Genomic DNA, 72,089 nt, shown 5'->3' on the forward strand with positions numbered 1-72,089 from the left:
AGGATAGGTCATTAATATCAGATCGACACCCAGCTGTACGGGGAGACAGCGCGCGCAATGTGCACGTGCCGTCTCCCTTCTCTCTTCCTGCCTGCTGCTGCTGTCCCATAGACATACAGCAGCGAGCAGGAAGGCAGACGGTACGTGCACACTGCGCGCACTGGCTCCCCGTACAGCTGATCGATGGGTCTGTCCCCCGCCGATCTGATATTGATGACCTATCCTGAGGATAGGTCATCAATAATAAAAAGCCCAGAGAACCCCTTTAACAATGGCTGCAGTGTTTTTACAAAACTAAAGGTGGATTTAGGGTCCATTCACACGTCCACAAAATAGGTCCGCATCCGTTCTGCAATTTTGCGAAACAGGTGCAGACCCATTCATTTTCAATGCGGATCCACACTTCCACATCCGTGCTTCCGTTTCCACCAAATAGAACATGTCCTATTCTTCTCCACAATTGCGGACAAGATTAGGGTCCAATCACACGTCCGTAAAAAAATTAAACATCCGCAAAAAAATTAAACATGTCCTATTCTTGTCCGCAATTGCAGACAAGATTAGGGTCCATTCACACATCCGTAAGGCCTCTTTCACACTATCGTATGGCTATTTCAGTGTTTTGCGGTCCGTTTTTCACGGATCTGTTGTTCCGTTTTTTGTTTCCGTTGTGTTTCCGTTTCCGTTCCGTTTTTTCCGTTCCGTTTTTCCGTATGGCATATACAGTATACAGTAATTACATAGAAGAAATTGGGCTGGGCATAACATTTTCAATAGATGGTTCTGCAAAAATGGAACGGATACGGAAGACATACGGATGCATTTCCATATGTGTTTCCGTTTTTTTTTGCGGAACCATTAAAATGAATGGTTCCGTATATGGACCGTATACAGAACACAAAGACACAGCCCGCAAAACGGAAAAAAAAAACCTGTAGTGTGAAAGAAGCCTTAGTGTTTTGCGATCCGCAAAACACGGACATCGGCAATGTGCATTCCGCAATTGGCACTATAATAGAAAATGCCTAATCTTGTCAGCGATTGCGGGCAAGAATAGGACATGTTCTATTTTTTTGTGGAAACTGAAGACCCTTAGGCATTTTCTATTATAGTGCCGGAGATCTGCGCTCCGCAAATTGCGGAATGCACATTGCCAGTGTCCGTGTTTTGCGGATCTGCAAAACACTTACGGAAGTGTGAATGGACCCTAACACTGCACAATATTACAGCTGACTGTCAGCAAGGAAGCGTTCTCCTTCCGGACAGTCGGCTTCTCGCTTAGTGAAGGAGACTGTGCACAGGAGGAGCCGAGCGGACTGATGTATAGTTTTGTGGGAAAAGATTCAGTAAAGGCCTCATGCACACGACCGTGACGTTTTTGCGGTCTGCAAACCGCGGATCCGCAAAAAACTGAAGGCGCCCGTGTTGCCTTCCGCAATTTGCGGAACGGGTGCCGGCAATATAAATGCCTATTCTTGCCGGCAAAAAGCCACGGATGCGGACAGCACACGGAGCACTGTCCGCATCTTTTGCGGCTCCATTGAAATGAAAAGGTCCGCATCCGAGCCGCAAAAACTGCGGCTCGGATGCGGACCCAAACAACGGCCGTGTGCATGAGGCCAAAACCTGTAATTTAGACATTTATATCTCTGCTTTCTCCACCTCCTGTGAACAGCTATCGGTACAGGAGGGAGGGGCTATCAGTGACTGACAGCACTTTTCTTTTCCAGCACTGAGTTCCGTCCTTGGGGCTCAATACTGGAAAAGAACTGATCAGGCATATCCCCATGCATTCTGAATGGAGAGTAATCCGTTCAGGATGCATCAGGATGTCTTCAGTTCAGTCGCTGGGCGGCGTTTTGGATGCAGGAAATACCGCAGCATGCTACGGTTTTATCTCCGTCCAAAATTCTGGATCAGTTGCCAGATCCGGCATTAATTTACATTGAAATGTATTAGTGCCGGATCCGGGCATTAAAAATACTGCAATGCCGGATCCGTCCTTCCGGTCTGCGCATGCGTAGACCGGTAAAAATGTGAAAAAGATAGAACCGGATCCGTTTGTCCGTATGACAAACGGAGAGACGGATCCGTTCTTGCAATGCATTTGTTAGACGGATCCGCATCCGGATCTGTCTACAAATGCTGTCCGTTTGCATGCAGATTGCCGGATCCGTCAGGCATTTCTGACGACGGAACTGCTTGCCGGATCACTCTGCCGCAAGTGTGAAAGTAGCCTAAAGGCTCATGCACACAAACTAATTTTCTTTCCGTGTCAGTTCCATTTTTTTGCAGAGCATATGCGGAACCATGGGTCCACAAAAAAATATAACGGAAACAACTCTGTGCGCATGGCCGTTCCGCAAATAAGATAGAAAGTGTCCTATTATTGTCTGTTTTGCGGACATGGATAGGGATTGTTACATTGGATCCACCCAAAAAAAGTATGCAGTATGGATGTCAGGCCTCCTGCACACGAACGTGCGCGCCCCGTGGTCGTGCTGCGGCCCACAAATGAGGGCTGCAATGCACGAGCACAGTCCGTCGGGCAGCCGCAGTGGATCTCAGACCCATTCACTTTAATGGGTCCACGATCCGGCCGTTCCGCAAAAAGATAGGACATGTTCTATCTTTTTGCAGAACGGAAGTACGGGACGAAACCCCACGGAAGCACTCCGTAGTGCTTCCATAGGGTTCCGTTCCGTGCTTCCGTTCCGCATCTCCGGATTTGCGAACCCATTGAAGTGAATGGGTCCGCATCCGTGATGCGGAATGCCCATGGAACGGCACCAGTGTATTGCGGATCCGCAAATGTTCTTTATTTTTGCGCAGCGGACATACGGAAATAGAATGAACACTGAGTAATTTCTGTTTTTTTTTTTACGGACCCATTGAAATGAATGGTTATGCATACGGTCCACAAAAAAAACGCAAGGGACATGGGAAGAAAATACGTTTCTGTGCATGAGCCCTAAGGGACGACAGCTGCCTTCTCAAACAGCTGATCGGCGGGTGTCCTGGGTGTCGGACCCCCGCCGATCAGATGCTGATGATCTATCCAGAGGATAGATCATCAGTTTAAAAGAACTGCAGAACCCCTTTAAGTTATCCTACCACTGGGACCCCCACAAATCACAAGAACGGGGGCCCCGAACTCAGCTATCTCCGTAACTCCTATAGAAATGAATGGGACAACCGACCTGCTGCTCTGTTCATTTCAGGGGGCTGAAGGGGGTACGGGGCCCCTGTTCTGGGGTCCCAGCGGTAGAATAACTTAATGTAAGGCCTCATGCCCACGGCCGTTGTTTTGGTCCGCATCCGAGCCGCAGTTTTGGCGGCTTGGATGCGGACCCATTCACTTCAGTGGGGGCCGCTAAAGATGCGGACAGCACTCCGTGTACTGTCCTCATCCGTTGCTCCGCAAAAAAAATATAACCTGTCCTATTCTTGTCCATTTTGTGGACAAGAATTGGCAGTTATATCAATGGCTGTCGGTGCCGTCCCGCAAATTGCAGAACGCACACGGATGCCATCCGTGTTTTGCGGATCCAGAATTTGCGGACTGCAAAACACACAGCGGTCGTGTGCATGAGGCCTAACCGGAATACCCCTTTAATAAATTCACCCTGTGTGTGAATCCATGAATTGAAGAAGTCGTCAAGGAATTTCCTTCACATAAGGCCTCATGCACACGACCGTTTTTTCGGGTCCGCCTCCGAGCCGCAGTTTTTGCGGCTCGGGTGCGGACCCATTCATTTCAATCGGGCCGCAAAAGATGCGGACAGCACTCCTTGTGATGTCCGCATCCGTTGCACTGTTCCGTGCCTCTGCAAAAAAAATATAGCATGTCCTATTCTTGTCCGTTTTGCGGACAAGAATAGGCATGTCTACAATGGGCCGTCCGTTCCGTTCCGCAAATTGCGGAAGGAACACGGGCGGCTTCCGTTTTTTGCAGATCCGCGGTTTGCGGACCGCAAAAAACGGCACGGTCGTGTGCATGTAGCCTAACCCAAACTACGGTAAAATACCTGAAGACTGTTCTACTGGTTTGGTGGGTCTTCGGGGTCTGACGCCCTTAGGGCTTATGCACACAAATCTTTTGTATCCGTTTAGTTTTTTTGCGGTCCGCAAAAAAACATAAGTTACTCTATGTCTGTTCCGCAGAAATATAGAACATGTCCTATTATAGTCCGCATCAGACAAGGATAGGACTGTTCTTTTAGGCTTCATGCACACAACCGTTTTTTTTGCGGTCCGCAAAAACAGGTTCCGTAGTTCCGTGATCCGTTTTTTCTTCAGTGGGTCTTCCTTGATTTTTGGAGGATCCACGGACATGAAGGAAAAAGTCGTTTTGGTGTCCGCCTGGCCGTGCGGAGCCAAACGGATCCGTCCTGACTTACCATGCAAGTCAATGGGGACGGATCCGTCGTTGACACAATATGGTGCAATTGCAAACGGATCCGTCCCCATTGACTTTCAATGTAAAGTCAGGGTATATTTTAACTTGAAGCATCCCCATCACCATGGGAACGCCTCTATGTTAGAATATACCATCGGGTTTGAGTTAGATCGTGATAACTCAGATCCGACAGTATATTCTAACACAGAGATGCGGCACCTGAGGGGTTAATTGTACGGATCACAGCCTCCTGTAAGAGATCGGGTGCTGCCAGGCAGCAGGGGGCAGTCATGTGAAAACTTAGATCTGAAAAAGCTTTTATGCAGACGGATCTTCGGAGCCGTCTGTATGAAAGTAGCCTACGGACACGGATGACAATCTTGTGTGCATCTGTGTTTTTTCACGGACCCATTGACTTGAATGGGTCCGTGAACCGTTGTCCGTCCATAAAATAGGACAGGTCCTATTTTTTTGACAGACAGGAAACACGGATCACGGACGCGGATGAACAACGGTGCATTTTCCGAGTTTTCAACTGACCTATTGAAAGTCAATGGGTCCGCAGAAAATCACGGAAAACGGAATGGACACGGATGCACACAACAGTCGTGTGCATGAGGCCTAAAGGGCCAGCTGTTCCGTTACGCAAAATACAGAATGCACACGGACGACATCCGAATTTTTTGAGGATCGCAAAATACATACGGTCGTGTGCATATGCTCTGCTAAATACCTGGAAAACCCAAGGGACCAATAGCAGCAGCACACACTGCAGTACTCAGCACTGCCGCCAGAGGGCGCCACTAAAACACGTTTAGCACCAGCTTATGCTGATCCTGATCTAAAGGGGTCAAAAGAGAACTGACAGAAACGAAGCCATGTTTGCTATTGGGTAAAAACCGTCCGACAATTCACTACTCTTTACAGCAGATTGGTCTGCATGACAATCTCCCTGTACACGGACCAACTTCTCTACAGACCAATCACAAGGCGGCAATAAGTCACATGACACGGAGAGGAAAGGGCGGGCAGGAGAAGGTCATCTGGTCCGGCGGGCGGGTAGTGACGTCGGCTGGCCACGCCCCCTGTTGTCGTCCATTCATTCGGCGCGTGTGAACCGGGAAAAAGATGGTGGAAAAGGAGGAGGCGGTGATCAGTGAGGAGGAGGCCGCGCAGTATGACCGGCAGATCCGCCTCTGGGGGCTGGAGGCTCAGAGGAGGTGATTGTGATAGTGGAATCATGGATGTGTGGTGCAATGCATGGTGTGCTGCCCTGAGGTGCGGTGCATGGTGTGCTGCCCTGAGGTGCGGTGCATGGTGTGCTGCCCTGAGGTGCGGTGCATGGTGTGCTGCCCAGAGGTGCGGTGCATGGTGTGCTGCCCAGAGGTGCGGTGCATGGTGTGCTGCCCAGAGGTGCTGTGCATGGTGTGCTGCCCAGAGGTGCAGTGCATGGTGTGCTGCCCAGAGGTGCAGTGCATGGTGTGCTGCCCTGAGGTGCGGTATAGTGCCTGGTGTGCTGCCCTGAGGTGCGGTATAGTGCATGGTGTGCTGCCCTGAGGTGCGGTATAGTGCATGGTGTGCTGCCCTGAGGTGCGGTATAGTGCATGGTGTGCTGCCCTGAGGTGCGGTATAGTGCATGGTGTGCTGCCCTGAGGTGCGGTATAGTGCATGGTGTGCTGCCCTGAGGTGCGGTATAGTGCATGGTGTGCTGCCCTGAGGTGCGGTATAGTGCATGGTGTGCTGCCCTGAGGTGCGGTATAGTGCATGGTGTGCTGCCCTGAGGTGCGGTATAGTGCATGGTGTGCTGCCCTGAGGTGCGGTGCATGGTGTGCTGCCCTGAGGTGCGGTGCATGGTGTGCTGCCCTGAGGTGCGGTGCATGGTGTGCTGCCCAGAGGTGCGGTATAGTGCATGGTGTGCTGCCCAGAGGTGCAGTGCATGGTGTGCTGTCCTGAGGTGCGGTATAGTGCCTGGTGTGCTGTCCTGAGGTGCGGTATAGTGCCTGGTGTGCTGCCCTGAGGTGCGGTATAGTGCATGGTGTGCTGCCCTGAGGTGCGGTATAGTGCATGGTGTGCTGCCCTGAGGTGCGGTATAGTGCATGGTGTGCTGCCCTGAGGTGCGGTATAGTGCATGGTGTGCTGCCCTGAGGTGCGGTATAGTGCATGGTGTGCTGCCCTGAGGTGCGGTATAGTGCATGGTGTGCTGCCCTGAGGTGCGGTATAGTGCATGGTGTGCTGCCCTGAGGTGCACAGCATTGCCAGCCACATCTTTACAAGAATGGGCGTCCACTGGTCCCTGTTAAATGGAGCGGTGGTCAAGTACGTGCGCTGTCATTCCATTCAGACTCTATGGGACTGCTGAAGATAGCACCGCGCTATAAACGGCAGTCCCATTGACTCTCAGTGGAGCTGCAGCGCTTGTGCGCGACCACTGCTCCATTCAGACAGGAGCCTTGTGATCAGTGGAGGTCAGACCTCCCCCATCAGCCGTTCTTGACATACACTGTGGATAGGGGACACCTTGTCTTTCTGCTGGAATACCCAAATCGATGGCCGCACTGCTACACCGCGATTGTGCAGTGAGTGCCATGACCAAGATCGCCGTGTAGCCCCAGCCTTCAATGGTGTCTGGATAGCACATGGGGATGACCACGTCTATGGTCAAGAGGCCAGGGGGAATTTATCATAGACCGCCGTTTTATGACGCGGCGCACCCGCCGGCAGTCCATGCGCCTAGTAGGAAATCTGCCATTGATTTGTCAGTTTTTTTTCACCAGAAAACTGATGTAAAAGAAGATAAATTCTCCAGGCCCTGACAGGGGGTCATCTGAAGTCGGAGCCCTGGTTGAGACCCCCTAGTAAATGTTCACTTCAGGTGACCACACAGGACCTCTATTCTCTTGTGGAGACCTCCTTGGTGGGCCTTATTACTTATACCACCGTACTTGGACTCACTGTAGGAACCGTGGCTGCCAGCTTGGGATTGTGCAGAAAAGTACATTTTTTATTTTATTTATTTTTTATTATATTTAAAGGGGTTCTGTGAGCCGGGGACCCCCTGTAAAGAGGACCTTTCACTACAATAAAAAATCTAAACTAAGTATACAGACATGTAGAGCGGCGCCCAGGGATCTCCCTGCACTTACTATTATCCCTGGGCGCCGCTCCGGTATCTTCATATGTTCGGCTCAACTGGGTGGAGCCTGCCGGCGTCTCCTTCTCCCAGGCTGTAGTGCTGGCCAATCGCAGCGCTCAGCTCATAGCCTGAGCGCTGCGATTGGACAGCGCTACAGCCTGGGAGAAGGAGACGCCGGCAGGCTCCACCCAGTTGAGCCGAACATATGAAGATACCGGAGCCTATACCGGGAGAACGGAGCGGTGCCCAGGGATAATAGTAGGTGCAGGGAGATCCCTGGGCGCCGCTCTCCATGTCTGTATGCTTAGTTTAGATTTTTTATTGTAGTGAAAGGTCCTCTTTAAGCCTAATTTCACACATCAGTGAGTTTGAACCAAAACTAGGGCCTCTTACACACTTCCACTTCCCTGTGCGAGTGCAAAACGTTTTAATGCGTTTTGCACGCGGGTGAGAAAATTTGGCATGTTTGGTACCCAGACCCGAGCCCAGACTTCTTCACAGAAGTTCAGGTTTGGGATCAGTGTTGTGTAAATGTTATTTTCCCTTATAACATAGTTATAAGGGAAAATAATAGCTTTCTTAATACAGAATGCAAAGTAAATTAGGGATGGAGGGGTTAAAAAACAAAAATTAAAAAATAAACTCCCCTCATCCACTTGTTCTCGCAGCCCGGCTTGTCTTCTTTCTTCTTTAAGGACCTTTGGTGATGTCACTGCGCTCATCACATGGTCCATCACCATGGTGATGGATCATGTGATGAGCACAGTGACATCACCAAAGGTCCTTTTCTTCCAGGTCCTCAAAAAAGAAGACAGAAGAGATGCCGGCTGCGCGAACAAGTGGATGAGGTGAGTTTAATGTTTTCTTTTTAACCCCTCCAGCGCTATTGTACTAGGCATTCTGTATTCAGAATGCTATACGTTTCCCTTATAACCATGTTATAAGGGAAAATAATAATGATCGGGTCCCCATCCCGATCGTCTCCTAGCAACCGTGCGTGAAAATCGCACCGCATCCACACTTGCTTTCACGCAGCCCCATTCACTTCTATGGGGCCTGCATTGCGAGAAAACGCACAATATAGAGCATGCTGCGATTTTCATGCAACGTACAAGTGATGCGTGAAAATCACCCCTAATGTGCACAGCCCCATAGAAATGAATGGGTCCGGATTCAGTGCAGGTGCAATACGTTCACCTCACACATTGCACCCGCGCGGAAATCTCGCCTGTGTGAAAGGGGCCTAAAAGAATGACCATATGATGGCGAGATCTGCTCCTGTTCTGTGTTTTTGACCTGCAACTGGTTTTGACTCAATCGCTGATCAAACACTGAATGTGTGAAATAGGGCTGAAACGATTACTCGATTGAATCGAGTAATTCAACACAAAAAAAAATTCTCAATGCTAATTTTTTGCATCGAGGATTCGTTTGTGTCATGTGACCTCGGAGCGGGAGTGAATCGCTTTCTATTACTTAACGCTCCGTGGTCACCTGCCGGCCCGTACCGCGCTGCACTGGATTCTGACACATCATCAGGTCATAGTACACATAAGCACGCAATATGACCCGACGCTGTGTGATCTCGGGATCCAGTGCAGCGCGCAGAGTAGAAGAGGACCGGCGCCCCTACAGGAAAGGTAAGTATTTTACTTCACTGGCGCTGGGGACATGGTACTGAAGGGGGACAGCTGGCAATGGAGGGGCAGATGGGAGTGGGGGACATGGAGGGGCTGATCTGGTGGCAGTGGGGGACATGGAGGGGCTGATCTGGTGGCAGTGGGCGACATGGAGGCGCTGATCTGGTGGCAGTGGGGGACATGGAGGGGCTGATCTGGTGGCAGTGGGGGACATGGAGGGGCTGATCTGGTGGCAGTGGGGGACATGGAGGGGCTGATCTGGTGGCAGTGGGGGACATGGAGGGGCTGATCTGGTGGCAGTGGGGGACATGGAGGGGCTGATCTGGTGGCAGTGGGGGACATGGAGGGGCTGATCTGGTGGCAGTGGGGGACATGGAGGGGCTGATCTGGTGGCAGTGGGGGACATGGAGGGGCTGATCTGGTGGCATGGAGGGGCTGATCTGGTGGCAGTGGGGGACATGGAGGGGCTGATCTGGTGGCAGTGGGGGACATGGAGGGGCTGATCTGGTGGCAGTGGGGGACATGGAGGGGCTGATCTGGTGGCAGTGGGGGACATGGAGGGGCTGATCTGGTGGCAGTGGGGGACATGGAGGGGCTGATCTGGTGGCAGTGGGGGACATGGAGGGGCTGATCTGGTGGCAGTGGGGGACATGGAGGGGCTGATCTGGTGGCAGTGGGGGACGAAGGGTGTTCAGGGCTGATGGCAGGGGTTCTGGTGAGTTTTTATAAAGGAAAACGGTCTATTAATTCCTTTTATTTATTGGATTACTCGATTAATCGTCAAATAATCGATAGAACACTAGATAGAAATAATCGTTTACTGCAGCCCTAGTGTGAAAGCAGCTCTTAATATTGGCAGGCAGGGATTTAATTAAAAAATAAAAAATACTTTGGCTGTCGCCAGTGCTCCGTTGCCTGCACTTGTCACCATTGAGACCAGTGATTGGCTGGCAGTGGTGACGCCTCCTCCGGTCCAGCAGGGATTATAGCCAGAGGAGAAAAGAGCTGCACAGTGGACCGGAGTGCCGATGATGGGTGAGACATTTCTGACACTGCATCTCAAGCCTATTCGCTTGCTTCTTGGAAAGGAGACCGCTGTTTTTATTTTTACACTAATCTCAGAGCCCCCCTTTAGTGTGGTAGAGGGCAAATTGTATGGTTGGGGCTCTAGATAAATGAGAAAATCCACCGAGAATCAGATGCTTCTTGATTCCCTCAATGCTGGATTAAAGGAATTTTCTTGTACGTGAAGCCATAGTCTGGATTTAGGCAGGCAAAGACTTGCTGTCCTGTAAGAGTGGTATCCGTAGTCGTAGTCAGGCTAAACCTTCGTGTCTTCTCCTCTGCAGGCTCAGAACATCTAAGGTCCTCCTGGTGGGGCTGCGGGGACTGGGCGCTGAAGTGGCCAAGAATCTCATCCTGGCAGGAGTGAAGGGACTGACCATGATGGATCATCAGGAGGTGGGAGAAGAAGCCTACAGTTATGAGATGTGATTTATTACAAAATGAGCCTATGCTTAACCCATTCTCTTGTAAGTGTGGGGGGGGGGTCACATTTCAGGAGGCTCTACTTGTATTTTCAAGGAAGCCCTGATGAGCACTGTGGCCTCCTTGCAGCTCACCATGCACAGCGCCGTCCAATGGATAGTGGCCGTGATTGGTATTGCAGCTCAACCCCATTCACTTGAATGGGACTCTGCTGTGCCCAGGCCACGTAACCAATGAATGTGACATCACCGGCCTAGTAAGAGGCCGCGACACTCATGGACCTCTGTGGCATGCAGCTGATCGGTGGAGCTGTTGGGAGTCGGACCCCGGCCAATCTCATATTGATGGTCTATCCTAAGAATAGGCCATCAATATGAAAATCCCAGAAAACCACTTTAAATAGATTTTTTTCACCTGTATGGCTTTTTTTTAACTGTAACTCTGCTTGCTGTCAGTGAATTTCTGCTGAACCCAGTGATCTCCTGATTTTGCTGGTGGCTGCACGTCTGGAAGTGATGTATTACATGGCAACCAGTGAAATGTATGGACAGCCGCGTAGAATACATACCACAGACCTACGCCTGTCGCCCAGTTAAGCCAGTACTCTCTGCTCTGCACTGATGAGGGGCAATCGCCCCAATCTCAGCTGCCTGCAGATCAGATGCTGGCTTAAAGGGGTTATCCAACCCCCAGAATGCACGGGCCCCTCATCTAGAGCATACTTACCTGCTCCCTGGCACCCTCGTCCCTACCGATCCCTGCATGGCCACCGCTGCACCTTCCCGTCGAACAGATCAAAACATCCGATGATGGCGGGAGCAGCCAATAGCAGGCCACGATGGTGATCACCCTTCCTAGTGTCACCTGCGATGCCAGGGTGGCTGGTTACCGTCGCCGCCTGCTATTGGCTGCTCCCACGTTGCCGGATGTTTTGATCAGAGCAACGGGCAGATGCATCGGCGTCCATGCAGGGATCCAGAGAGATGTGGGTTCCGGGGAGCAAGTAAGTATGCTCTAGAGAAGGGGCCCGGGCATTCTGGGGGTGCATATCCTCTTTCTAGAATTCCATAGGGGCCTTGCCTGGCCTATAAGACTTTTCACGCTGTTTGCATGCTCTCCATAAGAAGAAATAGTATTCCCCTGAAATGTAACGCACACAGAAACATCAGTGGTGAACAATCCTGACCAATCCTGACCAATCCCGTTATATAGCTGACGACTGCTCAGGAGGATTACCCGGCCTTATCATTGGCTGCATTGTCCTGTCTCCACTTCTGGGCATAGTGTGTTCTTGAAATCTGCCACAAGGGGGCCCTCTTAGCTTCCAGTTCTAGTATAAGACAATCAGCTGCTGCCCAAAATATTACATTATTGCATAATCAGCATTTCCCTAATATCTGGTAATTAATGGAACCCCTCCCAACAGCAGCTCCAAAAATAGGGCAGGAGAGGAAACGTCAAATTCCCTGTGGCTTCCTGCGCTTTTAGGATTTCGTAGAATGCATCCCATAGGCAAAAATTCCCCCCGCTCTTTTTTTTTTTTTTTTTTTGTAGCTAGAAACATATTTTTGAAGTTATTTCTTCATATACTATATATAACCTCGACAATCACCTGATGCATTGAAAAATGGCGTCCATGCTGCTAGCGCTTCCTCTATAGAAATTAGGTTAGGGTTAACCCTAATAGGCAGATGGAACAAACTTTTATTGGATTGGGGAGGGGGTGTGAGATCATCTTTAAAAGTGAAAAAAGTTATTTCTCCATTTTTTTTTTTTTTTTTTTTTTTTTTTAAATTTCTCCTTAAAGAGGACCTTTCATGTTTTTGTTTATTCTAGATAAATACAGTGCCTTTACTTGCGGGGTACCCCCCTGCTGATGCTGCCACCCTGCCTTTTTAAAACGGTAGTTTTCCCACTAAGTATGTTAATACTGAGCATCGGTACAGAGAGGAAGAGACCCCAGGGTTTCTCAATGGGTGTCTCCTTCTCCCAGACGCCAGGGTTTCTCACTGCAGAGAGCGTCACAGCCAAGGAGAAGGAGACACCCATTGAGAAACCCTGGGGTCTCCTCCTCCCTGTACCGATGCTCAGTATTAACATACTTAGTCGGAAAACTACAGCGGGGCATAGGAGCGATATTTTGAAAAAAAAAAAAACTGTTAGGGTGGCAGCATCTGCAGGGGGGGGGGGGGGTCCTCTTTAAGGTCCCACATTGCCTGAGGAAAATGAACTTTTACTGCCCTATAGACTTTCATTACTTTATTGTACTTTTACTATACAATTCTTACAGTAGGAACTATTGGGGTCATTTATCAAGCTGGTGTAAAGTAGAACTGGTTTAGTTGCCCATAGCAACCAATCAGATTCCACCTTTGATTTTCCAAAGTGGAAAAGTTTGCTATGGTGTGCTATGGGCAACTAAGCTAGTTCTACTTTACGCCAGTTTGATAAATGACCCCCATATATCCCTACCAGTGGCAGCCCTGGAGCTTCTGGCTGCCATAGATGCCCCTGTCATTCTAGGGTGGGGTGCCCCAATAGGGTGACAAAGGAAGCCTTCCTATTGACCATAGCATATTCTCGCCGATCTTTGTGGTTGTAACGGGATGTAGGTTGTCCATGACAGCCGATAACCACAAGTTGTTATTTTAGGTATGTGAGGAGGACTCCCGCGCTCAGTTCCTGATCCCAACTGGATCTCTTGGTTGCAACAGAGCAGAAGCCTCCCTGGTGCGGGCGCAGAATCTCAATCCGATGGTAGAGGTGACAGTGAATAAAGACAACATTGAGGAGAAAGAGGAAGACTTCTTTAAGGATTTTGATGCAGTGAGTATCATCGTCTACTCTAACCCACTAAAATCCGTATTCTGGGCAGTTACTAAAATCATCCACCAGTGTGCTGTTTAACCACCTCCGGACCGCCTAACGCAGATGTGCGGTCCGGAGGTGGCGGCCCTGCGCAGAGTCATGCATATATGCGTCATCTCGCGAGGGCCGGGATTTCCTGTGAACGCGCGCACAGGAACGGAAGGTAAGCAAGTGGATCTCCAGCCTGCCAGCGGCGATCGCTCGCTGGCAGGCTGGAGATCCGAATTTTTTAACCCCTAACAGGTATATTAGACGCTGTTTTCATAACAGCGTCTAATATACCTCCTACCTGGTCCTCTGGTGGTCCCTTTTGTTAGGATCGACCACCAGAGGCCTCAGGTAGGTCAGTACAGTCGCACCAAACACTACACTACACACCCCCCCCCCCCCCCCGGTGTCACTTATTAACCCCTTATAAACCCCTGATCACCCCATATAAACTCCCTGATCACCCCCCTGTCATTGATCACCGCCCTGTCATTGATCACCCCCCCTGTCAGGCTCCGTTCAGACGTCCGTATGATTTTTACGGATCCACGGATACATGGATCGGATCCGCAAAACGCATACGGACGTCTAAATGGAGCCTTACAGGGGGGTGATCAATGACAGGCGGGTGATCACCCATATACACTCCCTGATCACCCCCCTGTCATTGATCACCCCCCTGTAAGGCTCCATTCAGACGTCCACATGTGTTTTGTGGATCCGATCCATGTATCCATGGATCCGTAAAAATCATGCGGATGTCTGAATGGAGCCTTACAGGGGGGGTGATCAGTGACAGGGGGGTGATCACCCCCTGTCATTGATAACCCCCCTGTAAGGCTCCATTCAGACGTCCGCATGTGTTTTGCGGATCCGATCCATGGATCCGTAAAAATCATACGGACGTCTGAATGGAGCCTTACCAGGGGGGTGATCAATGACGGGGGGGTGATCAGGGAGTCTATATGGGTGATCACCCCCCCCCCCCTGGTAAGGCTCCATTCAGACATTTTTTTTGGCACAAGTTAGCGAAAATTTTTTGTTTGTTTTTTCTTACAAAGTCTCATATTCTACCAACTTGTGTCAAAAAATAAAATCTCCCATGAACTCACCAAACCCCTCACAGAATCCAAATGCGTAAACATTTTTAGACATTTATATTCCAGACTTCTTCTCACGCTTTAGGGCCCCTAAAAAGCCAGGGCAGTATAAATACCCCACATGTGACCCCATTTCGGAAAGAAGACACCCCGAGGTATTCCGTGAGGGGCATATTGAGTCCATGAAAGATTGAAATGTTTGTCCTAAGTTAGCGGAAAGTGAGACTTTGTGAGAAAAAAACAAAAAAAATCAATTTCCGCTAACTTATGCAAAAAATAAAAAATTTCTAGGAACTCTCCATGCCCCTCATTGAATACCTTGGGGTGTCTTCTTTCCAAAGTGGGGTCACATGTGGGGTATTTATACTGCCCTGGCTTTTTAGGGGCCCGAAAGTGTGAGAAGAAGTCTGGGATCCAAATGTCTAAAAATGCCCTCCTAAAAGGAATTTGGGCCCCTTTGCGCATCTAGGCTGCAAAAAAGTGTCACACATCTGGTATCGCCGTACTCAGGAGAAGTTGGGCAATGTGTTTTGGGGTGTCATTTTACATATACCCATGCTGGATGAGAAAAATATCTTGGTCAAATGCCAACTTTGTATAAAAAAATAGGAAAGTTGTCTTTTGCCAAGATATTTCTCTCACCCAGCATGGTTATATGTAAAATGGCACCCCAAAACACATTCCCCAACTTTTTTTTGCAGCCAAGGTGGGCAAAGGGGCACATATTCCAAAGTGCACCTTTCGGATTTCACAGGCCATTTTTTACAGATTTTGATTGCAAGGTACTTCTCGCACATTTGGGCCCCTAAATTGCCAGGGCAGTATAACTACGCCACAAGTGACCCCATTTTGGAAATAAGACACCCCAAGGTATTCCGTGAGGGGCATGGCGAGTTCCTAGAATGTTTTATTTTTTGTCGCAAGTTAGTGGAATATGAGACTTTGTAAGAAAAAAATAAAAATAAAAAATCATCATCATTTTCCGCTAACTTGTGACAAAAAATAAAATGTTCTATGAACTCACTATGCCCATCAGCGAATACCTTAGGGTGTCTACTTTCCGAAATGGGGTCATTTGTGGGGTGTTTGTACTGTCTGGGCATTGTAGAACCTCAGGAAACATGACAGGTGCTCAGAAAGTCAGAGCTGCTTCAAAAAGCGGAAATTCACATTTTTGTACCATAGTTTGTAAACGCTATAACTTTTACCCAAACCATTTTTTTTTGCCCAACCATTTTTTTTTGCCCAAACATTTTTTTTTTATCAGACATGTAGAACTATAAATTTAGCGAAAAATTTATATATGGATGTCGTTTTTTTGCAAAATTTTACAGCTGAAAGTGAAAAATTTCATTTTTTTGCAAAAAAATCGTTACATTTCGATTAATAACAAAAAAAGTAAAAATGTCAGCAGCAATAAAATACCACCAAATGAAAGCTCCATTAGTGAGAAGAAAAGGAGGTAAAATTCATTTGGGTGGTAAGTTGCATGACCGAGCGATAAACGGTGAAAGGAGTGTAGTGCCGAAGTGTAAAAAGTGCTCTGGTCATGAAGGGGGTTTCAGCTAGCGGGGTTGAAGTGGTTAAAGGGGTTGCCTGCTTTGGTCAGTCCATTTTTGTTACATGAGCATCCTGATGTTAACTTGATCACTTGATTATGGAAGTTCCCTTAATGAACTGTAATCTGCATTGAGAACCGCAAGTGTCTGATGCCACTGCAATGGGAAAGAAAGTAAATTTGCATATTGTAATCCTATTGTTGGGTCCTCTGGAGCTGGCATTAGCACTATGCAGAACTCCAGCGGTGGGGAAACTATGACTTCCAGTATGCACACTTGCTTGGCTGTTCTTGGAACTCATAGAAGTGAATGAAGCATGCTGAGCGTTGTAGTTGCACCACAGCTGGAGGGCCGTAGGTTGCTGATCCCTGCTCTAGATGAGGAGCGGGTTTCTTTAGCAGCTTTTGACTCCAGTGAAATGGCTTCTGCACTTTGTTTAAACTGATGATCTATCCTCTGGATAGATCATCAGCATTTGATCGGCGAGGGTACGACACCCGGGACCCTCGCCGATCAGCTGTTTGAGAAGGAAGCGGCGCTCCAGCAGCGCTGCAGCCTTCTCTCTGTTTACCGCTGGACCAGTGACGTAACGACTAGTATCACTGGCCTGGCGCAGCTAAGCTCCGTTCCCTTGAATGGAGCTTACCCCCGCCCAGGCCAGTTGATACAAGTCGTGACGTCACTGACCTGCAGTAAACAGTGAGAAGGCCGCGGCATTGCTGGAGCGCCGCTTCCTTCTCAAACAGCTGATTGGCGGGGGGTCCATCAGTTTAAACAAAGTGCAGAGCCCCTTTTAATGTTGTAGGTTCATGAACGGTCCTTACTGGGGCTGTCTCATGATCCCTATGCCCAATTGTGCCTCAGCTTACATCTGGTTAATTCCACACTTGACAGGTGTGCACCTGGAAAGCTCCCAGCGTGCATGCAAACCGTGTCTATAGTTCCCATACCCCCATAATACACCAAAAGAGTACCCCTCATCAGCATTATATAGAAAGTCCTAATCTACTATGCTTTCCTACGATGAGGGGCACAGTAAATTAAATCTATAATTTTTTTTATATAGTTGGAGTCAATGACTTGTCTATGGAAGACATGGCATCGATGTAGCCAAAAAAATGTGAAGAGAGGTGTACGGACACGGGGGCAGGGTCCTGACAATATCTAGGCAGTCTTCTGGCCGCAGTGACCACTCGGCTCTTGGGAGTTATATAGTTTATTATATTAGGGCACTGCTGTGAATGTGATTTCCTAAAATCTAGATGTAAGGGTCACACATGTTTATCCCTTAATAGAGGCAATGAAAAGCTCAGTTTGCGAGAGGAGGCACATAATACTTGGGTGCACGTGCGGTCTCTGTGTGCGGGGAGAACAATGGTAGCCGCTCATTGTTATGAGAGGAAGCACCATTTTCCGAGTCCACGCCGTCCGAGTGTTGACAGGGACGCCTGTCTTGATAATAAACGCTCCCGCTCCCTTTTTCAGCCCTGTGCCAGATTTTTGTGTCTGGGAGGAAGTAGAGCGTAACAACAGGAAGCTGCCGGGGGGGGGGGTTATATTTTTTGTATGTGCCCATCTTGATTGTGTCCAGGAGCTCATTGCAGACAGCTTTATATGTATACCTCACTTAGATTGCGTTACTTATCTTCCAGTATTAGGCCTCATGCACACGAGCGTATTTTCATTCCGTGTCCGTTCCGTGTTTTTATTTATTTTTTATTTTTTGTGGACCGTATACAGAACCATTAATTTCAATGGGTCCGCAAAAAAAAACAACGGGAGAAACTGCGTGTGCATTCCATTTCCGTTCCGCAAAAAAATAGAAAATGTCTTATTATTGTCCGCATTACGGACAAGGATAGGACTGTTCTATCCCGGGCCAGCTGTTCAAAATACGGAATGCAGACTGATGTCATCCGTATTTTTGGTGAATCTATTTTTTGCGGACCGCAAAATACATACGGTCGTGTGCATCAGGCCTTAGGGTAGGCCTTCAGTCCTGGGGAAATAACCTTTTCAAAGGGTTTTCTGGTTACTTTCCTATTGATGGTCTCTCCTCAGGATAAGTCATCGATATCAGATCGGTGCGGGTCTGACACCGGCACACACACACCAATCGGCTGTTCACCGAAGGAGTCGGAAAACATACAGTGGACGGAGCTGGAAGCAGACGGCTCTGTTCACTGTGTAGTGGCCGTGCAGGGGTACTGCAGCTTGGCTCCCATTCTAGTGAACAAGAGCTGAGCTTCAATAGGCTAGAGCAGGGGTCGGCAACCTTCAGCACTCCAGCTGTTGTGAAACTACAATTCCCAGCATGCTCCGTTCATTTCTATGAAAGTTCTGATGAAAAATAGAGGAACTATGCTTTTTGGGAGTTGTAGTTTTAGAACAGGTGGAGGTTGCCTACCCCTGGGCTGGAGCCAGAAACAAACCAGTGGACAAGAGCCTTCCACCCACTGTATAGTTTTTGGCACCAGTGTCTGGCCCCCCATCAATGTGATATTGATGACCTATCTTGAGTATCTAAGTATTGGAAAATCCTTTTAACGGGGTATTCCCTTCTTGTAAAGTGGTGGCATATCATAGGGACCCCCTCGGATCCTGAGATTGAAGGATCTGCAGCACTGATTCATCTTTGCAGCCACAACCATGCTCCAGGATACCCCACTGTGCAGGGAACTGCAGCCGGCGCCATTCACGTGAATAGAGCTGTGCTGTGGTTCCCTGCATAGCGGGTGACTGGACGCCACTGTGCAGCAAAGTGTTCTTAAATACGGCTTATCCTATCAATATGTCATGACTTGGAGGTGAGGAAGTTATGGTCACGCCGAGTCCACAGTGGTTTTGCATTGCAGTTTCCAGTAGGCCAGGACTAGAAGTGGAAAACTTCCAAGTAGTTTATAAAGTCTGGTCTCCATCCACTTCTATGGGGGTGATGGAAATGGCAGAGCCAAGTGCTTGGTTATTTTCGTCTGTCCCAGAGAAATGAATGCAGGGCGGCCAAGCATGCACAGCTGTTCTCCTTTTCGGGCTCTGTTCTCCAGAGGTGGGACCTGCACCTATCAGACATGGGTGGCATATCCTAGTGCTGGGCCAACCCCTTTGAGTAGAGTGTGGAAGGGTAAAGGGGTGATTCCCCTCTGTGGGTCTCCTTCCTACCCCACCAGCCTCTGTCTGCGAGTCTGTCTATTAGACCGTTTATTACAGATCTCAGCCCTCTCATTGTCTCTTCTGTCTTTCCAGGTATGTCTGACCTGCTGTTCCCGGGACCTTCTAGTGAAGGTGAACCAGATCTGCCACAAAAGGGGCATCAAGTTTTTCATGGGGGATGTTTTTGGCTATCACGGATACATGTTCGCTGACCTTGGAGAGCATGAGTTTGTTGAGTAAGTTAAAGGGACCCTCCGGGCCCCCTGTTCTACGTCTTATTTGCCTGCTTCCCCTGGTGGTTTAGACATCAGTGTATTATAGTCATTTTCTCCATGCTCTGGTGAGCTGGGGGGGGGGGCTTGTGTTTATACACAGCAGCAGCCAATCAGAGCTGGAGAGGGCAGCAACCAGAACCAATCATGAGACAAGGAGGTGTGTCTTAGACTGCCTCAGACTCCCTATGGGCACTGGAGCTAACCTGTAGTCACGGATCACAGCGTGAGCATAGCGAAGCGAAAAAGTAGCCAAACATCCAAATCTGAGGGGGAAAAAATCAGCAAGTAATCAATACTTCTAGGTACAGACTTGCCCTTCATTTTTCAATGACTCGACAGTCATTTTAAGCAGACTCATTGGGGCTCACCTCTGGGTAATAGAAACCTTCATAGTTTACTGTCGGGGGATACTGTTCATTACCTTTACAATATAAGGCATCCATTAACATTTAGTGACAGCAAGCGGAGATCTTGAAATAAAAATTGGAGGTATATTGAAAAATTATACCTTTTCATGATTAATTAAAAAGTTATTCCTGAAACCAGAATTTCCCTTTGTAAATATTCTCGCGTTTATACTGTACAGGGTAGAGCTGGCTTCACACGCAGTATTTTTAACATTTTTTGCTACTTTAAAGGGAACCTGTCACCTGGATTTTGGGTATAGAGCTGAGGACATGGGCTGCTAGATGGCCACTAGCACATCCCCAATACCCAGTCCCTATAGCTCTGTGTGCTTTTATTGTGTAAAAAAAACAATTTGATACATATGCAAATTAACATAAGAGTCATATCTTACTTGTGTGACCAGAGAAGAGTCATATTTTCAAGCTCTGACTCATCTCAGGGTAATTTGCATATGTATCAAATCGTTTTTTTTCCCCCACAATAAAAGCACACAGAGCTATGGGGACTGGGTATTGCGGAAGTGCTAGTGGCCATCTAGCAGCCCATGTCCTCAGCTCTATACCCAAAATCCCGGTGACAGGTTCCCTTTAAAGTGTAGAGTAAATTACTGAAAAGTTGTATGCTTTTTTTTTTTTTGTGTATTTTTGAGGTTTGTCACATTTAAAAAAAAAAAACGCAGTGTGGGTAAATACGGCATTTTTATTTCCAGTGAGCTTCTGTCTAGGACCTGGAAAACACCATAATATTATGTGCGTTACAAATGTAATAGAAAAATACTGCAGAAAATCAGTAAAAATGTGTGAAATCCATGGCGGAAAAATCTGTGTGGAGGAGGCCGAACACTGACCTTTTCTTGCACTGAATCTCTGGGTATAATCGGGGTCTCTCTAAACAGATGGGCCGCCTGCAATGAGATTTCCTCTAGGGAATTAGATTGGAAGCGGAAGATTAACATTCCCTGGAATAACGCCAGCGCCATGTCAGAACATACATGGCCGAGGCTCTGGTGTGGGGTAGTGTCATTAGCACATATTAGTAACACTCCTGATCTGCCAGGGGTTATCCCATGACTAGTATAAAACTGAAAATCAGACATCATATAATACATGACAATCTCTAGAACCAGCCCTGTACCTCACATGGATCCAGAGCTAGAACCAGCCCTGTACCTCACCCTCACATGGATCCAGAGCTAGAACCAGCCCTGTACCTCACCCTCACATGGATCCAGAGCTAGAACCAGCCCTGTACCTCACCCTCACATGGATCCAGAGCTAGAACCAGCCCTGTACCTCACCCTCACATCCAGAGCTAGAACCAGCCCTGTACCTCACCCTCGCATGGATCCAGAGCTAGAACCAGCCCTGTACCTCGCATGGATCCAGAGCTAGAACCAGCCCTGTACCTCGCATGGATCCAGAGCTAGAACCAGCCCTGTACCTCGCATGGATCCAGAGCTAGAACCAGCCCTGTACCTCGCATGGATCCAGAGCTAGAACCAGCCCTGTACCTCGCATGGATCCAGAGCTAGAACCAGCCCTGTACCTCGCATGGATCCAGAGCTAGAACCAGCCCTGTACCTCGCATGGATCCAGAGCTAGAACCAGCCCTGTACCTCGCATGGATCCAGAGCTAGAACCAGCCCTGTACCTCGCATGGATCCAGAGCTAGAACCAGCCCTGTACCTCGCATGGATCCAGAGCTAGAACCAGCCCTGTACCTCGCATGGATCCAGAGCTAGAACCAGCCCTGTACCTCGCATGGATCCAGAGCTAGAACCAGCCCTGTACCTCGCATGGATCCAGAGCTAGAACCAGCCCTGTACCTCGCATGGATCCAGAGCTAGAACCAGCCCTGTACCTCGCATGGATCCAGAGCTAGAACCAGCCCTGTACCTCGCATGGATCCAGAGCTAGAACCAGCCCTGTACCTTCGCATGGATCCAGAGCTAGAACCAGCCCTGTACCTCGCATGGATCCAGAGCTAGAACCAGCCCTGTACCTCGCATGGATCCAGAGTTCTCCCCATTCATTGTCCCAAGTGCTTTGCTAGATTCTGTTCAGGGTGGTTTTTCAGGGGCATGTCCAAAAGAACAAACAGCAGGTGGTGCTATACAGATACATCTTATTTAACAACTCAATGGCTATGCTGAATTTACAATTACATGGAATTACAAAAGTATTCAGACCCAGGTACTAGTTTGGAAAATGTACTTTAAGGAAAATTCTCATCAAATGGATAAAGACAGAGCAGTTCTTTGACAGATTCAATGTGAAGTAGAGAATGCACTAAAACTAAAAGCTGTAGAAGGAAAACTGTTGAATTTTTTAAAATAAAGACCAAATTAAAAAAATATTTTTTAGCCCCAATAAACTACGCCGTTGAAGGATGCAACAGAGCATGTGCGGCCACCTCAGTAGATGGTCGTGCACATTACTGTACAGAATGAACAGCAGGGGGCGCCATTATAATGTAAGAAAGTAAATATCTCACAGCTAAAGCATTCTTTGAACATGGAGGTTGGCTCATTATAGAGTAAATAGAAGATGTGTGTCCTGGACTAGTAGAGGAAGAGTGACCGAATATCTCGAATGTAGTGGGAAAGGGAACAGATTTTGGGTTAACTGTAGAGCAAAGAAAATGGATCAGTCGATGACCTTCATAATGCTCAGCGGGAGGAAGGTGGTTGTTTTTCAGTAAACTGCAGGATGAGGATGTAGGCTCAGGGGAAAGGATAAATTAGGGAGAATGCTCCATAAGAGGTGAGGGAGCGCTAATCAACCCAAACTGCACTCACAGCCTCCTCCACAAGGAGGGAAAAGATGGTATATTTTCCTTTTTAAGGTCTAAATTTGTGACCTTCTATAGGGGAATAATCTCCTCCAACCCCTTAAAGGGCATCTGTCAGCAGGTTTGTACCTATGACGCTGGCTGACCTGTTACACGTGCGCTTGGCAGCTGAAGGCATCTGTGTTGGTCCCATGTTCATATGTGCCCGCATCGCTGAGACAATTTTTTTTTATTTTTAATATATGCAAATGAGCCTCTAGGAGCAACGGGGGCTTTGCTATTACACCTAGAGGCTCTTTTCCCTGGCTGTCCCTCAAAGTGCAGAGAGAGCTGAGCCTCTAGGTGTAATGGCAACGCCCCCATTGCTTCTAGAGGCTCATTTGCATTTATTAAAACATTGTTTTTCTCAGCAATGTGGGCACATATGAACATGGGACCGACACAGATGTCTTCAGCTGCCAAACGCACATGTAACAGGTCTGCCAGTGTCATAGGGACAAATCTGCTGACAGATGCCCTATTTCCATTCATGAAGCGGCTGGTATCTGTGCCAGCCGGGTCCCGTGCTGAGCTAGGTGTTCTGTTATCAGCCAGTTTCACCTTCCCCTGTGATTACTGACACCTTCAAAACAAATAAGATGCTGCTAATTTATTCCCAACTGATTAGGAAACGTTGTGCGAACCAGGATCTTATTGCTCACAGAGGAGACGGGTTCCTGATTTAAAATGGGCCAAAAAAAAGTAGTTTTTGTACAGATTACAAAAGGAATACAAGAGGGGCCTGGATGTATTTCTGGAGCGTAATAATATTACAGGCTATAGCTACTAGAGAGGGGTCGTTGATCCAGGGAGTTATTCTGATTGGAGTCGGGAAGGATTTTTTTTATTCCCCTAAAGTGAGGAAAATTGGCTTCTACCTCCAGTTTTTTTTTTTTTTTTTGCCTTCCTCTGGATCTACTTGCAGGATGACAGGCCGAACTGGATGGACAGATGTCTTTTTTCGGCTTTGTTACTATTATGGACAATTTGTATTGGACATTATCCCTTTAGACTAGGCATGCTCAACCTGTGGCCCTTCAGCTGTTGTAAAACTACAACTCCCCGTCATGCCCTGCTGTAGGATGTCCAGGCCTGCTGGGAGTTGTAGTTTTGCAACAGCTGGAGGGCCACAGGTTGGGCATCTCTGCTTTAGACTGATCCCTGAAACTTTATACTCACTCTGTGTATGGGGGCAGGGGATTGTCAGGAAGGGGGGAGTATGACTTTCATGGAACTTATTTGCTTGGAGATGTTCAAGGGGTTGTCAAGGTTCTATATATTGATGACCTATACTTGGCGTAAGTCATGCACGGACAACAGCCATCCCCACCGATCAGCTGTTCCAAGCAGCAGGAACCAGGAATAACACAGAGGACAGAGCTGAAAGGCCGCTCCATTCGTTGTGCACTAACCGTGTTGGGTTACCGCCGGACAGCCCCTTTAATTTACCTTTGTGCAAAATGTTTGAAAAACATGTCTTTAGACTTAAAAAAAATTATGGAAAAACGAATCCAGCCAGCAAAGGAGACAATATGGACAATCACAATGCATTAGTAAGTGGCTTGTATTAATTTTCTCTACATGATAAATGTTATTTGCTGAAGCGAGACAACCCCTTTAAGTCTCCCTAGTTATATGGAGATGAATGTCACACTTCTTGGGAGGAGGGTTTCCCCCTTCTCGTCTGTTCACTCTGAATTGTTACCTAATCAACAAAGATGAAAGCGGTTATCCCATGAAAAATGATTTTTTTAAAGCTGCATCTGAACACTTTTATAACTGGATGTAATTACAAATTTAGCATAGCCGCTGAGTTATTCATTAAAATCTATCTGCATAGCGCCACCTGCTGTTTGTTCTTTACCTTCTTTTGCTGTCAAACTCCCTGAGGTGGTCACACATGCTCAGTTCCATCCGTCAACTGCCACCAGCCTCCTCTACTGTTAGAAGCTATGACAGTTTGAGGGAGAGCACTGCAGCAGAAAGGACACAGCCCCTGAGAAAGGACATACCCCTGAGCTGCCAGTCTGAAATAAATCTAGGAGATGATTGGTGAGATCTCTGGATCCATGTGAGGTCCAGCGCTGGTTGTAACTTTGGTAGAAAGAGGTTATCATGTATTATATGATGTCTGATTTTAATTTCAATTTATTAAAATTTGAAATACAATAATTATTATTAGGGAGAAGTTGAAAGTCGCGAAAACCAGTCAGGACTCCGAAGACGGCCCAGAAGCTAAAAAGCCTAAGACTGATCCTACTGAAAGCACAATGATCAAAAAGGTAAGAACTGCTGGCAGGGGCTCAGCTCCCAATTGTGTCCGGGACTTGGGAAGTCCTGTCTGTCAGGTTTATGGACAGATTTATGAAACCTTACGGCACTTTTTCCGGTGGAGTTTTAGACACTCGCCAAGCACGACTTTTGTTTAGCGGTCTTTATATCTATTGCCAGCTTGAAGAGAGGTTGTCTCATCTCTGACAATGGGGGCATATCGCTAGGAGAATATCTCGCTATATCATGAACAGAGCCCTGCTGCAAGTGGTGGCTGGAGGGCTCCGGTCTGGCCACCACCAAGCGCTCTCCCCATAGACGTGAATGGGAGCGCACCGACAATGACCGGCCACCGCTCCCACTCGATGGAAATGGGCTCGGCTATTTTCAGCGGCCCCATAGAAATTAATGGAGGATGGCTGTGTATGCGCAGTGCATCCTCCACCACTGTCGGGCCTCTGTTCTTGATATAGGTGGGAACTGGGCCTATGCATGTACAAGTACCCAAATTAAAGAGGACCTGTCGCATAAATTGTGGTGGGGGCTTCTCTTCATCTGTCCTTTTTCATAAATTCTAGTTTTGTAATTTAGGCTATTGTCTCGCTTCTCTTCATCTGTCCTTTTTCATAAATTCTAGTTTTGTAATTTAGGCTATTGTCTCGCTGGTAGAATATATGGAAGATCAAAGGTGATGGCAACCATTACAGCTTCCTGTGTGTTTGTCACCTTTTGAAGGTGTTTTCCAGTTTCATAATTAATTTTTTTCATCTGTTCATTTTTGCCCCATATAGCTGTTTACCACGTCCGCACTTTTCTCACCCTGTTCTCGGCATACTGTCAGGATGTTTACATGCAGAACTTCCTGTTTGTTTTTTCAGCTTCCTGCTGGCTTTTCTGCCCAAATCCAGCATGCTTTTGCTCTGTAATGTTTCTCGAGGTTTGTTCCGCCTGCCACAATGTTCTTTCTGCAGTAGTCTCATCCCCCTCTCCATGTTAGCTAGGCGAAGTACGGTAAGCCCTGTGAAATGTGACAGAGCAAGGCATGGAAAATCCAGCTGGAGAAAACAGGAAGTTCTGCGTGTAAACGTCCTGCCAGGATGCAGCGATGCTGAGAACAAGGGAAGGAAAGTGCGGACATAAAGATGTGCAGTGCTTGGCGCACTCTGGGCAGTTAAAAAAATGTCATTATGAAACCAAAGAACGTCTTTAAAAAGTACCAATGATTCGTAAACCAGAATGCAGCTCAAACCGATCCACCTCTCCTACCTCTTCCTTCTTTCCTTGTCACATCCTTTTGTAAACTTTTTTCTCGTGCATGGCATTGGGGGACACAGCACCATGGGTATATGTCCAACTACCACTAGGAGGCACTAGACACAAAAAGTGTTGGCTCCTCCCAGGTGGGCTATACCCTCTCCACAGGCACGAGGCTATTCAGTTTTAGTCTAGTGTCCGTAGGAGGCAGACCTGTCCTGCTTTTTTGCAGGTTCTGCTGTTTATTTTTATTCTTTTTTTCTCTCTTCCGCAGGTCGTTTTTTTTTTTTCCACCGTTATACCTGCTGCAGGCTGGGGCTCCATCGTGTTCCACTTTAGTTGCCCCCCCTGCGGGCGCGTACTTCGGTACCATCGCCGGTCACCCAGTCCCCACGGACTGCATCCGCAGTGGCTTGCCGGCATTCCCACGGTTCCCGTGTTGAGTCTGCCGAAGGGGTGACCGTGCTGCGCCCGAAGACATCGGATGGTGAGTATATCGGATGGTGAGTATACTCCCCTGTCCCTGTGTCCCTGCCCCAGGGTTAGGTTCCCTTCTGTGGCCAGGGGGATGGGATCCACCTTAGCTGGGGGTCCTGGGGAGCCTCTTCGTTCCTCCTAGCCAACCCCCTCCCCCTCCTGGGGGGGTTATATTCATTTTTTTCCTCCCTTCTTTTCCCCCTCGGTTGGTCTTTTCTCTCCTCCCTGGCCACAGTCTCTCCCTGGCTTCCCCGCTACTTTAGTCCCCGGCTTCTGCCGGGACTAGGCCTCATCTTCTATGGCCTGTCCCCGGCTCCCAGGTGCTCTGTTTGCCCTGATCTGCCTATCCCCAGGTGTCGCTTCTCCCCCCCTACCCTACTCACCTATTTTTATGGTTCGGTGGGCCCTCTGTCGGCCGCGGTTCGCCCCGCCCCCCTTGCTCCATTCCCGGCCACCTCATAAATCGAGGCCCCGGCTTTTGGGCCTGCTAGGCCGCAATCTTCCCGGCCCCTCCCCCTTGCTTCCCGGGCTTTTCTGAGCCCCGCCCGGCCCTCGGGAGGAGCTATCTCCTCACCCTTTCCTGGGCTAACATGTTTTTTCTGTTGGAGGGGGTGGTTAACCCCTCGATTGCTTCATGTCCCCTGCAGCCCTACTGACCACCTCTTTTTTGGGGAACAGCTGCTGCTGCACCTCTTTGGGGGAACACTGCGTCCGGGTCAGGATAGACAGCCTCTGCTGGCTGCTTTTTGAGCATCTCTTCTCCCAACAGCTCCTCGGTCGCCACGTGTTTTCACGTGCGTCCGCTGTCTACAATGGCTGCCATGTGGTCATCCTGTCCCTGCTGGTGTGCAGTACCTCTTCCCAGATCCCATTGTTTTCCCTGAACAATCTTTTTGTGTAGGTTCCCCATGAATGGGTCCCTCCGTGTCAATGCCATGGGAACCTTGGCCGACTCTCCCTGGCAGTGTCGCTGGAACGCTACCAACCCAAATTGCGGCCACCTCTGCCCTCCCAGGGTCCTCCCTGCAGATGGGGCATGCTCAGTTAGGGGTACCTGCACCCGGGTTCGGCGAGGGGTAGCTCACAGTACACCCTCGGGTGGTCTCAACGGGGTCCCACCCCTCCTCGGCATCCTCGGATCCCCCCCAGGACAGGCCTGAGGCTGGTGACGAATCCTTCCTGTCACCCCATCCGTTGCCTCTGGGGACACCTCTGCACCGATTCCCTCGGAACAGAGCATCAGGCGGTCTTCCTCCATATAGAAGCCCTCTGGGAGGTCAAGACTACGTGCACGGAGGAACCTCTCCTACCTAAACAGGGTTGGTATCCCCTCTAGTGGATTTTCGGATGGTGCTCCCCTGACCGCACAGGTATTCAACCGCACAGGTAAGGCAGCCGTCCCCGTGTTTAGCATACTGAGTCACCTACCCGGTGTCTGATACGTACGCCTTCTCCTTAACAGGGGGGTTCCTGCACCACTGCCATAGGCTGTCCCTGACAAGCCTTCCTGGTTCCCCTATACCAGGGGTTATCCTCTACACATTTGAGAGTGTTTCCGTGGGGTTCCCATCCTGGTGTTGGTGTTCGCCACTCTACCTCATTACAGGGAGTTCCTGTTCTGGGCAAGCGGTTAGCTCGGCTATCGCCTCCTGTAGGTTGGTGAGTTCAGAGCAATTGTACAGCCGCCTTGCCCCTTTTCTTAGGTAGTGTACCTACAGGAGCCATTACTCCTGGCTGGCTCTATGGTGTTCCATACAGCACTATTTCTCCCTTCCGGGTGAGATATACAGGTCGCTTCAATTGCCGTTGCAATTGCACCTGTCTGTTCCCAGCCACTTTGCTCCTGTCATAGGTGGAGTACCTACACCATCTCCTGATGCTGTAGCCGATTCCCCTGGCTTGGCGCTATGGTGTTCCATGCGACACTATTTCTCCCTTCCTGGCGAGATATACAGGCTGCCTTTAATTGCCGCTGCAATTGCGCCTGTCTGTTCCCAGCCAATTTGCTTCCTTCACAGGTAGAGTACCTACGCCATCACCGGTGCTGTAGCCGATACCTCTGGCGGGCTCTGTTGTGTTCCATGCGGCAACATTTCTCCCTACGGGCGGAATATAGAGGCCACTTTCAATTGCCGTAGAATTGCCCCTGTCCGGTTCAGTTACCTGTCTGTTCCCTGCCGCCTTGATCCCTTAACAGGTGGAGTACCTGAGCCATCTCCGGATGCGGTAGCCGTTCCTCCTGTCCGGCTTTATGGTGTTCCATGTGGCATTTTCTCTCCTTACAGGACGAGATATTGAGGCCTCCTCCTATTGCCGTGGCCATTGCACCTACCTCATCATAGTGTGCACCAAACGGCCATCTTACTCCCTTCATGGGTAGAGTCCCTGAACCGTCTCCGATGCTGCAGCCGTTCAACCTGTCTGGCTTCTAGGGTGTGCTATGCGGCCCTGTTTCTGTTGCCATTGCACCTACCTGATTGTGGTGTGCACCTGTCTTGTTCTTTGTGGTACCGTGCGGCCCTACTGGGTTCCATTGTTAACGCGGTTGCTGTTGCACCTCTCTGGGTCTAGGGTGCACCATGCGGCCACATTGCTTCGATCTTAAATGTAGTTCCTCTAACACAGCCATATTTCTACTTTACAGGTTGTGTACCTGTACCCTCCGTATGCTGTCTCATTCCCAGATGCTGTGGCTATGTTTCCACTCTCCTTAGTTGGCAACATGCAGCCACTTTGCCCATATTTTAGGCGTGTGTTTGTAGTACCCCAAGCGCTGGGCCCTGTGGTGCGGTCTGTAGCTCAGACAGTTTCTGTATCACTGGGTGTTTTCTGCCCACGGGTTCTAATCTGTGCTGCGGATGTTGGTTCCATCCATTTGGTTCTTCCATACATCTGCCACTCCTTTACTGTCGCGCTCATTGGTCTCCTTCTACCTCTCAAGGCACTGTCTGCACCAGGCCCCCTTCGTTCAGCGTGTGCATGGTTTCCATGTCTGGCAGGTGTGGGCCAGCCCAACCCCCACCTTGTCGGTCTACTGCTACTTCTGGTAGCTCCAGTATATGACTGATCTGTCTGATCCGGCGGGTGGTCCTCATTCAACCACGCTCCCTACTCCGTGGCCAGGTGGTTGTTGGCCTTCGTGCTGTAGTTGCTCTTGCCTTCTCTTTACGGTACTACGGTATGCTGTGCTCCGCGTTACCCCATGTTATAGGGGAGTACTCGCGTTGTTTCCTAATTGCTGAGCGGCCCATTCCTGGTGAAGTACAAGGATCTCCACTGGATCTTCTACCTTGTTTGGACACGTAGCTGGTGGCATCGGCCGCGGCTGCGGTTTTCTGTCATCGCTGGATGTCCGCCACACGGAATCCTTCTGGGTCCACGGCTTTTATCATTGCTGGACGTCCTCCCTGATGGGTCAAGGACAGGACCTCTGAGCGCCACACACACCTGTCTGAATTTTCAGCTGCTTGCTCTGGTATCGGACAGGGCCCCGTAGTTCCTTTTGGGTCCAGGTGTTTTCGGTATTCCCTTGTATTTTCTGCTTAGTTGTGCTACATGGCGGAGGGGCAGTCCTCTTGGACCTTGCCGTCGTCTGCACCTGTCTGGTGCTTTCTCCCCCCTGGAAGTTTTCTGTATGCCGGTCGCAGCTGGTTTCTACATTTCTATGTAGGCTACCCCGGTTTTTTCATGGCGACTTCTGCATTCCTTATGCATATGGATGTCTGTCGTTTTGTGGTACATCCCGAGCTGCTGTACTTGCCCTCTCTGGGACAATGTTTAAGGTTTGCTGGTCAATATTCTTGGTACGGCTAGTTGTCCATGGCCTATGCCCCTTCCCCTATGGTGGTTTCTTTTCGCCTTTCCTGGATATTCTGGCTTGCGTTGTCTTCTGGTGGTTCAGCTTCTGGTTCCTTGTGAGCCCATACTGGGTACTCCTTTCTGGAGTCCCTGTCCCTGTTCATTTGAGGTCCTCTTGGGATTTGTGTCTCTTTTTCCAGCCTCCCACGTCAAGTACCTGGTATTGAGTGGTTTAGTGCTGCGGTTTGCAGTTCCACCGTATGGTCTCCTTCGGGAGGGACCTCCTCCTGTTGTAGGACCTTTCCTCTTTAGGTTTTTTGGAGTGCTCTCCTTCTACTCCCATGTCTCTCAGTCCAGTGTGTCCTGCCGAGGTTGCCTGGCCTGTATCTGGCTTCTTTTTTCCATGCTACTTCACATGCCCAGTGTTTCCTCTGGTCTTACGCTTCACGGTGATATCTTGTTTTCGGAGGCTTGCGCCTCGTCTCCTGTTTTTGGGGACGCAGGAGCTATCGTTCTTTTCCTGGTTTTTTACCTACAACCCCCTCCTTCTCCAGGGTTGGCGGTTTCCTCTAGCAGCCTTGGGTTTTCACCTTTACATGGGGCGCTTAGCTTCTTTCCTGGCCTTGCGGTGAGGGGAGTCCCCTCCCTTCACATGTGAGCCTTGCTATGGCTCCCCCACTCGTTTGGTTTTCAGTGCTTCCCTGTTTCTTTTCTCCCCTGGCCTTTCAGGGGATGGCCACAGGTTTTTTTGGGTCTGGAACAATGTAGAGCGTTGGGTAGTTTCACCACGCGGTGCTGTCCTAATTTTTTCTCCAGCCCTTGGCTGCGCTCTGTTTCCTTTTGCCACCTTCTTGCATTTGGGATTTTCTTCCAGTCATTTGTCCTGGGGTGCTGGCAGTCTTCCCTGCTTCTTCTGAGGTTTCTTCCTTGTTATGGAACCTCTTGCCCATCTCGTGTTTTTTCCCGTTGGGTCACATGGTTCTCCTGCACCTGTATGCCCAACCGGTGGCGCGTCTCTTCTTTTCCCTCCCTCAGGGACTGCTTTGGGACGTCCCATGGTGCTGTGTCCCCCAATGCCATGCACGAGAAAATTGGATTTTTTGTACTCACCGTAAAATCCTTTTCTCGTAGTAGGCATTGGGGGACACAGATCCCTCCCTATGTTTTTTCTTCCGCTTCTCCGGGCTGGTCTCTTGATCTTTCCCGGTACGGGAGTTGTTGGTTCCTTGCTTTTCTTCTCTCTCCTACTGCTTTTGGTACAAACTGAATAGCCTCGTGCCTGTGGAGAGGGTATAGCCCACCTGGGAGGAGCCAACACTTTTTGTGTCTAGTGCCTCCTAGTGGTAGTTGGACATATACCCATGGTGCTGTGTCCCCCAATGCCTACTACGAGAAAAGGATTTTACGGTGAGTACAAAAAATCCAATTTTTTGTGTGTGAGATTTTTTGAGCTGTTGCGGGTAGTGATGAAACTTGTCGCTCACAGGAGCTGCAGCATCTTAACACTTGTGCTATTCCTCCATTATGCATCTTGGAAATGTATAATGTAAATTGATAACCAGGAGTCACTGGGGTGTGTCCTTGTAGATTCTGACAGACTGTATAAGATTACTCCCTTGAGCAGTGGAATGGTAACTCCAAATGGGAATTGGGAATAGTCTTTACTTACAAAGTCCTGTCAGGAGAGCCAACAGGTCATCTTCAGATCCTTTTAGGTGTCCTGTGGCTATATGGTTCTGTCAGTGGGAAATATAGAAGACAGGGTGTTGTCTATCTTTTGTAAAGGGTAGATTCACACAGGGCAGTAGTAGTGCAGCTGAAGATCGCCCCTCAGAAATGTTAGTGATATATAGGCTTGTATGATTTGGATCTGAACTAGGGATCGACCGATTATCGGATTTACCGATATTATCGGCCGATATTTAGGATTTTGAACGTTATCGGTATCGGCATTTATTTTGCCGATATTCCGATAACGTCCTGGGAACACAGATCGCGCTGCTGACAGCGCTCTCCGTGTTCCCTCAGCAGCAGCACAGGGGAGAAGGAGCAGTGTCTCCTCCCCCCTGTGCTGCTGCTGCCGCTCCAGCCAATGGGAGGACAGGGGACAAGAGGAGGGGAGGAGCTATGGCCACTGCTCCACCAATGAAGCTTAATATCACATTAATTCATATACAGGAGGCGGGAGCTGCAGAATCACATAGCCGGCTCCCGGCCTCTATGAGCTGTAGCTGCGATCTGCGGTAGTTAACTCCTCAGGTGCCGCGGATCGCAGCTACAGCTCATAGAGGTCGGGAGCCGGCTATGTGATCCTGCAGCCAGCTCCCGCCTCCTGTATATGAATAAATTAGAGATTAAGCTTCATTGGTGGCGCAGTGCGCCCCCCCAAGCCCCCCAGTATCAGACATTGGTGGCGCAGTGCGCCCCCCTCCCCCCCAATATTAGGCATTGGTGGCGCAGTGCGCCTCCCCCCCAAGCCCCCCCAGTATTAAGCATTGGTGGCGCAGTGCGCCCCCCCCCACAGGATTCCCTCTCCCCTGCTCCTCCGATCGGAGCCCCAGCAGTGTAATGCTGGGGCTCCGATCGGTTACCATGGCAGCCAGGACGCTATTGAAGCCCTGGCTGTCATGGTAAGCTCCATGCTGCTGTGTGCACAAAGCACACAGCAGCAGGGACAGTGTGAGCTCCTATTCACCCTGATAGATCTCTATCAGGGTGAATAGGACAAGGGTTCTAGTCCCTAAGGGGGCTAAAAGTTAGTTTAATAAAAAATAAAAGTAATAAAAATAAAAACACCAAAATATTAAATATAAATGAAAAAGAAAGATTTACAATAAAAATAAACATTAATTTTCAGCAGATTTGTGGGAATTTTAATTTTTTTTTCAAAAATGAAAATTCCCAGAATATCGGTATAAATTATCGGCTATCGGCCTGAAAGTTCACAAATTATCGGTATCGGCCCTAAAAAATCTATATCGGTCGATCCCTAATCTGAACTTCTAACTACTGAGCAGAGTGAATCCTGACAGGACTCCGAAAAGAGAGTCCCGACGACCATGCCCACACACAGTGATTGACAGGTCCCGAGTAGCCATATGCTCTTTGGCACTTATGGGCTGAGGTTTTCTTAAAGGGGTTATGCCATTGTTAAAGGGGTGTTCCCATCTTAGACATATTGCTAGGCCACTGCTCCCATCCAGCACTCGACTATTTTCGGCAGCCCCATAGAAATGAATGGAGGGCTGCCCTCCGTGACTTTCAAGGCTCCTTTTACGAGATAGGTGCGCGTCCCATCTCTAGCGATATGCCCCCATTGTCTGAGATGGGAATACCCCTCTAATGTAAAAAATAAATAAAATTAGGTATCATATAGTCCATGACAATCTCTTTCTAACAAAGCTAGAACCAGCCCTGTACCTCCCATGGATCCAGAGATCTCCACATTCATTGCTCCAATTACTCTTCTGGATTTACTTTAAGCTGGCAGCTCAGGGGCGCGTCCCTTCTGCCGCAGTTCCCTTCATATCACAGGTCAGGAGGCAGTTGAAGGATGGAATTGAGCATGTGCAACCACCTCAGCGAGGTGGACAGAGCAATAGGAATAAAAACAGATAGCAGGTGGCGCTATACAGATACATTTTATTGAATACCTCACTGGCTATATTACATTTTTAATTACATGCAATTACAAAAGTCTTCCGATTCAGATGCTGGTTGAATATTTTGCGGGGGGAACAACCTCTTTAAATGCTAGTAAAGTGACAGAAAATAGTCATGCCTACCCAGTCTATAGCGCTGACCCTGCATATGAAAAATGGGCATTGTGGAAACGGAAGCCCATTGTTAAACTGGTTCATTTGAATGGAAACGTAATGCTTGAAATGATAGAAGATGTTTAAGTGTTTTTTTTTTTGTTTTTTTTTGTTTTTTTTTTTAAAATTCATATACAGTTGCAAGAAAAAGTATGCGAACCCTTTGGAATGATATGGATTTCTGCACAAATTGGTCATAAAATGTGGTCTGATCTTCATCTAAGTCACAACAATAGACAATCACAGTCTGCTTAAACTAATAACACACAAATAATCAAATGTTACCATGTTTTTATTGAACACACCATGTAAACATTCACAGTGCAGGTGGAAAAAGTATGTGAACCCCTAGACTAATGACATCTCCAAGAGCTAATTGGAGTGAGGTGTCAGCCAACTGGAGTCCAATCAATGAGATGAGATTGGAGGTGTTGGTTACAGCTGCGCTGCCCTATAAAAAACACACACCAGTTCTGGGTTTGCTTTTCACAAGAAGCATTGCCTGATGTGAATGATGCCTCGCACAAAAGAGCTCTCAGAAGACCTACGATTAAGAATTGTTGACTTGCAAAAAGCTGGAAAGGGTTATAAAAGTATCTCTGTTCATCAGTCCACGGTAAGACAAATAGTCTATAAATGGAGAAAGTTCAGCTCTGCTGCTACTCTCCCTAGGAGTGGCTGTCCTGTAAAGATGACTGCAAGAGCACAGCGCAGACTGCTCAATGAGGTGAAGAAGAATCCTAGTGTGTCAGCTAAAGACTTACAAAAGTCTCTGGCATATGCTAACATCCCTGTTAGCGAATCTACGATACGTAAAACACTAAACAAGAATGGATTTCATGGGAGGATACCACAGAGGAAGCCACTGCTGTCCAAAAGAGACATTGCTGCACGTTTACAATTTGCACAAGAGCACCTGGATGTTCCACAGAAGTACTGGCAAAATATTCTGTGGACAGATGAAACCAAAGTTAAGTTGTTTGGAAGAAACGCACAACACTATGTGTGGAGAAGGGCACAGCACACCAACATCAAAACCTCATCCCAACTGTGAAGTATGGTTGTGGGGGCATCATGGTTTGGGGCTGCTTTGCTGCGTCAGGGCCTGGACGGATTGCTATCATCGAAGGAAAAATTAATTCCCAAGTTTATCAAGACATTTTGCAGGAGAACTTAAGGCCATCTGTCCACCAGCTGAAGCTCAACAGAAGATGGGTGTTGCAACAGGACAACGACCCAAAGCATAGAAGTAAATCAACAACAGAATGGCTTAAACAGAAGAAAATCCGCCTTCTGGAGTGGCCCAGTCAGAGTCCTGACCTCAGCCCGATTGAGATGCTGTGGCATGACCTCAAGAAAGTGATTCACACCAGACATCCAAGAATATTGCTGAACTGAAACAGTTCTGTAAAGAGGAATGGTCAAGAATTACTCCTGACCGTTGTGCACGTCTGATCTGCAACTACGGGAAACGTTTGGTTGAAGTTATTGCTGCCAAAGGAGGTTCAACCAGTTATTAAATCCAAGGGTTCCCATACTTTTTCAACCTGCACTGTGAATGTTACCATGTTTTTATTGAACACACCATGTAAACATTTAATTCTTTGTGTTATTAGTTTTAGCAGACTGTGATTGTCTATTGTTGTGACTTAGATGAAGATCAGATCACATTTTATGACCAATTTGTGCAGAAATCCATATCATTCTAAAGGGTTCACATACTTTTTCTTGCAACTGTATTCGACTAAAAAACACACACACAAAAAACGCTAAACCTACTACTAATATATGTGGTTAGATAACGCCTGAGAGAAAAATCTCACCTACCCTCCTTCTGTGGTAGGTATCCCAAAAATCAATAACCACTATCTTGTTGCCAAAGCCAAAAATTCCCTGGCTATTAAGGGGTTAAGTTCGTTATTGTATACGTATTCAATTCCCGATAATGAAGGGATTAGTTTTATGGTCAAAGACCCAAAGGCAAGATTCCTTTGCGGCGACCTGCTGCCCACAGATGACTGATGAAGGGTACGGATTGAGGGTCCGCTGACTCCTCCAGCTCCTTGAAAGTTTGTATGGTGATCTCATTATGTAATCTTCTCCGCTGCCGAGGACCGAGCCGCCCCTCGCATTAATTTATTCCTCTCTGACATCAATTAAAGACGCCTTAGGTGCTCGCAAAGCTTAAGTGTTGCAAACGGGAGTTCGTTTTGACTTGACAGACTTCGCAAAGTGACATATTTAAATTAGAAAACTGCTCGGGGGGCTCTGTGATTTTATTCCCCACTGGTGAGCGAATGCGCCGCCTGGAAGAACACAATAGCGGCTGAACATTTTACAATTTAGCAGCTCGTCTCAGCGGGGGCCTTAATTCCCTCGATACTCGTGCACTTGAAAAGACTGACAGTCTGGTGGAGCGCAGCATCTTCACCTGTGTTATTGGCAGAGTCCGGCTTGGGGATTATTATCAGGGGTGACATCATCATTAAATCTGGCGGTTCTGCGCATGTGATGACGTAACGCTTTATTACACGCCAGCAATATATCACAGAGGATAATTGAAAGCCGACTAGAAGCTTTTACTGTGAGAGTGACTGGTATAAAAAAAAAATTGTCTGCTGCTCGGCTGCTAAATCCTCAACAAATATAATAATAATAATAATAATAATAATAATGCATTCTCTGTTTTTTGTTCCTTTCTCTTAAAGGGGTTGTTCAAGTTCCAATTTTTGGGAGGTAAAATGCAGGGACGTTGTTAAAAAAAAAAAAAAAAAAAATTAAGTGATTGGCCCATCTGGACATTGCTAGGATGAGCCATCAATGTCAGATAAGTGTGGGTCCCACCTCTGTAACCCGTTTCCATCTCCAGAACCGGGCCCCCAAAGTGAACAGGGAGCAGTCAGGCATGCAGCAGCCACCCTCTGTTTATTACTAACGTGGGTGCTGGCTCGGTCAATGGAGAGTTGGCTATGTTTGCACAGTGCACTCTCCTTTCCCTGCTACGGGAGTTCCAAATGCAGCCGAGCATGAGTGGTGTGCTCTCCTTAACTTCAGGGGCCCTGCTCTGGACCCACACTTATGTGACATTGATGGTGTATCCTACCAATATGCCGTAAATGTCTGATAGGCCAAACCCTTTAAACTCTCCGATCCAGCGCCACCGCTTTATCCTCCGTGTCAGGCTTCAGCCTTGATGTATGGTTTTGGCTGCAGTGGTGAGGTCTTGTATACCACTACAGCCAGTCACTGTCCTCAGCAGTGAAAGGCACAAGTCAGCTGAGGCCAGTGATTGGCTGCAGCAGTTACATGCAGTATACGGGACATCATGGCAGCCCGTCTGAGATGACAGTGGCACCTCTGAATCGTAAGGGAGGGCTTCGCTCGGGTATATTTAATCTATTTCATTTAATGTTTGTGTGTGTCGTTGTTAAAGGATATCAACACTATCCACTATAACAGTGACCTCTACAGCACCCCGCCCCCTTAACAGTGACCACACACACACTGCCCCGTCCCTTTAAATTAGACCTTCACAGCAGCCCACCCCCTTAACTTTGACCTTTACAGCAGCCTTCCCCTTTAACAGTGACTTTCACAGCACACCACCTGCTTGACAGTGACCTCCACAGGGGCCCGCCCCCTTGACAGTGGCCTTTACAGCAATCTGCCCCTTAACACTGACCTCCGTAACTGTGACCTCCACAGCAGTCGGCCCCTAGGGTGGCCAGAGGTCCAGTTTTAGGCCGGACAGTCTGACTTTCAGACTCCCTGTCCTCCATCTGGCACAGGGCCTGGATGGACACAAGGATGTCTTGTTGAACAGCTCACTCTCATAAAGCAGCACTGTGCCGTCTGAGTGTGAGCTGCAGGGAGAAAGTCACCCTCCCTCCCACGCCTGCAGCTGACAGAAGTTGATTTTTAACCTCATTTTCTCAATCCCTGTCTGCTGAGTGGAAGGGGCGTGGCCTAACCAGATCAGGGCGTGGCTTAGCAGGACCTAGAAGTTGATTTTTAAACTTCATTTTTTTCAATCCCTGTCGGCTGAGGAGTGGGAGTGGCCTAACTGGATCGGGGGCGTGTCCTTTTGAACAGCTCACTCTAAGACAGCAGCACTGTACTTTGAGTGTGAGCTGCAGGGAGAAAGTCACCCTCCTTCCCACCTCTGGATCTTACAGAAGTTGATTTTTAACTTCATTTTTTCAATCCCTGTCGGCTAATAAGTAGGGGTCGTGGCTTAGCAGGACCTGGGGGCGGGGTTCTAAGTTCATCTTTTGAGGGTGGACACATTGTGGCAGGGGGCGTGTCTGGGCACCTTACTGGCTCATTTGCATACCAGATAAACTGGATTTTCAGAGGATAAAAATATATTTTGCTGGAACAAAAGCACATCTTGAAATAAGGTGCTAAGTGCTATTAGGCTAAGGCTTTACTTCAATAGCGATTATCCAAGTTTATTTACCCATGTGGAACAGTTCAGTAGCAACGTTTCGGCTCATCCATAGAGCCTTTCTCAAGCACTTGAGCCGAAACGTCGCTACTGAACTGTTCCACATGGGTAAATAAACTTTTCTTATTTTTAAAGCTTTTGGAGTTCTGTCCGATTTTTCTTTATTATTTTCTTGGGTAATTAGCCTATACCCTGGGACATGGCACCCATCCTTTTCATATATAGTTGGTAAAAAATAAAGTAATGCTCCATTCCATGGTCTTTCAGCCCTGCCTTATTCGCTTCCGGTCAGGGTATGGATGGGGTCCCATGCGCCACTGCAGCCAATGACTGGCCTCATGTCACTGCTGAGTCAGGTGCTGTTTGGGGAGACATCACTGCTGAGGCCAGTCATTGGCTGCAGGGGTGCCCGCGGAAGTAAATGAGCTGGGGACTGGATGGTCACTGAATGGAGTAGGTGAGTGCTATTCTTTCATTAGGTGCCACACACTACGTGGTCTAATTAAAAAGGGACCAAATCCTGGGAAAACCCTTTAAAGGTGAGACAATTCCTTTAAACACTGGTGGGATATCACTAGAATATGCCACCGATGTCAGATAGGGGCAGGTCCCACCTCATGACATACCCAGAGCAGTTCACCCAAAGTTTTGGAAACCATACCGCTCATGCGCAGCCAGCCTCAATTTGTTTCTATGGGGGCGTCGAAAATGGCCCAGAAGGACGCGCAGTCATTTTCGGAAGTCCCAAAAAGCAGAGTGTGTGCTGCGCGAACGCTGTGAAACTGCCAGAAATAGCCGAGCCCCCCCCCCAATAGAAGTGAATGGGAGCTCCGTTCTAGAGAGAGGTGCCGGACCCTATCTGTGAAATATCCCAACAGGATGCCACCAATGTTCCAGGTGACACAATCCTTTTAAGTTTATGATCTCACACAGCAGATTTTTTGCAGAAATTTCGGCCACTGCAAATCCATTCTATATATCTGGATGGCATCTTTTCTGCAGCTTGTTCGTTCGCAGGATCGGCACATTCTCCGAAATTTCTGTGACAAATCTGCCATGTGTGAATTTACCCTCGTGCTCCGGAGGAGCATTGATGGTTCAGGTGACTTGGCTGCTTGATCCACACCTTTGTGGAAACGCTGGGAATTCCCTGATACAGGATCCCAGACGGGTAAGAATCTATTTCTTTATTTTATGTCAGGTTCCAGAAGAAATGACTGAAATTGCGATCGTCTGATGTCAATTGTTCTATTGTCATCCCGTGGTATAATTATTACTGCGTCCCGCCTGTCTCCTAGTAAAAAAAAGGCTTCATTTATTCTTAATCTTGACCTTCATCTTAGGAGCGTCATTACTGCTGACATGGATTCACCTTTCCCAGTCAGGCGGATTCTGTGTCACCCGGCCTGGTCTGGACGTGTTCTCCTCCAGGCGACTGTCATCTACAATAGGCCTTCACTTTGCATGAAGTAGACCTGTTGTTTGCTGATGCATGCACTTGTTCATGGAGCGTCCCGATCCGAACTATTAAATCAACAGTTAGTCAGTCAAAAGGTCAGTCCACCTGAGGGCTGAGAGTGACTGGGAACAGAGGAGGCTTTGTCGGATCTGGGTGATTATTTCGGCGCAGGTCGAGAGGAGACCCGTCACATATGAAAGGAGCTGATCTGAAAAGGCAACTTCCATTTATTTTTATTTTTTTCAATCGACTTGTGCTGATTTTTGCTTTTGAGGGACTACCCCCCCCCCCCCCCCCCCCAAAAAAAAAACAACTTTTATGGCCTATCAACTAGATAGTACAAGGAACCCCTTATAGATTCATGGCCTAACTAATGCGTGGAGAAAAGTGAACGTCTTTGAGTGAACGCTTCTCTCAGATGGACATTACATATTTTTGGCAGCCTTCTTTCAAAGGCAGAATTGCTATTTTTGGGGGGGGGGGGTCTACACACACACACACACACACACACACACACACACACACACACACACACACACACACACACCAAATAAATCTGTACATCTAACAATAAAATTGGACATGAAATTCATAGCAGAATCTGAATCCAACCTGTGAGGCTAATCTACATGAATTTCCGTTTTCATGTGGGAACCATCGAATGGCTTACTACGGCACACTCTGTACCCTGTACTCGTTCCATAGCGTTTGTTTGATCATCGGCTGTCTCAGGCATAGCAGAGCTGCAGGGTCTTGGCAAACCCTGATCAGCTCTACCTGTATACAATGCCCCTGCCACGGTGGGCTGTTCTCCTCCTTAACTGGGGCTCCTTTTGAAAAGTGCACAACAAAAAAAAAAGTCAGTCCCCCAGAGTTTTTTTTTTACCTCTTGGGAGACCTATTGTGTGCCAAAAATAAATAGTAGAAAATAGTAAATATAGTAGAAAATATAGAAAAGTAGTAGAAAATATAATAAAATACAAAAAAAAACACCATCGCAATAGGACATTCATTTAAAACTACCATATACATATTATATAGCAAAATGACCAACACAAAATAGTGAACCCGTTTTAATAATTTATTTTGGTGTCAGTTTGCATGTTAAAAAATAAATAAATAATTTAGTTTGCAAACTAATTATTTTTTTAACTAAAAAAGAAAAAAATAATAAAAAGCCCCAGGTGTCACATGAAAAAAGAAAAATGTTGCAAAAATTATTTTGACAGTCCAACAAATAAAGTTAGAACTGTAAAGGGGTTCTGTCACCCTGAATGTGAGGCTTCCCCCCCCCCCCGGTAGCGGTGAAACAAGCATGACCAGGCCTGAAAAGCCTTTAATGACCAGTTACTTTCTCATGACTTGGGGCACGTGGCGGATTAAAGGAGACATTGTCGGCATATCACTACGGAATGCCACCAATAACAGATGAGTGTGGGTCCTACCTCTCAGAGGTGCGACCAGCACCTGTCTCTTGAATGGGGCCCCTAAAGTGAATGAGAGTGCACCGTAAATTTTGCAGCATGTGTTCTATAGTGAAATGCCGCCAATGTCTGAGATGAGACAACCCCCTTTAAACCACCACATGCCCTAAATTACGAAAAAGTGTCTGACCAGTAAGGACTTTCCAGGCCTGATCATTAAGGGGGAAGTCTCACGTTTAGGAGGCTAATAGTTTAGCCTGAGCAGAGACTATGTCTGTTTTGGAGGACCTGGCTCATACACGACACGGTTAGCCCCATTGATTTTTTTTTTAATAAGCACTGCGCAATGCTTCATTTACCCTGTGGGGGCGCTGCAGGGAAATAGGATTCTGTAAAGATTACAGCTGATTGCGAGGGGTTGTAACTGTGGGACACCTTGTGATCATCTTATCAGGGGAGCCTTCTGATGCAAAGGGGTTTCCAAAGCAGCCAGCCCCTTCAATCTCTGCAGATCGTCTTCTGCAGCAAGACCGTTAACGTTTCTAATTTGCGCCCACAGCCCGCCTAAGGCGCCGGTGCTCTGTCCAGGAATTCAGTGATCGTAATGGAATAAAGTTGGATAAAAACAAAGTACGTGAGAAAGTAGAGCACAATGTCCTCGGCAGCTGGAACGCTCAGTCTCATTATCCACAAGTGACATTGCAGCGGCCCCAATCACTGTTCCTCTGGCTGTCTAAATGTTTTAAAGAGCTGAGAGGGGGAGCGTGAAGGGGAGGGAGGCGGCTGCTCAAAAAATGACAGTCAGCTCAACTTTTGCCGAGAAAACATTCCCGCCGAGACTCAAAACTTCTCCGCTTTTTTGTCCTTGTCAGAAAATCGAGTTCTGCCAGTTGAAGGACGCCCTGGAAATCGACTGGAACAGCGAGAAAGCCAAAGCTGCGCTGAAGAAAACCCCTGCCGATTACTTCCTTCTGCAAGGTAAAGAGGTGGCCTGTAGTAACCGCAAACCATGTGGATGTGGTGGGGGGGGGGGGCGATCCTAAGTTTGATGGACCTGGGATGTCCATGTATTACATGGCCAGTCATGCACTTGAATAGTTGTATTTCCCCAGCACAATACTCTGTATGCCAATTAAAGGTTTTGTCCGGTATTTTGATATTGATGGTCCAGCTTGATCATAGGTCGTCATTATCATTTTATTTTTTTTAGTAACTCCGACTAAAAATGGGTAAGTGAACAATTACGCTCAATCCATTGTCTAATTGGGTGGAGCTGGTTAACATAGAAGTGAATGGGAGCAGCGCTGCAGTAACCTGCTCCGTCCACTACACAATGGATGGCGCTGTGTAGTTCTGGAGCTACTCTGGAAGAGCGCATAGGCAGGGTGTCAGCCGCCCCCCCCCCCCCCTCCAACTGATCAGATACTGATGGCCTATGGTGAGGATAGGACATCAGTATAAAAAATACTTGACGACCCACTGGCCCATGCAAGACGATGACACCTTGCAGGTTGTCTAGCACGCAGACCATGCTGATGTAAATGGCTTCGAATGGTCTGACGTGACACTTTGGTGCCTCTCTCCTCCCCTAAATGTGCCTGGAGATGTGTGGCATTCATCATCCGGCTCCACAGGGCATTGTTCACCCTGAAGGGTTCATCAGTGTGGGATGTGGCCGAAGAACGTCCACTTCTATGCCTTACTGTGACTCTTCCAGTCTGAGAACATCCTGCTTGAAACCTTGCAATGGCGAGGTACTGTTGATCAATTGTTAGGTGTCGTCTTGGTCTCTTGATGTCAAAATGTGAACAGCATGATGAGGAGGACTATTTATATACCAATTCTAATTGAACCAGGTCATTTATTGGGGCGATTCATGGATCAAACTCTTGTTGTGAATTTTGCCGTTAAGCTCCTTGTTAGAGAACAGCACGGTGTGCAAAAAGTACTGAAACATTGAACAGGTGGACGTTTAGAGAAGGTCACATTATGTTCACCTGTTAGGGTTAGGGTGCATTTTATCCTAAAGATTCACCCACATGCCAAATATCCCTAACCTCATTGGTGGAGGGGCACTAAACAGTGGTAGCTATGGCACTCCAGTGTCAAAAGATGTCTGGGCACAGACCATATGATGCCTCTCTCAATCCACATTGAATGCCTCTTTAAGGACCCCAAAAGTCCTAACCAGTGACCCATAAAAAGTCTCCTGTTCACAGTCCTGCCATACCCGCACCGCTGTCCCTTTCCCAGCAGGACCAGGAAGTGGCTCGCCCCGAGACTGCTGTAGCCAGTGCTTGAACGGCACTTCACTAGCAGTGATGTACCATTCAAGCTGAGGCCTGGAACCAAGCCACTTCCTGGTCCTTTGGGAACCGGAGGTGGCCAAAAACAGAACAGTGGTGTAGGACTGCAAACAGGAATTTTTTATTTTTATAAAGGTGCATAGTTCATGACCCTTGGGGTTGTCTTCCCTTAGGCCGGACATCCCCTTGAGGCACAAGTGTTGAATCTGTCATTTATCAGGTAAGCATGGTGAGTTTTCAGGGGTCTCTGAGTATTTCCCGGACAGAGCGGTGTACTTGGGCCTGACTACATTCTGATGTAACACTGACACAAACCGAACTGTAGTGGATCCCCTGACTATTCTATGGTCTGCCCGGAGGTCGCTCTAGATATTTTCCTGCAGAGGAAAAAATACCTTCTCAGCATTTGTATTTTTAGCCAGGGAGGAGTATAGGGTAGGATAACATAGCCTGTCGGTGCACTCTGGCTAACTCAGGTGGATTGCCTCCAGAATGCTCCGATCACCCTCCAAAATTCTGGTGAGTGCAGTAAGTAGTATTTACGGTGCCTGTCAGTAATGGGCAGACTGGCATGTGGCATAGCCGCTGTTTGTGTTTCTTGGCATGGGTACATCCTGATTTCGGGAGGCTTGACACGATACCAGGGCCTTATTTATAAAATTTCCTTCCTGCTGCCGTCTGCCAGGCCCACTCCACCCCCACGTGGCAACTGGACACCGACGCAGAGCCTGAGCCTGTCCTTGTCTCGCCCCTTCAGGGTGTGGCGTGCACCTGCTCTGCTATTCTGGGTTTCCTGTGCCGTGACCGGCAGGAGGGGTCCGGGCTGAATGCGCATTCCTCTCGATCTTGAGCTGTGCTCTGTATACATTTTACCAGCAGGTTCAGGCTTTTTAGGCCCTTCCTGCCGGGGCCGTTTCCTCTTAAGGGGGTCGTTCAGGGTTCAGTTTTGAGCAACATTTGACAACCAGTCCCTGTGGTCTGGTAGCGTCTAAATGAATGGATCCCTCAGGCGTTCTTCTTACAGAGCGACAAGCTGTAACAGGACGCTGCGCAAAAGTACTAGGGATTCCAGGAAAGTACAAAGAAATCTGACAACTGTGTAACCCCTGACACCTTCATGTTCCCACTTTCCCTGATCCGCGTTACGGATGTTGCACCGTGTCATGGGTTAGATAAGGTTTCACTGTGTTCCTTCCTGTGCAATGTTGCGTTCCTCTGTTATTCCTCCGAGAAATGTATAATTAAAGGGGTTTTCTGGGAGTTTAATATTGATGGACCATCCTCAGGATAGGTCATCAGTATCTGATTGGTGGGCACCCCCTCCTCCTCACAGCATACCAAGCACAGCGCCATACATTGTATAGTTGGTATTGCAGCTCAGGCCCATTTACTTGAATGAACTAAGCTGCACCTAGGCCATGTGAATGTGACGTTCAGCCTGTGAACGTTTGCAAGCATGTTATGAACTGACAGCAAACAGTGATCTTGAAAATGTAAGTACTTGACACACAAAGGGGGAGATTTGCTAATTAAACTGTGCCAGGCTTCTGGGGTAAAACTGACATACATACTATTGGGAGTTGTCCCATTACGAAAACGTATTCCTTATTCAGGACAGGGCATAAGTGCCTGATCAGGAGGGGTCCGATCGCTGGGGGAGCCATCTGCGGTGGTCCCATAGAGCGGAGGTGAGTGGCTGGCACTCATGCCTGTCTGCATCTCCAATCGGGGGAACGTGGACGCACGATCAGCGGGAGACCCAGCAGTCAAACCCTGCCGATTGTCACCTGACCCCTGTGCTGTGCATATGGGGTAAGTTGTTTTAGACTTTTTGTTTTTACCTGTCTGGCAGTAGGTTATGAGAAAGGAGTGTGACCAACTGAAAAAGGACACACTTTCTCAAAAATGTACCAAAATTGCTCTGCATATTTATCATTCAGCATCAGCCCCTGTGATAAATCTGGTTCATTTTATGATTAGAGACTAAGAATTCAAATAATAAATAGGAGTAGTAAAGCGGAACTTCATTATACAGTGATTGTGCCGCCTGGTAGTGTGACTGAAGTCCGTGCAGTGTTCATCCCGTTCCTACCGCCGCCGAGACTCCCTCCTGCACTCGCGCACCGCGTCACTTGTTGTTACAGGACTGTTGTGTGTGTGTGGAGGGGGGGGGGGGGGGGAGGGATGGAGCGCGGCACATTTTCAGTGGGTCGGGACCTGCCCTTTCTGGAAGATGAGCCGGAGAAGCTGCTGTTATTTTTGGATGCCCTCACACTGCTGTCGCCTGAGCCTTAAGGGAAGTGATAACACAGATGCCACCGCTCCCTCCCTGCAGACTCCATTATTTTATTTGCTTTGGGCTTGTGTCCTGATTATTTTTTTTTTTCAGCTTGAACAATGAATATTATTCGGGTCACGTTAGAGAGGAGCACAAACTAGGGACGAGAAACCTGAGGACAGGGCCAAGTGTAGATGTCGTTGCTCTATCATCTGCAGATAAAATATATTCAGCTACGGTTTTAAGAATTCAGGACTGCTCTATTTTGGGATTTAAAGGGGAGTTTTAGCTTTTGGGTCCAACATTGCTCACCTTCACTGCATCTACTCCGTAGCGGCAGCACAGAATTTTACAGCTTCAACCCATTCTGGTGAATGGCTTAAAGTTGCAACATCCTTCACTGCCACTAGGGAGTAGACACGGACCAATGTAAGCAATGAAGAGGCCGTGGCACTTCTAGGCAGCAGCCTAGTCAAATAGACCCCCACCACCACTGATCTGATATTGCTGACCTATCCCGAGGATATGTCAGAAATATTCTGAACCTGAAAAAAAAAACTGCATCTGTCAGCAGTTTTGCATCTATGAAATGGACTGACCTGTTACATGTGCAGCTGAAGGCATCTGTGTTGGTACCATGTTCATATGTGCCTGCATTGCTGAGAAAAAAAAAATGAGGGCGTTGCCGTTACACCTAGAGGCTCTGCTCTCTTTACAACTGCTCCCCCGTCTGTACTTTGACAGCACCAGGAATGATGATGGTTTCCCTGCCTGGTCCTGTCAATCAAAGTGCAGTTACAGAGAGAGCAGAGCCTCTAGGAGCAATGAGGGCGTTGCCGTTACACCTATAGGCTCTGCTCTCTTTACAACTGCTCCGCCCTCTGTACTTTGACGGCACCAGGAATGATGATGGTTTCCCTGCCTGGTCCTGTCAATCAAAGTGCAGTTACAGAGAGAGCAGAGCCTCTAGGTGTAATGCCAATGCCCTCGTTGCTCCTAGAGGCTCATTTGCATATATATTTTTTTAAAAATTCTCAGCAATGAGGACACATATGAACATGGGACAAACACAGATGTCTTCAGCTGCCAAGCGCACATGTAACAGGTCAGCCAGTGTCATAGGGACAAAACTGCTGACAGATGCCCTTTAAGGCATTCCTTAAACTACACAGGGCTAATACAATCTTTCTCTCAGACACTAAATAACTTGTGAACCTCTGGACGATTGCTATTAACAGGACACTATGATGTATCACAAGAATTTTTTTATCTTTGAACTTTTTATCGGTTTTCTTGAGTCCAGTAGGGGGCAGTGCAGGCAAGAGATCTTCCGCACGCTGCCTGGTGTCTCCCCAGTGTCTGTCTGAACTGTTTATTTCTGGATCCAGCTGCCCGCGCGGCTCCAATGAAGTAACAGTCGTCCTCCACGTCAGTCGCTTTATCGCTTCCATCTTTCATCTCTTAGGAACAGCTTACATTTTCCATCCGAATATGTAAATTTTCTGTTAGTCAGACGCGTGTGTTTAGAATTAGTCTGCAGGGGAGGCTCAGAGCAGACGGTAGTGATCAGGACTAGTCTGGGATAGGTGTATCCGGGGGTGAGTGAGTCAGCATGCGGCCCCCTGCGGCTTACATGGGGCCAAAGTCCTGTTATGGTCACTACAGCCAAGAAACCATCCTGTCCCTCTGGATGCCAGTCTGTGCCCACCTCTGATCGCTATCCCCTGATCCATGAAAGGTTAGCCTGCCTTCAAGCATATAAATGTAATGGCAGATCCCATCAATGCCGGACCAGATGATGTAATGGACATTCAGGCTAGGGCCATGCAGCTTTGATGCACCTTGGTCTTCCCCCAAATTCTTGCACGTCTTGCATTGAAATGCGTGAATGTGACTGTTACGTCGCACCAACGTATGCACAGCTGCATAACCAAAGTCGGTGTGGCCCTAGCCTAAGGCTGGGGCTCCACAGCCACAAGTCCTGCTGTAATTGTGGCATTACCATAACTTGCATGCCCTCAATGCGAAGTGCCCCAACCTAACTCTCAGGACAGGCTGAATATTTTATTTTGTGTACGGTCGGCGGTGCCAGGCAGCCACTTATCTCTCCTTTTACCTTCTCCAAAGTTATAATGAAGTTCCGCACTGACAAAGGAAGAGACCCCCAGCCAAGTAGCTTCCAAGAAGACTGTGAAGTGTTACTTCAGATCCGCAATGACCTGCTGGACTCCATAGGTGTTAACCCCGATCTGCTGCCAGAAGACTTTGCAAGGTAATAAATCTCTCTTGTACATTATGAAACTGTGGACTTGGCAGATACATCTGACCACGAATGTAAATTTTTTATTTAATAGAGTTGGGCAGGTGAGAGAAGTAAACTTTGTCTCAACGCTTTCACTGTCCTGTGTTTCCTGACAATTTACACACTTTTGACCTGAACAAATAAAACCTTTAAAAAAAAAATATATATATATATATATATATATATATATATATATATATATATATATATATATATATAAATATTTTTTATTTTTTTTCTAACCGTAAAGGCACCACACACATTGTGAGAACGCCCTTCCATCACTTTACCCTCCTGGGCGCCTTCATGCAAATTTTCTACAATATAAAAATAAATGCATAAAACTTGTATTTGTGACCCAAGCAATGCCTGAAATGTACAACACCACCTAAGGGTACAGTCACACAACAAAATCCATTTTGCATATCCGCAAAATACGTATGTGATCAGTGTGCATCCCACACTTCATGGGCCCCATTAGAAAAAATGCCTATTGTCCGACATATTATTGCGGCTCGGCCAGACGGATGCGGAATGCACACAGCCCCATAGAGTTGAATGGATTCGCAAAGAATTTGGATCGGACGCAGGCTGAAAATACGGTTGTGTGAATGTACCCTTAACCTAAAAGTACAATGGGCAAAGATTTCGTAAATGCCACCTATGGCTATGTCTACATACCCATATTTTCAAAAATTCATGAAAACTTAGGAGACCAAAATAAACCTGTGATCCAGGTGACTGTAGGCATTGAGTCACAACTTTGCCACGGGACCTGATGAAGTGCATTGGATATTTAGACATAACTGCACCTATTATCACTCCCTAGTAAATGGGGGTGATGGCATGAACAGAAGAATGTCATGCATCTTGGGTCACTGGAAAGCTGTACGGGGACAGATCACAGTATTAGGCCTCATGCACCCAGCCGCGTCCTCAATACACGGGCATCGGCCGTGTGCACCACTCATCCCGGATGCGGACCCATTCACTTCAGTAGGTTTGCAATCCGGAAGGTGCGGTGCAGAACGGAAGCACATGGAGTGCTTCCGCGGGGGTTTCTGTCCGTGCCTCCGCACCGCAAAAAAGTAGTGCATGCACTACTTTTTTGCGCTGCGGACGGATTACTGACCCATTCAAGTTGAATGGGTCTGGATCCATCTGCGGAATCCGCATGGATGTTGCCCGTGCATTGCTTGCAGTCCCAATGCATGGGACAGCCGATCAATGACTGTGTGCATGGGGCCTTAGACTGTCTTCTTCCTGCTCTCATTTTCAGCTCCCTCTTCCTCTACACAGAACCAGGGAGTAAAACCCTTCATCCTGGTGCTGCCCCCTGGAATATTGCACCTAGGGCAATCTGCCATAGTCATGACGTGTCGCATGTTCTTGGAAAGCAGTGAGTCCCTTTAATTTAATAAACCAGTCCATAACACATGAAATACAATGCTTTTTATGCTTTTGTGAAGCTGAAAGCTCTGTATTAAAATGTACGGATCCTGCTGTGCAGCATTACACACTGTAATATTACATGATGGTAATAATACCATGTAGCATCACATCAGGTCTCCTCATCCCAGCTGTGAGCACTAGGCCACATGTGGCACTCACAACTAAAATACCAGTAATTGTGTCTAGCCGTGCATGTGTAATAGTAACTTCCCAATTATCCACGACAGCGACATGACAAATGTCTGTATCGGTAGAGGACGTAAAAATTCGGGGTGGGAGCTGCTCATCTTCGATTTAACAGTTTTAGTGCATCACAGACCTCAAACAGGAGAAATGTAACTTTGCACCTATAGTTTTATGTAAATTTCATCAAATTTTCCTTTTTGAATGTCACATTTTTGTATTTAGGTAAAAGTTAAGTTGAGACTAAAGAAAATGAGAGAATAAAAAATAAAATTTAGTCTAATTTCAGACTTCCCTAGTGGGCTAGGGAACTGAAGGGATTGATGCCTGCCTTCCTGGTGGATTAGGTTAGTAGAGGTAGTATTTCCAGATTCACCGTTGGTCTAGGGTATTGGAGGATTTAATGCACTTGTCCCTGGTGGTCTAGGGTGTTGGCAGATTTAATGTATTCTTCTTCCCTGGTGGTCTAGGGTAGTGGAGGATTGAATGCACTCTTCCCTGGTGGTCTAGGGTGTTGGCAGATTTAATGTATTCTTCTTCCCTAGTCTAGGGTAGTGGGATTATTTAATGTACTTATTCCTGGTGATCTTGGGTAGTGGGATGATTTAATGCACTGTGCCCTGGTCGCTTTCTTCCCTGATGGTCTAGGGGTAGGATAGTAGTAAGTTTTTATGCACTCTTCCCTGGTGGACTAGTTTAATGGAAGGATTTAAGTGTTTTCCAAGACTTTTATACTGATGACCTATGGATAAGCTATCAGTATCTGATTGTTGGGGGTCTGACATCTGGAACCCCTGATGCTTGAAAAGTGCCGTACATTGTATAGCGGCTGTGCTTGGCATCGCGCTCAAACCCTGATCTGCGCCTAGACCACGTGACCGATGAACCCTGCGAGAAACAACCGATCGGACCCATGTGTCGTAGCCCAGCGATTAGATACCGATTATCTATCCTGAGGATAGGTCATCAGTATTTAAATCGCGAAAAAATCCTTTAATGCACTCTTCTCTGGTGGCCTAGGGTAGTAGAAGGATCCAATTCACCCTTCTCTGATAGTCTTGGGGTACCGGGAGGATTTAATGCACGTTTTCCCGGGGGTCTAGGGTAGTGAAAGGGTTCATACAGCAATATTTTCTTGCTTGGTTATCTTCTTTCCAGTGAAGAACATCTTGCTACAAGTCTAACAATGGGAAATGACAGTTTGTTTAGGTTTTTTTTTTTTACTTAATTTGCACAAATCGCCACAACAGCCTGTATGATAGGGACATTGTGCACCTGGTAGACACGCACGTTTTTTTAAATTTATTTACACATATTTTCTTTTTTGCAGCTATTGCTTTTCAGAGATGGCTCCTGTCTGTGCAGTTGTGGGAGGTGTCCTGGGCCAGGAGTTAGTAAAGGTAAGCATTGCCCACGTCTGTTACCCCCCCATTCTATAATATTACGGATGGGTCATTTAGCACGTCCTGTATTTTTTTTTGTTTTGTCTCACGTACAGGCCCTTTCCCAGCGAGATTCTCCACACAATAACTTCTTTTTCTTTGACGGGCTGAAGAGTAGCGGCATTGTTGACTGTTTTGGCGCCAAATGATGAAGGACCCGCGCTGGTTATGATTGGTTATGTATTAGGGGGTTAGCAGATTTGTGACATTTGGACCAATATAACTGCACTTTGTAGATCCAGTAACTCACTGTTCCTGCTCATTCATCCTCTGGGTGTCCGTGTAGAAGAATAAAAAGTTGCCGTGTAGCCCAGCACGCACGTCTCCGAGCTGTTATACCATCATCGGTTCTCCCATCTTTAGATGAAGGATTTCGACGAACACCAGCTCTGTGGAACCAGAATATGAATGTCACATGTGATCTCCCTTTTTTTCCCTTTTTTTTTCCCTTCATTTTTATAAGCTTGTTAAATGTATTTTTGCTCTTCTGATTTATTTTTTAATTTTCAATAAAATCCAATAAGTAAAATGGCAGTGCAGAGTCTTTGTCAGTGGGGTAACAGGAATATATTTGCCTAAAATGTTAACATCTAAAAATTTCAATAAATTTACCTTCACTCCTGCTGTTTGCGTCACCATATCTGACATCACTGTATTTGCCACTCTGCTGCCATATCACAACTGGCAGCCCTGCTTACACATCACGTCAGCGGGGGCCAGAGCAGAAGCCTTGGGAGAAGATGAAAAATTCTAAAGGAATGTGTACCAAGCCTTTTATTAGTTTTGCATGTTGGCACTTGGTCTATTTCTTATTGGATGATTCACTAATAACCTCTCAGATTAGGTAAATTTGTCAATTAATCAAAAAAACATTATAATTGACCCCTTAACGCTTTATGATGTACCTGTACGTCATATGTGTTATGTAGTTGTATGAAGCGGGCTCACATGCGGAGCTTTCTTCACACATTATATAATACAGAAGACACCCACCGGCAGTGACCAGGATCAGAAATGACTCAGTTCCTGGTCATTTAACCCCTCAGATTGTGCTGTCAGTAGTGACAGCGGCATCTGTGGGGCTAGACAAAGGGATCCCTCCCTCTTCCCTCCAGTCAGAGCCTCTGCAGTGAAATCGTGGGGCTCCAATCAGCTGCTATGGCAGCCTGGGGCCTGTGTGTCATAGCGAGCTGCCTGCAAAGCTGTGCCCGAGGCATGGTCTAACAGGCAGCCTGTGAAAATTCCATAGACTGCACATTAGTAATCTATTCAGAAGACTGTATGTACAAGTCCCCTAAGGGGACTAAAGTACAGTAAAAATGTTTTTTATTTTTATTATCAAGATATTCAAATTACTTCCTTTTCCAATTTTATACACAAAAATAAGCAATAAAAAAGTTAATATCACTGATATCACCGCGTCTGAAAATGTCTGAACTATTAAAATATAAAAATATTTTATATATGTGCAGTGAGCGCCATAATGAAACAAAATAGCCAGTTTGCTGTTTTTTGGTCAAGTTGCCCCTATTCAATTTTTTTTTTTTTTTTTTTATAAATAGTGATCAAACGGTCATGTACCCCAAAATGGAAGCTCGACCCCCACACAGCTCTGTAGATGGAAATATAAAAAAAAGTAATGGAGGTTAGAATATGGTGATGCAAAGAATAATGTTAAAGGATTTTATTTTTGTAAAACATACTAGAAACTGTAAATTCGGTATCTGCCGTTTTTAATCACACCAACGCGCAGAAGAGGGTCATCGTGTCAAAGCTAAAAAAACATGGCAAAATTTCCTTATTTATTTTCAAATTCTACCCCTCAAAGATTTTTTTATTTTATTTTTTTCTTCACGTTTTATAATACAAAGTAGTGAGCATTACTTACCTGAAAGATCTCACACTTCTGCCCCGGTTCTCCCAACTGAGATTTGTATACCCGAGTGCAGCAATGGCATATCATTGAAAATACGTGACTGCTGCAGTCAGTCACTGGACTCTGGTGCACCACTGAGCACCAGCTGCAGCGGCCACATGTTATGACCTGACTGCTGCAGCCAGGTAAAAGAATACTGGCGGGAGGACTGGAATGGTTGTGTGAGATCTCCCAGGTAAGTAATGATCACTACTTTTTTGCAGGCAGATCCCCTGAGTTTTTCAGTTTCAGGAGTGGACATGTTCTGGATAACCCTCTTTTTCTCAGATGAGCCCAAGAAGCCGCAGTCCTGTAGTGCAGTCTGGAAGCTTAATCTTGTCTATTGACAAAAAAAATGTCCCACTTAGAAATCTTGCGGTGACATCTCAGGCAGATATGGAAATGATTACAGGTGTGGTCTGATTAGACACAGAGTCTTGCCACAAGAGGTTGTAAAACTGTTTAGTAATTGCACTTTAAAAAATGCTCTCAGAGGCTCCTTTTGTGTAGTGTACCTCTTGGTAAGAGATCGTTGACTGCTAGACATGGCTGTATGACACACTCAGCCATTTTGCCCAGTTTACAGACTTTGAGATAGGGGCGCATCATTGACTGAGAGAAGCAGGATGGTTGTTTTAATGAATTGCCTGCCATCTAGGCTGTTCTGTGTTAGCTGTTGGGAACACTGGTTAAGTGAGGACACACAGCGAACAGGCTCTGGATGGTCCAGATAGACCACCAGTAGAGAGGATAGTTAGATCCACCAACAAGTATGAGCAGCTCCCACACTTTTGTTGTCTACCATCAAGACACAGGTAGCTCCTTCAATACACACCCCTATCTCTCTCCGGACCAATTCTAGGCCCTTAGCAGAAGGCAATTTTGTATCACGGCGCCCATTACGTGTCCTGCCATTGACAGTCAATTATCTTTGCCTTAATTTGCAGTGGTGTAATGAACAACAAACATGGACTGGAACCATGTTGTCTTTAGCGATGAATCCAGGTTCTGTTTGGAATCCAACGATGGTCGGGTTGAGTATGAAGTCTTGTGGTGAACGCTTTAGTCCTGCCTTTGTTGTGGAGCGACACACTGCCCCAACTGCAGGTGTGATGATCTGGGGAGCCATCGCATACGACAGTCGGTCACCCCTAGTAGTGATACGAGGGACACTAACAGCTCAGCGATATGTGCAGGACATTCTGCTGCCACATGTGTTCCTCTCATGGTAGGGCTTCCAACTGGCATCTTTTAGCAGAATAATGCTCGCCCCCACAAAGCAAGGGTTTCCCAGGAATGTCTCTGCCAGATTGTAATACTTCCTTGGCCTGCCCGATCGCCATATTTATTGCCAATTGGGTTCCAAATTATGAAACCAGCTAGGACGCCAGCGTCAGAAACCTAGGAGTATGCCTCCATGTCCAACCGTCTTTCATCTTGCATCCAGGCTAGAAGCCGTATCTCATCTTGCATCCAGGCTAGAAGCCGTATCTCATCTTGTATCCAGGCTAGAGGCCTCGTCTCCTCCTGTATCCAGGCTAGAGGCCGTATCTCATCCTGTATGCAGGCTAGAGGCCGTATCTCATCCTGTATGCAGGCTAGAGGCCCTGTCTCATCTTGTATCCAGGCTAGAGGCCCTGTCTCATCTTGTATCCAGGCTAGAGGCCCTGTCTCATCTTGTATCCAGGCTAGAGGCCCTGTCTCATCTTGTATCCAGGCTAAAGGCCCTGTCTCATCTTGTATCCAGGCTAGAGGCCGTATCTCATCTTGTATCCAGGCTAGAGGCCGTATCTCATCTTGTATCCAGGCTAGATTGTACAGTTTTCTCTAATAAATGTATTCTTTCGCTGTAATATTGTAATCACTTACATATATACAGTGGCATGCAAAAGTTTGGGCACCCCTGCTCAAAATTTGTTACTGTAAACCGTTAAGATGAAGATGAAATAATCCCCAAAAGGCATAAAGTTAGAGGGGACACATTCCCTTTTGTATTTTAAGCAAAAACATTTTTATTTTCAAAGTAACTAAAAAGGAAAAGGGCCCTAAGCAAAACTTTGGGCACGCTGCATGTTTAGTGTCTAGTAACACCCCCTTTGGCAAGTATCACAGCTTGTAAACGCTTTTTGTAGCCAGCCAGGAGTCCTTCTGTTCTTGTTTGAGGGATTTTCATCCATTCTTCCCTGCAAAAGTCTCCCAGTTCTGTGAGATTCCTTGGCCATCTTGCACGCACTGCTCTTTTGAGGTCTATTGCACACATTTTCAATGATGTTCAGATCACGGGCCTGTGAGGGCCATTGTAAAACCTTCAGCTTGCACCTGATAACGGAGAAAAAAAAAACATGAAAAATATTAAGGGGAGATTTATTAAAACTGGTAAAAAGGAAAACTGGCTTAGTTGCCCATAGCAACCAATCAGATTCTAACTTTCATTTTCCAAAGGAACTGTGAGAAATAAAAGGTGGAATCTGATTGGTTGCTATGGGCAACTAAGCCATTATGTGTATCCTAGGCCTGTCCACCCCTGGCTATCCATACTAAGATCGTGGTTGACCTGCATTATTCATAGCGTATTTAGTGTTGATTCCATTGCTGCCTGTGTCACCATTCGTTCCTCAATATGGCTGCCGCATCGTTTATGGGAAATTATCAGAATCCCCCGACCGTGTATAATGGAGTCAGGCTATGTAAGGTTAAGCAATCCTTATGTCTTCTACATGTGACTCACTGTTCTCTCAAAAGACAGGTTAATTCTGCTCCCTCGTTTAGTTGCAGAGACGTAGGCGGGCTGTCTGCAGCGGGAACATTATGCCTCGCCTGGTAATTTTCATATTGTCTCCTTCTAGTCGTGTGCTAAGCCCAGCGGCAATGGCGCCTATTGAGGCCGGCGGCTGTGACAGGTATTCCTCTTAGAAGCCATATTGTCACATCAGAAAATGGCAATTAAGCTGCTCACGTCTCAGTCTGGATAACAGTGTGGAGCGTCTCTTGCTAACTCTCTAGATAATGGGTGAAATTATATTCAAGTGGATGAGACACTATGGGGGATATTTACTAAAACCAGCGTATTAGACGCCAGTCTTCATCTGCGCCACCAAGGGAGCCGGTGTAGATTTCTGCTGTAGTGTCTAGAGCAGTGGTCCCCAACCTTTTTTGGACCAAGGACCAGTTTCATGCAAGACAACTTTCCCAGAGACGGGGGGGTGCTGGTCGGCGCTGACTGATTCACGCGCATAACAAAACACAAGGTGCATATTAATATATAACACTATATAAACTGACTAGGGTCTATGCTGCACTGTACCGTATTTTTCGCCCTATAAGATGCATAATGGAAGCGCTTCATTAGTACCGCATTAAAGACGGCCCTGATTGCCGTGGCCCGGCAAACTATCTTCCAGGGCCCAGTCCTGGACCGCGGCCTAGCGGTTGGGGACCGCTGGTCTAGAGAACCCAAAAGCTAATAAATCGGCCTGACCAGATGGACAGAAGATGCTGAAGGTGTTGTATTTCTTAATGGCTCCATAGCTTCTGTAAAAAAAAAAAATAAAATGAAAAAAAACAACACAATGCTGTAATTTTTTTTTTTTTTTTTTTTTTTTAAAGCATTCACTGTGCACTAAAAATAACATGACAAGCTTCTTCTGCTGGTCAGTACGATTATGGAGATACCCAATTTATATAGTTTCTATTATGTTTTTCTACTTAAAAAAAAAAAATATATATATACACACACACACACACACACACACACACAGGAAAAATGGCGGCACTGGAACACAATCAAAGAAAAAGAGGGTGCACGTCTCCAGGGGAATAGGCTTCTTACCTGGGTGAATAAAGTTCACTTGTCATCTTTATCGGAGTGCCGCCTACTTTTCTGGATTATATATAATTATTTATATATTTTTTTTCATTACAGCACCATATTCAGACAGCCACAACTTTTTCATTTTTCAGTCTACAGAGCTGTGAGAGGGCTTGGTTTTTGAGGAGTGAACTGTAGCTTGTATTAGTACCATTGAGTAGGTATAACAAACCAAAAAAACTGCAGATGGGCTATTTTATTTTATTAATTTTTTTAGTCATAGCGGTCAATGCACAAAGTACAGTAGATATGATGTTTTTCAATTTTACTATTTCTATGTGTAAATTGTGAAAGGGGTTGATTTGAATTTATATATATAATCACAAATATCGCAGCAGCACAGTCAGACGTTGTGCACTGGGTGCAATTCCTCACAGAGGTCGGCCTTTCCTCCACGATATATACTTAACAAATGACGAGGCAGCACTTCCAGCTTTAGGTGACAGGGTGAAGACCCCAAAACTTTAATCCCAGCAACGTTGCTGGGATTAAAGTTTTGGGGGCTTCACCCTGTCACCTAAAGCTGGAAGTGCTGCCTCGTCATTTGTTAAGTGTGTATATATATATATATCAATGAAAAACAGAGCAGCACTCCAGTAAGGGGAAAAAAAAAGAAAGCTGTTTATTCACCCAGGACGTTTCTGCTCCAACATGAAGCCTTTCTCAAGCTTTCTCTTTTTTTTTACCTTACTGGAGTGCTGCTCTGTTTTTCATTGATATTATCCTGAGACGCTATTCCCACTAGAGCTTGCACCCAATCTCCAATATATTCCAAGGTTGGTGCTGCCATTTATTATATATATTTTTTATTTATATATTACAGTCCTGATCAAAATCCTATTTAGCATGGCTGGGTCTTGACAAGGTTCCAAGTAGAGCTTCATCATGCAACAAGAAGAAAAGGGAGTGAGACAAAACATTTTTTGAGCATTCAATTTAATGAAAACAACGAATAAACAGAAACAGGCTGTTTTTCAGCTGATCAAAAGTTTAGGACCACATCTCCAAAAAAAAAAAACTAAACCCCCCCCCCAAAACAGAAATCCAACCTCCAAACATGAACTCAGTAATGAGTAGCTCCGCCGTTATTTATCACTTCTAAAATTTGTTTCGGCATGCTCGATGCAAGCGTTTCCATGAGGTGAGTGGGAACATTTCTCCAAGTGGTGAAGACGGCCGCACGAAGGCCATCTACTGTCTGGAACTGTTGTCCATTTTTGTAAACTTCCCTTGCCATCCATCCCCAAAGGTTCTCAATTGGATTTAGATCAGGGGAACACGCAGGATGGGCCAAAAGAGTGATGTTATTCTCCTGGAAGAAGTCCCTTGTCCTGCGGGCATTGTGTACTGTAGCGTTGTCCTGTTGAAAAACCCAGTCGTTATCACACAGACGAGGGCCCTCAGTCATGAGGAATGCTCTCTGCAACATCTGGACATAGCCAGCGGCCGTTTGACGCTCCTGCACTTCCTGAAGCTCCATTGTTCCACTGAATGAAAAAGCACCCCAGACCATTATGGCGCCCCCTCCACTGTGGCGCGTAGAAAACATCTCAGATGGGATCTGCTTGTCATGCCAGTAACGTTGGAAACCATCAGGACCATCAAGGTTACATTTTTTCTCATCAGAGAATAAAACTTTCTTCCACCTTTGAATGTCCCATGTTTGGTGCTCTCTTGCAAAGTCCAAACGAGCAGTTCTGTGGCGTTCAAGGAGACGAGGTCTTTGAAGACATTTTTTTTGTTTTTGAAGCCCTTCAGTCTCAGATGCCGTCTGATGGTTATGGGGCTGCAGTCAGCACCAGTAAGGACCTTAATTTGGGTCGAGGATCGTCCAGTGTCTTGACGGGCAGCCAATTGGATCCTCCGGCTCAGTGCTGATGAAATGTTTTTGGGGTCTTCCACTTGACTTTTTTGTTCCATAACCCTCAGTATCATTTAAGAAATTCCAAATGACTGTCTTACTGCGTCCCACCTCAGCAGCAATGGCGCGCTGTGAGAGACCCTGCTCATGCAGTTCAACAACCCAACCACGTTCAAAAAGGGAGAGTTTTTTTGCCTTTGCCATCACCACGTGTGACTACCTGACCAGAAAATGACAATGAATCCACATCTTTGCACAGATCTGGCCTTTTAAAGGCATGTGGTCCTAAAATTTTGATCAGCTGAAAAACAGCCTGTTTCAGTTTAATCGTTATTTTCAATTAATTGAATGTTCAAAAAATGTTTTGTCTCACTCTCATTTCTTCTTGTTGCATGTTGAAGCTCTACTTGGAACCTTGTTAAGATCCAACAATGTAAAATAAGATTTTTTGCCATTTTTAAAGTGGTCTTAAACTTTTGATCAGGACTGTATGTATAAGAAAAGTCCAGCGGGAGCACCATCCAAGGTATGGGTGCAAGGTCCAACAAAAGGTAGCGGCAATACCCAATAAGTATAAAAACGAAAAAAGTAGGACTGCACTCCTGAGCAGTAAAAGTGAAAAACTTTTATTCACCCATATTGTGGCAAACTTGCGACGTTTCGGCTCACAAGAGCCTTCCTCAAGCGGAGGCCGCAGGCGGTACTGCGCCTGCGCAAGTTTTCTGGCCGCAGACAGGAAGAAGGACGGGGCATTTCTATAAGGTAGACTATGACGTGGGGAGGGGGTGGAACCGTTTGCTGGGCTGTGGGAGGTGTTTTGATGATCCGGAGGCGTTCTTGGGCACTGCAGGGGGGCGTCACTGGGCACCGGAGAGTGAAAAAAACGCCCCTCTGGGCACCTTGGAGCCTCATTAGCATAACATAAAAAGCGCTTTTATATCAAAACTACAAAACGAAATAAAGTAAAAATAAGACTGCAGGAAATAAGGTACTTTAGTCAACATAGCGATGGTGTCAGCTTAAAATGGTAAAAGCAGGTGACAGATTCCCTTTAAGGGTATGTCAAGCATAGAAATCGTGTTTTTAAAAAAATCTGGAAATAGCACCACATCTGTCCATGGGCTGTGTCTGGTATTGCACCGTTGACTAGAACATGATTGAACTGCAGTACCAGACACAGCCTATGGATAGAGGTGGCACTGTTTTTTGGATTCCTTTGAAATATTTTTTCCTCATCCTGGACACCTTGACGTTTTGGATGAGTTGTAATGTATTCCCAGTGCTGTTTGTTCACCATGGTAGTGATTAAGCGCTGAGTATTTTAGCACGCCTTTTTTGGCTTGGTGGTAGATTGAGCTGTGATCTGCCTTTACCATTGTCAAATATGTCACTACGTGTAACACATAAGCATTGAGATATGGTCCCTTTGTAAAGTCATGGAAGGGAGAGGAGATGCAGGGAGGACGCTTTTCTACCTCCTCTGCTTTTCTCACCCTATAGGATTTTACAGTGTAAGATCCTCTGCTGAGTGAAGTGCCATATCTAGACCCGGGAAGCCCTGGAACAGGAGCAGCAGGGGGGCGGTGAGGTAAATATTTAACTCGAACACAGAAAACTATTTTTGAAAAATTTTGGCTGCTTTTTCATTTTGGCAGGACTGTACCACTAAAAAGTAAATACCAGATCTGTTGTTCTATTGAGAGGCTTTAATAAAGATGCCCACAGAAGAGCATTGCATTTATCAGCGTAATATGGTGTGCTCTAATTGTGTGACTCGTCCCCCTTCCCTCTCTGGTCAGAGTGAATGGTCTGACTGAGAAAGTCAAGCGAGGCTGAAAAGTCCCAGAAAAGGAGGAAATTAAAGAGCCAGGACAGGACGTAGAATACACGGAGTGACTTAAAAAAAATGAAACCCAGAAACCATCCTCTCATTTTTTGTACAAAAAAAAAGTGATGGAAGTGTCCCTTTAAGAAATTTTTGACTGCCGGACAACCCCTTTACATAGTTACATACAGTAGATTGGAGGGGAAAAAAAGACGCAGGTCCATCAAGTTCTTAGATCAAATAAACAACATTAATTGTTGGCTTAGGCTACGTTCACATATGCAGCATGAACTCCAGTAGTCTGTTCCATCAGAGGAACAGGAATACCGGAGCTTACTGTATCCGGCATCGCCGGATACTGCCCCATACCGCATATCCCCATTGACTATAATGAGATTCAACAGGAATCCGACAGGTTTCCAGTATAAGTGCCTGATTTTGGGAGGACAAAAAATACTGTTACCTGCAAAGTGGAATTCGATCCAAATTTCAGGATGAATTCGATTCGCCTCGAAGCCGAATTTCCTTGTGCTTCGTGTTAGCGAATCGATTTAACCTGAAATAGTGAGAGAAAAAAAAATAATCATACTTACCTCCTCCATTTGCTCCTCATGACGGGCCGCCGTCTTGATTGAAGATCTTGGCCGAAATCCCGTGCGTGGTGACATATGACGGTCGGCTAGCGTGATGACGTAATCTTGCACCGTGCAAGATTTCGCTCCAGATCTTCAAGCAAGATGGCGGCAGCCGGCCCGTCATGAGCAAATGGAGGCGGTAAGTTTGATGTCATTATTTTTTTTTAAATTATGTTAATTTTACACCCAGGTGCTGCGATCATGTATGAACGCAGCATCTGAGTGGTACAATGACGGGGGCGGCGCTATCGCAGCTCCCGGTCATTGCACCTACTATAAACAAAAAAAATGCGCTTCGTGCTGAACTAATTCGCCATGAAGCAAATATTTTGGAAAATTCGCTGAATTAGCCGAATCAAACTTTTTATAAATTCGCTCATCTCTAAATACTGCATACAACAGACTACCGGACTTTGTGCCGTCTATGTGAACGTAACCCTAATTATAACCCTCAACCCCGTTAGCTATAAGATAAGCCCTTTTTTAATTGCTGACATAGTATCTGCCATTACTATGTCTTGGAGTAGGGCATTCCATAGCTCAATTACACTAACTGTAAAGAACCCTTCCCTGTATTGATGTGTAAATCGCCTTTTCTCCGCATGTAAACAATGTCCCCTGGTCCTTGAGAAGAAGAAATCATGTGCCAGTCCTTTCTATTGACCACATATGTATTTGTGAGATCACGTCAAGCCTCAATTATCAGAAAGACCTTCCATCCCATGAAATAATCGAATCCAGGGATGGCCAACCTGAGGCTCTTCCAGCATGCCCAGACTGCCTACAGCTATCAGCCTACAGCAAGGCATGGTGGGAGTTGTAGTTTGAACCCTTCTTAGCCAATCACTGGCTTCAGCTTTTCACACCGGACACCACTAAGGCCAGTGATTCGACCACTGGTGGGTGATGTATCAGGTAAGTAATTGGTCTTGTATTATTTTATGGTATTCCCCTTCCCCCAACTCCTCCAAACCCCTTTGGCCAAATTTTTGATGATCTCAGAAAATCATTTGAAGCAGCTGCTGGTATCCATAAACCTTATAGTCTAAACCATATCAAACAAAATATTTACATATATGATAAGATGCCACCAGCAGTGGCGTACATAGAGAAGTAAGGGCCCCATCATAAGGATCAAACCAGGACCCCCACACAGGACAAAAGGGGTTACACATCTAGAACATTTTCAATAACCCATGGGCCATTTAGAGGGTAGAGTCCTGACCAAGTTTTCACCTTCAGTACAAGAGGAGATAATCCCAACTAAGACTGGGCCCCCTCTTGCCCTGGGCCCTATAGCAGTCGCATGGTCTACCGCTATAGTAGTTACGCCCCTGGCCACCAGCGCACAGTGTTTACTGCAACAAACTCCTGCAAGAAAACCTGTCAAACCATATATCCCTGAGCTCAGCATCTCATCCTCTATCCCATGCTGCCCTCCAATAGGAGATATGAAAGATCCCTTTAAGATGGCCATACACATTAGAGCAATGTATGGGAAACTAATGTAAATACAGGCAGTCTGGGTCCAGAGGAAAGAAGGATCAGGCATATTTGATATCAACATGTCCAACCCTAAAGCTATTGTTGGTGAACTGGTGGGGCAGGGAAGGCTGATGGTCTAATGTGTATGTTGGGCTCCCGACTCTCCCCTGACAGATGATGTTGGGGTGAGAAGGATCGGGTGAACTGAACCAATCCTTCTGTTCTCCCAGGATATGAGTTGATAGAGGTGGCCGGCGGCAGCTTTTTCCTCCCTCCCTGTTGTTAACCATACACACTGGGGAAAAATAGCAGTCAGCAGCACAGCCATTTGGCCGATAGCTATTGAAGGTATAAGGGCTCTTTTAGTTCCCATGTAAGATGAGCTGATGTTCATGGGGGTGTTGTCAGAGAATGGCTATACATGAGATAGTTGTCGACGACCGTTTGTTCAGCCAACAGCTATTGTCACAGTCCCTGGGCCTGAGACAGAGACTTCAATTCGTCCATCTGGTCCTAACCTTATTCCAGGGCCTTATAGGGAAATAAGGGCCAAGGTATCCTGCATATGACTATTCCTACCTTCAAGGTCTATTCATATTGATAAATAGTTAGAGCCCGGATCAGGGTTGTTTAGGAGGTGTCCTGTTCCTTCCCTAGTTTCCAGTCCAAGTTACTGTTCCCCTTCCTTCCTGTGTTCAGTGTGGTCGTTTTCCCCCACACTGATCGTGACAGCTATATGGCCTAATTGCCTGAGAACACTTAAAGGGAACCTGTCACCTCAAAAATGCATCTACATCCTCCAGCAGTACCTCATAGTAGCCCGCAGCCTGTTAATAATCATATGTTTCATCCTGTTGTCCGATGCTGCATAAGTTAAAAAAATGCAGTTTTATTCTCCATCAGCGCTATAGTGCCAGCCAGCTTGAAATCAAGGGGGCAGTGGCCTCCTTGCTTCAAGTCAAGGTAACCATGTCCCTTAACCATCCCCTGTTGCCTGAGAGTGACAACCTGCAGTGCGGCCGCGATTCCCCAAGTCTCGCGCATGTGCGGTGCGCCGCTGAAACCCGTCGAACAGCGGCAGCAGGAGATGGGATAGCGCATTACTACAGAGTGCACCGCGCATGCGCGAAACCTGGGGAATCAAGGCAGCACTGCAGGTTGTCACTCAAAGGCAAGAGGGGATGGTTAGGGGACATGGTTACCCCTTGACTTCAAGCTGGCTGGCACTATAGAGCTGATGGAGAATAAAACTGCTTATTTTAAACTTATGCGGCATCGGACAACAGGATGAAACATACAGTGGATATAAAAAGTCTACACATCCCGGTTAAAATGTCAGGTTTCTATGCTGTAAAAAAATTAGACAAAGATAAATCATGTCAGAACTTTTTCCACCTTTAATGTGACCTATAAACTGTACCACTCAATTAAAAAACAAACTGAAATCTTTTAGGTGGAGGGAAGAAAACAAAAAAGTGTGCACGCCCTCTTATAACTGGGGATGTAGCTGTATTCAAAATTAAGCAATCACATTCAAAATCCTGTTAAATAGGAGTCAGCATACACCGGCCATCATTTAAAGTGCCTCCGATTAACCCCAAATAAAGTTCTGCTGCTCTAGTTGGTCTTTCCTGAAATTTTCGTAGTCGCATCCCACAGCAAAAGCCATGGCCCACAGAGAGCTTCCAAAGCATCAGAGGGATCTCATTGTTAAAAGGTATCAGTCAGGAAAAGGGTACAACAGAATTTCCAAGGCATCAAGGGGAGAAAATATGGCAGAACAGTGACATTACAAGAACTGGACGTCCCTCCAAAATTGATGAAAAGACGAGAAGAAAACTGGTCTGGGAGGCGACCAAGAGGCCTACAGCAACATTAAAGGAGCTGCAGGAATATCTGGCAAGTACTGGCTGTGGGGCACATGTGACAACAATCTCCCGTATTCTTCATATGTCTGGGCTATGTGGTAGAGTGGCAAGACAAAAGCCTTTTCTTACGAAGAAAAACATCCAAGCCAGGCTCCATTTTGCAAAAACACATCTGAAGTCTCCCAGAAGCATGTGGGAAAATTTGTTATGGTCTGATGAAACCAAGGTTGAACTTTTTGGCCATAATTCCAAAAGATATGTTTGGCGCAAAAACAACACTGCACATCACCAAAAGAACACCATCCCCACAGTGCAGCATGGTGGTGGCAGCATCATGCCAAGGGGCTGTTTTTCTTCAGCTGGAACTGGGGCCTTAGTTAAGCTAGAGGGAATTATGAACAGTTCCAAATACCAGTCAATATTGGCACAAAACCTTCAGGCTTCTGCTAGAAAGCTGAACATGGAGAGGAACTTCATCTTTCAGCATGACAACGACCCAAAGCATACATCCAAATCAACAAAGGAATGGCTTCACCAGAAGAAGATTAAAGTTTTGGAATGGCCCAGCCAGAGCCCAGACCTGAATCCGATTGAAAATCTGTGGGGTGATCTGAAGAGGGCTGTGCACAGGAGATGCCCTCGCAATCTGACAGATTTGGAGTGTTTTTGCAAAGAAGAGTGGGCAAATCTTGCCAAGTCAAAATGTGCCATGCTGATAGACTCATACCCAAAAAGACTGAGTGCTGTAATAAAATCAAAGGGTGCTTCAACAAAGTATTAGTTTAAGGGTGTGCACACTTATGCAACCATATTATTTTATTTTTATATTTTTTCTTCCCTCTACCTAAAAGATTTCAGTTTGTTTTTCACTTGAGTTGTACAGTTTATAGGTCACATTAACAGGGGTGTGTAGACTTTTTATATCCACTGTATAGCCCGATCCTTATCTCCCCTGACATACACATTAGATGCTCAGCTGAACCAGAATGTGTTTGGTCACTGTATCCTTGTATATCCTTGTAATACTAGCCATGGGGGGGTTCATACACAAAAAATACCAGCAATTCCTGCCTTGGGGCCCTTTCACACTTGCGTTGTCCGGATCCGGCGTGTACTCCACTTGCCGGAATTACACGCCGTATCCGGAAAAACGCAAGTGTACTGAAAGCATTTGAAGACGGATCCGTCTTCAAAATGCTTTCAGTGTTACTATGGCACCCAGGACGCTATTAAAGTCCTGGTTGCCATAGTAGGAGCGGGGAGCGGTATACTTACAGTCCGTGTGGCTCCCGGGGCGCTCCAGAATGACGTCTGAGCGCCCCGTGCGCATGGATGACGTGTTCCATGTGATCACGTGATCCATGCGCTTGGGGCGCCCTGACGTTACTCTGGATCGCCCCGGGAGCCGCACGGATGGTAAGTATGCTGCTCCCTGCTACACTTTACCATGGCTGCCAGGACTTTAGCGTCCTTGCAGCCATGGTAACCATTCAGAAAAAGCTAAACGTCGGGTCCGGCAATGCGCCGAAACGACGTTTAGCTTAAGGCCGGATCCGGATCAATGCCTTTCAATGGGCATTCATTCCGGATCCGGCCTTGCGGGAAGTGTTCAGGATTTTTGGCCGGAGTAAAAAGCGCAGCATGCTGCGGTATTTTCTCCGGCCAAAAAAACGTTCCGTTCCGGAACTGAAGACATCCTGATGCATCCTGAACGGATTTCTCTCCATTCAGAATGCATTAGGATAATCCTGATCAGGATTCTTCCGGCATAGAGCCCCGACGACGGAACTCTATGCCGGATCCGGACAACGCAAGTGTGAAAGGGCCCTTAAAGGGATTTTCTAGAAGTAAAATATTGATTACCTATTCTCAATATAGGTCATCAATATCTGATCAGTGGGGGTGCGGCTTACGAAATTCCGGCTAGTCGGGTGTACGAAGAGATGTCAAGTTTCTTGGTCACATGACCTAGATGCAGCTCAGTCCCATTCAAGTAAATGGGCCTAGTCTGTAATACCAAACAAGGCCACTGTACCATGTACGGCGCTGTGCTTGGTATGCTGGGAGAAGGCTGCATATCAGAAGGAAATTAAAGGCTATAGACACCTTGGGGGATAATTTTTTTTATGATGGCATTTTACTAAGGCTAAATGCAAACGACCGTATGTGTTTTGCGGATCCATTGTAATAATGCCTATCCTTGTCCGCAAACTAGAAAAAAATAGGACATGCACAATTATTTTTGCGGGACTACGGAATGGACATACTGATGTGGACAGCACACGGTGTGCTGTCCGCGTTTTTTGGGGACCCATTGAAATGAATTGGTCCGCATCCTATCCGCAAAAAGAACCAGAACGGACACGGAAACAAACAACGTTCGTGTGCATGTAGCCTTATTTTGGGCTAAAATAATTTTTTCAAATGGTCTTTATTAAAAATATTCTGCCTTTCTGTTACAAAGGGTTAACTGTTTGTGTAGCTATTACTTTGTGCCAGTCATCTAATAACCCTTATCTCAAAATTGATAAAAGGTGATAAACACCACTATTTAAGCCACATTCTTATCAGCAAGATAAGAACTGAGCTATACTGAGAGTTTATAATGTCAGAGAGCAGAGATAAGGAGCCCGTCAGCTGAGCTGCCTGATGGAACACATTAAAAAGACAGAGCATGCTACTAGAGAATCTCAAGGCTGTACAGAGAAAGGGGCTCTGCATTTTTAATAAAGACCAATTGGAAAAATTATTTTTACAATGCAGAGTACAATGCAATAATAAATAAAAATTGCCCCGAAGTTGTCCATAGCCTTTAACCCTTCTGTAGTATGCAAGATTTCTACAAGAAACATGCTGGAAATCCTGACAGTCAGTGTGGACAAGTGCATCTTCTGTTTCCTTGTGTGCTTCATTTTAAGGATTAATGTTCTTTTAAAATGTCCAGGAAACCATGGCGCGGTCACTATTTGGTAAATAAACTACAGCCATGTGATTTACAGTACATCTTATGTAGGGAAACTATTGCTGATAAAGTGTGAGGTTTCATCATGAGGACAGTCACAAACAGGAAGGACATGTCATAGTCCTCTGGCGCTCAGCTCAAACCGTTGTGTTCCCAGCAGAAGCAGCGACTGCAAAACAGGAATTCAGTCCTCGCAGCGGAGCCCTTCCCTGTCTCGTGTCTCACTGGACTCCAGGAACGGAGGGGCACATAGCAAATTAATTGTCATTGGCTTTGATATACTTGATATCTAATATCTTATTCATGGCCGTCCGTCAGCAGGAAGTTCACTGGTAAAGCAGAGACAGTGCCGCGCAGGGCTTGATCCGCTGAATGTAATGATACCTTTCACTCTGATCCGTTGCTTCATTCTGGAGAAAAAGGTCTTTCAATCCATATGCATTTGAGCTGTTAAGTGCACTGAGAGCGGGGCCAAGCCACTCTTTGCACCCTAGCCTCTCCTGCTTCTTCTGCCAATTCCTTCCTCTTCTTCTAGATTGGCAAGGCAAGGTTCATGCATAGTCATCTTGTCTGGTCCTGTCAATGAAGGAGGGGCAGGCAGAGAAAGCAGGAGAGTCAAGGGTGCACAGAATGGCTTGGGACAGTGCACTTAACTGCTCATCTGCATATGGATTAAAAGTAGTTTTTTTTCTCCAGAACAAAGCAACAGATCACTAAGTGAAAGCTATCATTCAGCCGAGGCATTGTCGCTGGTTTACCAGTGAATTTTCTGCTGACAGACCACCTTTAATGTGATTGATTGCATTGAATACAAATTCCACATGAAGTTATATGTTCAGGGGTTTTCATATTGGGCATAAAAGATCAAGTCTGGACTGTGGTGCCTGTCAAAGTGACGACACTGCTGCTGTAATAACGCATTACCAGCCGTCTATAAAATTGCTAAACTCATTATTAGTCATATTCTTTGTTGTTTCCTGACTTAGTAATGTTATAAATGGTATTAGCACCGTAGATAACAAGGAAATCTCTGTTACACATGAGATAGATATAAGATAGATAGATAAAAAGAGATATGAGATAGATATTAGATAGATAGATAGATAGACATGAGACAGATAGTGTGGGGTTTCGCTCTGGTAGATAGGGTAAGCGGGCGCAGTACAGAGGAAAAATACAAGTTCTTAACTCAAAACGTCAGTGTTTTTTCACACTGCCTTGCTAGCAGTTCTCCCTCCAGTAGTCCACAGTAGGCTTTAGGGGGCCTGTCGCCCCAGCGTGCGTCTCTCAGCCCTCCAGCACGGCACGAAGCCTCAGATCCCAAAAACAGAGACATCTCTGCTGAGCCCAGCTGACTATTTAAGGACAGCCAGGTGCTGCCAAAACCCGGACCAACCGGACCCAAACCTCCAGTCCGGTATTTGATCTCACCTGGCTGGAAACCAGCCCAGCTTCACATGCTGGGAGGAAAATACCTGCCTTGCCAGACACAACCTCTCACTGTGTCATATACCTTCCCCCCTTCCCCCCCCGCTTTGTTCAACCCTGAGGGGGTGGACACACGCCAGACAATGCACCCGGGACAGGGCATCCGCGTTTCCCTGCAACCGGCCTGCTCTGTGTTCTACCGAGACAAAAAACATCTGGTGACCCGGGCATTACTGTCTTTGGCCTGGCTCATCCACTTGAGAGGGGAGTGGTCAGTCACCAGGCAGAACTTTCTCCCCAACAAATAGTAACAGAGAGACTCGAGTGCCCACTTGATAGCCAACAGTAAAAGAATCTGCAGCACTCGCCATTTAGGTGAAAAAAATCCAGTTGATTTATTAAAACAGCAGCATAATCACAGCGACATTTCAACCATGACTGGTCTTTCTCAAGCAGTCTGCTTGAGAAAAAACAGTCATGGTCGAAAAGTCGCTGTGATTATGCTGCTGTTTTAATAAATCAACTGGATTTTTTTCACCTAATTGGCGAGTGCTGGAGATTCTTTTACTGTTGGCATCTGAATGGGACCCCCAGGCTGGATCTCTATCCGCGTGCACCACAAGCTATTATTTTTCTATTGCCACATTTATTCCCAAATTGGGATGGGTGCTGCTGCTTCTTCTTCATAATTTTTTTTCACTTGATGGCCAGGCACTCTCTCTCCACTATACTATACCGAGTCTCGGCTGGGGTGAGCTTGCGGCTTAGGAAAACAACGGGATGCTCCTCCCCGTTGACTTCCTGAGATGGTGCAGCATCAACGTCTACTTCGGAGGCATCCGTTTGTATCACGAACTCCCTCTTGAAGTCGGGCGTCACCAAAACCGGTGACCCACACAGGGCCGACTTCAAAGTGGCAAAAGCCTCTTCCGCCCGATCATCCCAGCGAACCATCACTGATTTTCATCCCTTCAAGAGCCCTGTCAAGGGCGCGGCTAGAGTAGCAAAGTGGGGAACAAGCCTCATGTAATAGCCCACCATTCCCAGGAATTACTGTATTTGCCTAGTGGTGACAGGCGGGGCCAATTCCGTATCACCTTCTTTTTTGTTCACTTGGGGTTTGATGACTCCGCGCCCAATGACATAGCCCAGGTACTTAGTCTCTTCTAACCCTATCGCACATTTTTGGGGGTTAGCGGTTAGGCCAGCTACAGCCTGCACTTTGGGTAGGTCACTTTCCCAGTCGTTACTGTGGATCACAATATCGTCCAGGTAAGCCGAAGCGTACCGACGATGTAGACGAAGCACAATGTCCATTAGTCGCTGAAAAGTGGTGGGGATGCCATGCAGACCAAAACGTAAGACCTTATATTGATACAGCACCTCATGCGTGATGAAGGCAGTTTTCTCTTTGGCAGCCTCCGTTAAGGGCACTTACCAGTACCCTTTTGTTAGGTCCAAAACAGAAAAATATCAGGCTTGTCCTAACCTCTCGATGAGCTTATCCACCCGGAGCATGGGATATGCATCGAATTTGGAAACTTCGTTAAGCTTTTGAAAGTCGTTACAAAACCGCAACTTCCCGTGCGGCTTGGGTATCAATACTATAGGACTGGCCCACTCACTTTTTGACTCCTCAATGACGTCTAGCTGCAACATTAACTGTACGTCCTCCGATATGGCTTGTCGCCGAGCCTCGGGTACCCGGTATGGTTTTAATCTGAGTTTTGGCTGAGGCTCAGTGACAGTGTCATGCTGGATTATGGAAGTGCGTCCAGGGAGGTCTGAGAACACATCCGTGTTCCGTCTAATGAATTAGAAATCCTGGGCGCGGGCTGTCTTCTGTACAGGTTTCCTTATCTTTCCACGGTTTGAGTAAATTCACATGGTACACCTGCTCCGGCTTTCACCGCTCTGGCTGGTGTACCTTGTAGTTTACATCTCCAATTTTCTCGAGTACCTCGTAGGGCCCCTGCCACCTAGCAAGGAACTTACTGTCCACGGTCGGCACCAGAACCAAAACCCGATCACCCGGGTTAAAGATCCGGACCCGAGCTTGCTGATTATAGACCTGACTCTGGGCTCGCTGAGCTGCCTCCATATGCTCTCTAACAAGAGGCAACACTGTCTCTATCCGATCTTGCATCTGGGTAACGTACTCAATGATACTTTTATGTGGAGTGGGTTGTTGTTCCCACGCCTCTTTGGCCACGTCCAAGAGACCACGAGGGTGTCTGCCATATAGCAGTTCAAAGGGCGATAACCCAGTAGAGGCCGTAGTTGTTTTATGTGCAGCAACTTACAGAGTTCCCTCATCACCTTGGACATAAATAGGGTCCCTTGGTCAGTCAGAACCTCTTTAGGTAGTCCCACTCGGGAAAACATCTCCATTAACTTCTTAGCTATGAGTTTGGCTGAGGTATGTCGCAGTGGCACCAAGTGGCGTAGTCTAGAATGACTAAGATGTGTTAGTGCCCTCTGGCGGACTTCGGTACTG

The 72,089-nt window shown here is 46.9% G+C and overlaps 1 protein-coding gene across 1 annotated transcript; it reads left to right on the forward strand.

Moving 5' to 3' along the window:
- The first annotated feature begins 5,455 nt into the window (after nucleotides 1–5,455).
- SAE1 (SUMO1 activating enzyme subunit 1) lies at nucleotides 5,456–52,276 on the forward strand. Its single transcript, XM_044268479.1, has 9 exons — nucleotides 5,456–5,619; nucleotides 10,522–10,633; nucleotides 13,313–13,486; nucleotides 19,419–19,561; nucleotides 25,020–25,119; nucleotides 42,655–42,760; nucleotides 48,494–48,638; nucleotides 51,634–51,703; nucleotides 51,802–52,276. Exons 1-9 carry the CDS (start codon nucleotides 5,528–5,530, stop codon nucleotides 51,892–51,894), a joined length of 1,035 nt encoding a protein of 344 aa, XP_044124414.1. The 5' UTR covers nucleotides 5,456–5,527; the 3' UTR covers nucleotides 51,895–52,276.
- Nucleotides 52,277–72,089: the final 19,813 nt, after the last annotated feature.

This window comes from Bufo gargarizans, chromosome 9, assembly GCF_014858855.1.
Source record: "Bufo gargarizans isolate SCDJY-AF-19 chromosome 9, ASM1485885v1, whole genome shotgun sequence".
Classification (NCBI taxonomy): domain Eukaryota; kingdom Metazoa; phylum Chordata; class Amphibia; order Anura; family Bufonidae; genus Bufo; species Bufo gargarizans.

What these genes read in the sequence shown, in the direction of transcription:
- SAE1 (XM_044268479.1), top strand. Translation starts at nt 5,528, where the DNA reads ATGGTGGAAAAGGAGGAGGCGGTGATCAGTGAGGAGGAGGCCGCGCAG. An exon ending in CGATTACTTCCTTCTGCAAG is followed by an intron (nt 42,761 to 48,493) that starts GTAAAGAGGTGG and finishes CCTTCTCCAAAG; the next exon opens with TTATAATGAAGTTCCGCACT. An exon ending in CTGCCAGAAGACTTTGCAAG is followed by an intron (nt 48,639 to 51,633) that starts GTAATAAATCTC and finishes TCTTTTTTGCAG; the next exon opens with CTATTGCTTTTCAGAGATGG.